Here is a 71,264-nt window from a genome sequence, read left to right on the forward strand (position 1 = left end):
AATGTCCTTTGTAGACTCATATTGAACATCCTTTTACTTTTACTGCAGTTACAGTTGTCAGAAGAACTTGATAAGGACCTTTCCAGCAAGGGCTCAATTTTTCCTGATTAAAATCTTTCAATAGTATGTTGATATCTTTAAACGTTGGAGCTTTTTCTTCTTCCTTCCCTGGTACCCAATAGGCTTCTTTGACCTGTTGATGATAAGACTGCAATGCTTTGGTTAGCTTAATCAGGTACCTGTGCATCTCTTCTGCCATGACATGCATATCAACAGGACGTTGGGCCATCCATGGTGCAGACCAGAGAGTCCTCACAGGCTTTCCATATACTAGTACAGCTGCCGAGAATCCAGTCTTTTTTCTGTTTCATGGTTCTCATATTAAAAGGACCAATTGAGAGTACTTGCAGCCAATTAAGACCTGTTTTCTCTACCAACTTGCTTCGCTGGCCTTTTAAAGTACCATTGGCTCTTTCTACAATCCCCGCTGCTTGGGGGTGGTTGGAACAATGGAATTTTTGATTCATATTCAAACTCTTACAGAAGTGGGGGCCATTATCGGAAAAGACCATTACTGGTATTCCAAACCTGGGTATGATTTCCCTTAGTAGAATTTTACAGTTAGTTTTTGCTGTGCAGTCAGTGTAGGGATGAGCTTCAATCCATCTACTAAATACATCAATTATCACTAAGCAATATTTATAACAATGGCATCGAGGTAATTCTATAAAATCTAACTAGTTAGTATCAAAAAGTGCATTTAGCAGGGAGTTTCACCTGGTGGGCACTTTACTCCTTTCCCAGGATTATACTTTTGACAAATTAGGCAATTTGCAGCTGCTTGTTTTGCTTTTTCTTGCAGGTGGGGATTCCATCAAGTTTGGAGAATTCTGTCCCCCATTCCCTCCTTACTTACATGTGTATGCGTATGAACATAATCAATTAGAATAGGCAAAAGCAAATTGGGCAGACATGTCTGTCCTACCAGCATAGCCCAACATTCAGTATAACTATTTACATAACAACTATGAATCGTCCATCTTTGTTTTTCCTCATCAGAGGCGTCCCCCTGATGGGTCCGTATTTGCGCTAGGTCAGGCATGGTCGGGGTATCAGAAGAGGAAAAAGGAGGAACTTCCTTTCGTTTCCTGATCATCATTTGAGTGACCATATATCTGTTCAAAAGCTGCCTTCTTAGCAGCTGCGTCAGCAGCTTGGTTACCTTTAGTGACATCAGAAGCAACGGAGGAATGAGTGGAACATTTGATGATTGCCAATTGAGAGGCAAGTTGAATAGTGCAGAGGAGGTTAGCAATGTCGACAGCATTGAGGATATGGGTTCCTGATGAGGTAAGAAAGCTAAGCTGTTGCTAGAGTTGACCAAAATCATGGGTACATCCAAAGGCATAGTGGGGGTCAGTGTAGATATTAGCTGACTTCCCTTCAGCAAGTATGCGAGCACGGGTGAGAGCAACGAGCTTGGCTTGTTGGGCAGAACTGGGTGGATCGATGGAATAAGATTCTATTGTTTGACAATTGCATATCCTGACATGCGTTTGCATAACAATTAGAGAAACCATCAAAACCTTGTAGGGCTTAAACATCATCTGAGATTTGAATGTCAAAGGCATTTACAAGATTTGCGGGAAGCGATGAAACAGTGGCTCCAGTGTCGACCATGAATTCAATATCATGACCATTAACGTTAAAGGCTAGCATAGGTTCATCCTCAGGGCTAGCAGTAACCATGGGAAGATTCAAGGGAAAATGATGACATCCATCAGGTAGTCAGGTTCGGAAAGGGTTCTGTGCAGTAAAAGGGGCAATCTTCTGGGGTCCCTGGGGAGGGGGATCAGAAGGTTGCTGGCTCCTTCCATTCTGATGATCAACAGGGGGCTATCTCAGGAAAGAGCAGTTCTTGGACCAATGTCCTGATTGATTACAGTTGAAGCAAATGTCTGGTCGTTTAGGGGCTCTAGAAGGTGGGAGAGACGGAGAGGAATAGTAAAAGGATATATAGGGGGTAAGGGGTATCATGGGCTGTTGGGAAGGGTACATAGGAGAACCCCAAGGTCCATTGGGATGTTGTTGATATACGGTGCCAGTCCTATTGTCTTGCCAGACAGTAAGCCAGTATGAGGGTTCCATTCAATAGCCTGACTGGCCTTGTGGACGGGAAGATCTATTTGGAGTTCTGGTTTTAGGTCTAGCCCCTGCAGTTCAGGCAAATTTGATCTTGACCTTAACTGTTGAGGCATTACTGTTGGGGTCCTTTAGTTCCCAGAACTAACATACTTCTCAGTTGAATTGGTCAACATTGGCATCCTGCCAGTGCGTATTATGGATTTTAATAGCTTTCTGTACCTGGTCAGGAAGGACAGTCAATCATAAGGTATTAAATTGGGGTGATTGTCCTTGTGGGTACTGAGTGTCACCAGAGTAAGCACCATAACAGTCCTTAAAACGGACAAGGAAATCGTCAGCTCCTTTGCTTTAGCGAGGTTTACAGGGGAGGACCTTACTCATGTGGATTGCAAGGCGCACTGCTTGACGGACGCAGATAATAATCCAGTCTGACCTATTAGGTTCACCTGGATGCATAATCATGAGTTGGGTATGATTATTATTTTGTAAAATTTCTAAGAACTTGTCCATTTTTCAGGGGAAAGAGTACATTCTATAAGGTTAAGTAAGTCTTGGGAGACTGCATTGTAAATGGTTCTAGTAGTATTAATATAATTAATGATTCCTTCAGGATTCTTTCCATAGTCTGGAACCTTATTGATGATGCTAGAGAGTTGATGAGGCTTCCAATGTTGATAAAGATTAACAAGTGGATTTTGTCCCAGATTCTGGGCAAGTGGGTCGGGGACTCTTCTAGTCTGGAATTTTCCCCTTGGCCTTTCATATCAGGGTGACTGTGAGGACTAACATTAAGGTCCCTAAACTTTGACAGTCATTCATCAATGTCTTCAGGACTCATTTCTGGTGAGGCAGTGGTACTCAAAGATGCCTTCTTAGGATTCCCTTCATGTCTTAATCTTTGTTGATTCCTAGTGCGGGTGGTAATGGGATTATGGTAACCTCAATCATCCGAATTCTCATTATGCTGGACAGGAGAGGCCAATGAGGAGAAAAGGGTATGGGCCTTGGCATGTTCATCCTCAGAATAGAGGTTCAGGCGCTTTCGTTTCATAGCACGTCTTTGCTTTGGTCCTACTATGGGTGGGTTTCAAGGAAGTCTCTGTTGGGGAACCGGAAGAGGTCGGTTAACAGGAGGGGGGTGTGCATAATAAAAGATCTCCTCCTCCAAACTGATACAAATTCCTCACTTTCAGGAGAATCAATGTCCTCTAATAATGGGTCTTTGGGATAGGTGGTGTATAAGGAGTTGTCCTTGTTGCCTGTCTGGTCCTGTGCGGCTGCAGCTGCAGTCTGATTTTTATTTACTGGTTTCTCTTTTCTTTGGGGCATCTGAAATTTCAGGTTGGGTTGGGATTCTCTGCCTTCTTTATTTTTTGCTATTTCTTTTCTCTAGCTAATTCTAATTCTGTTTTTTTTAAATCATGTGCTTTACATTTGCCTTTTAGTTCTGTCCAATCTAATTCAAATCCGGTCTCAGTTAATGGACTTTTTAACACAGTTAGTCTCCATGAGGACTGCATGGATTTTTCCCATTTTTCTTTAGCTACATTTTTCACACTGATATGGCTTCTTTCTTTTTACTCCCACAACCTTTTTCTGTATCTCTAGTTCAACTTCCATCAATAGATTTAGATCATGTATGCTTCCCAGAGGCCAGTCCTTATTCTGTTTGGCAGCTGCACCCAAAATTCCTCTTAATTGTTTCTCATTATTAGGATGCACACTCACTATCTCTGTTAAGGAACATTTGCCCTCTGTCTTATTGAGGGTCGCACCCATATTTATCCTATTTATTATATACCTTCACAATATTCTTACCATTGTCTCTTACCTTCGCAAGGTCTCTATTTTTAGTGCCTATTTAAACGGTCTCATTCAGGGTTCCACCAGGGTATGTCTGAAATGGGGGAAGCGGCACACAAAAATGCAGCCAGAGAGCAACCAAGGTATAACCTTACCTTGTGGGCTCGTTGGTCTTGAGTCCAACCTTCAAATGAAGCTCCTCTTTTCTAGTTTCACTCGCATGTATCCTTTGTTGGAACTCTGCTCACAGCTCCAAATTGACCTGTCAGCCTCTCTTGGTTAATCCCAGAGATTGTACTGTTTGGTAGTCTGGAGTATAAAACTCTTACAGACAGTTTAGTTTAAATTATTACCCTTATTTACCAATGGCATCAATGTTACACTTTGACATAGATACCTACAAGGAGAAAGTGAGAACTGCAGATGCTGGAGATCAGAGCTTAAAAATGTGTTGCTGGAAAAGCGCAGCAGGTCAGGCAGCATCCAAGGAGAAGGAGAATCGACGTTTCGGGCATAAGCAACACATTTTTAAGCATAGATACCTACAAGCCAGGCTTGAGCTAAGGTTCTAAAACCATTAGCAAAGTAGCGACACCAGCTCTTACCCCTAAGGCTCCACCTCTTATTGCTGCAAACAAGCTGTCTTTACACAGAAATTGCTATTACAATTACAAAAAAGCCGCATGTCCTTAATCAGGTAAGCAGCAATAAAATGGCAAAAGTGTGTAGAGGAAGAGAAACTAATTGCCAGGTCTGAGTATGCTTGACTAATTAACTACATGCACATCAAAATGGGAAAACTTGCTCAAGCCAGGCCAAATGGTCAAGTACTTTGGCTAGTACATCATAACGAGGGACTCGTCTAAACTATGTGGAAAAGGTCATGGGGCCACCTCCCTCAGCTAACATGCCCAGTATCAATATCCTACAAAATGGTTCTTTCTTTTAAAATCATTTTAGATTCCCAGAACGCAAATTATATTCATAACATTCCCGGATCTTGAGCTCCAGAGAACAACACACAAACATTCAATTCATGACAAGCCAGCGTTCACTCAAATCAAACTACAAAGAGTTAATCTTTCCACCATCTTCCATCCTCTTTCTCTCTCCCTGTGTCCCTTGAACCCTTTGGTCAGTGAATGTAACTTAGAGAAGAATGTTTTCTCTCTCTCACTCACACATGAACATCTTCCAACTTTCTTACTATGTCAGTTTCAGCCTTCATATTTTCCTAGCTTTTAAGATAAAATAATGAGACATTCACATTCCAGAACAGTCAAGATTAGGAAACTGAGCTTCCTAAATTCAAAATGTATCAGGGTTGATCTAGTATGTGCATATTCCACTCAGTTTAATAAACTACAAGTTCTTTTCCTATTGAGTATGAGTTTTGTTAAGAGTCCTCAATATAACCAGTTAGCTGACATCCCACTGTGAAATATGTCAGCCTCCAGCTCCCAGCGTGAGAAGGAAGTACTGCTACACATTCCACAAGTGAACAAATGTTATCACCTTATTTACATCGATTTATTGACACTAAGAACAGATGCCCCCAATTCTTCTGAACAAATGGGCCCCTCCGTAGTCATGTGCTTTACCGCATTTACTGAGCAGGTGTGTAACATCTAAGGCTACAAGCTTTCTCAACTTTTTTAAGAACCTAAATCTTTCAGGCCCAACCTCCAAACAAGCATCTCTCCTAATGTCCCATTAACAGTGCAAGAGATACAGGAGGCGGTGAAGCAACTTCAAAGTGGAAAGGCACCTGGCCCTGATGGTCTTTCTAGCAAATTTTACAAAGAATTTATAAATATACTGTCAGGGCCAATGTTGGGCATGTACAACTACTAGTACAGTTATGATTGCCTCCTGCCATCCTTGAGAGAGGCTAATATCTCACTTATCCTTAAGAATATTATTGTAATCCAATAATTCTTAATACTGTCAAAGCGTGGAAGGCAATGCGGCAGAGCGAGGGTAATATGCCCAAAACATCTTTTCTTACACCTATAGTTGGTATGTCGGGTTTCCAGCCAGGGACAATGGATCCTGGGTTTAAACTCTGAGCAGCTAGAGGAGTTTCCTGTTTGCGTTATTTGAGTGGGAAATAATGATGCCCTTTGACCAAATAATCCATAAGAATGGACTATCTAGCAGAGACCTTTCTTGTTTCTTCCAGATTAGAGATTTTATCCAAAAAGCAACAATGCTTTTGACTGACTTAGAATCATAGAGATGTACAGCATGGAAACAGACCCTTCTGTCCAACTCATCCATGCTGACCACATACCCCAACCTAATCTAATCCCACCTGCCAGCACCCGGCCCATATTCCTCCAAACCCTTCCTATTCATATACACAACTGATTTGGTGCTTCATGCCAAGAGCACTCTCTCAGTGAGTGCTCTTTCTCATCTGTTGAGGGCTGGCCCCTTAGATGATATTGAGTGACTACGTGAGGTTTGGGAGAGCGGGTTAGGAGTTGAGATCTCCTCTGAGGCATGGGAGGATATTTGCGAGAATGTGAAAAAGATTTTGATTTGTAATAGAAACCAAGCCATGCAATTGCAGATTCTTCATAGGGTACATCTGGCCCCAGATCATCTCTTGAAATTTAAGGTGGGAGTATCTTCAATGTGTCCCTAGTGTAATGTAAGTACTGGTATTCTCACTCATTGTCTGTGGTCCTGTCACAAGCTTCGTACATACTGAAGTGTTGTAGCAAGAATAATACACAGGGTCTTGGTGGCCGAACCTAAGGTGGACCCAGTCTCTCTTTTCCTGGGCCTGCCCAATTTATCTTCTTAAGATACACAAGGGAGAAAAAGTTTTAATATTCTTACTTTTTGTGTGAGGAAGAACATTTTGATGTGCTTGGTGTTTGAAAACCCCCCAAGTCCAACAGGTTGGCGCAAGCTAACCATGGAACATATTCCCCTGGACTTTCTCACAAATATGGTGCACCAAAAACCTGAAAACTTTTAAAAGACACGGCAGCCCTTTTTGGGTTACCTAGAAGCAGATTTGTCTGCCATTTTAATTAGGGCCTTTGTATAGCCATGATGGTTTGGTTTGGCCAACTTGGTCTCCCAAGGAAGAATTTCAAATAAATGTGGGTGTAATATTTAATGCTCTTGAAGGTCAGGAGCTATTGTTTCGTGGTGCTGAGCGGTATTATTTAATTTATTACTTTGACTGATTTATTGATCTTGTATATGTGTAGTTTCATTCTGTTTGTTTTTTTATATATATAGTGTGTTTGTTGATTTATTGTTGTTATAATTTTGTAATTTTATGAAAAAGAAATCTTCTTTTCAATAAAATATTTTTTAAAAAACATTGCACACACTACTGCCATGGTGCATCAATAGAGGAGAGGGTTGAGGGAGTGATTATGTCAAGTGTTGGATGCGTGTTGATTAAGGCGACAGATTTGTCCTAAGTTAGTGTCAAACTTCTTGAGTGTTGTTGGAGTCTCAATCACACAGGCAGGTGCAGCGTGTCCCATCACATACAAATGCAGAAAATACTGAAGAAATTCAGCAGGCCTGAACAGCATCTGTACAAAGAGAAACAAAGTTAATGTTTCGGGTCCAATATGATTCTTTTTCAAAAGTTCTGAAAACTTCACACCAGATTTAAAATATTAATTCTCTTTCTCCCTCCACAGATCCTGCTAGACTTGCTGAGTTTCTCCAGTGCTGTTTCAGATCTCAAACATCTGCAAGATTTTGCTTTTATGTGAGTAGTCCCTCACAATCCTGACTTGCATCTTGTGAATAGTGGACAGGCTTTAGGGATTCAGGAGGTGTGTTACTTGCCAGAGAATGCCTAGGAGCTAATCTGCTTTTGATGTCACGTTATTTATCATGCTCACAGACATGGAATGCTTCAGTATGAAGATTGTCAATGGTACTGGACATTGCTCATGAGTAAACATTCTCACTTCTGACCTTATAATGTAAGGAAGGTCATTAATGAAGCAGCTGCAGATGGTTGGGCCGAGGACACTCCTCTGAGGAACTCCTGCAGAGATGTCCTGGAGTTCAGAGGATTGACCTCCAACAAATTTATTTTAAGTATGACTCAAAATAATGGGGAAGCCTTGCCCCAAATTCCACTGACTCTAAATTTGCTAGGGCTCTCTGATCCAAAACTTAGTCAAATGTTAGCTTGACGTTTAAGGGTGGTCACTTTCACCTCTCTCTCAAGTTCAGCTCTTTTGCCTATATTTGTCTTGGAATAATCGGCAAAGGAAATGGGACGGTCTTGAATCCTGAATGTGGTGGAAGAGAGGTTCAGAACAGTTAGTCAAGATGAAGAAATAGCAGGGGGAAGGGAAGAGGCCCTCAAGAGGGCATCAGTCTAATCATCTCTAAGTGTTGGCTGGTAGAAAATTCACTGGCTTTGAGTTCACCTAACACAGCTCATTTATTCCCAGTGTGATTACTCTCGGATAACGTCCAAAACAATGCATAGGAACTCTGCTGAGACTACAAGTTCCACAGAATTGCGAATTGAACACTTGATGTTAATTTGATAATTCAATAAAATGTGAAGAAAATAAGGATATTGCTCCTTCCACAGTGGAGGAAATGCCCCTAACTCCCTGTCACGATCAATGCATGAAACATTCTGATATGTTTAGCTATCTGATTCAGCTAGTCTCAATAAATAATGCAATAGTTAAATTTAATTTCGAAAAACCTACAATATTTTTTCAGGTTTGATGTTATGGTTATATAGTCAGACAGGAAAGTTGTGTCTGTGATGCAGAGCCTCCCAGTTTGACCAGGAGGCTTTTCAATAGGCTGTCCAGGGATGTAGCATTATCTGCTAATGTCAGGTTTCACCAATGAAAAGCTTCCTCTGGCACTAAATTGAATATGTTTTGCACACCCCTGACACTTCAAATTTTAATTATAAATCATATGGGAACTGACAAAAAGAAAGCAGAATTAGAGCACAGATCTGTTACAATTTCAGCAATAACACAGTCGACAAAATTCCTCCTATTAATTGTTTTACTCCACAGATGCTGCCTAAACTACTGGGTATTTCCAGCATTTTTTTGCTTTCTCCTATTCATCTTTAACACTTGCTATATTCCAAATAATTTAAACATCAGCTCTGAGATGATTGAAACCAGTTTCTTAAAAGATTGGGACAAAATCATTACTTAAATGAGAAAATTAGACCTCAGTTGAATTAATATGCGCATTAAAATGACAAGGGAAGCCATCTCATTATCAGTCCCTTGAGGATATCCGGTATCAGTCTCTCTTCAAGGATGAGACAAAATTCATCAGTTTAATGATCAAGTATTTCAATGAGAATGAAATGCAATCTGTGCAGATCTGTTTTCTATCAGAGGCTCAAGTTGTTTATCAGGCTGCTATTGGATTGGTATTTACAAAAACTGTACACAATGTAGAAGAAGATTTCACACAGATTGAAATCTGATACAGGAGAAAATAGTTTTCATGGTTTTGCCCCATTAAAACTAAGTGTTGTTCACAAACTGGCTTTGAATCCAATGCATCATCATTTAAACTAACCAAGCAACATCATTCTTTGCTAATTATACAGCAGCATTTAGGATACTTTCATTTTGCTTTCAGTGAGTAATTCTCAAACAAGAGCTGATTGTAGATATCGCAGACAACAGAAAATTGCAGGTTTTGCTCATGAAATCAAATAATTTGTGCCTAAGTGATAACCTCACTTTAGTTCCAAGAGATAAACATATCATAGCTATCATCATGGCTTAGTAATATAAAAAAAGAACTGTTGGTGCTGGAGATTTGAAAGAAAAATAGAAATTGCAAGTAAAACTCAACAGGTCTGGCAGCATCTGTGGGGAGAAGGCAGAGTTAACGTTTCAGATCTGGTTATGCTTCATTAGAACTTCATCAGTGTCTTAGGGGGTCTATCTTTTTCCAATACTTCCCCAGAATTTCATTGCCCAGGAAGGTAAGTTTCCAACTTGCTTACGAGTCCACGATGACATTTAAAAGTTACTAATATGTTTTCAAAGCCTTGAGCTAAATTCTAAACAACCTTAAAACATCCTTAAGACGTCCCAAGACTTTCAACATCTCATCTATATCCAGCATTTCCTGCCCTTGGTTTGAGGTGGGGGATGTTTGGAGAATGGTTGTACAAGTGACACATGGCCCCACAGACAGAGATCAGGGGGCCTCAATTTTACTGTGTCTAATTCTTCATTCATCAAACATCAACACTTGCATTTCCTCTTTCCAGATTGAAGTTAATTAATTACGTGCCAAACCATTGTTAGTTTTTCTTCTCCCTTACCAATAATATTTCATTGTTTTTAATTGTTGCTGAACTTAAACTTTTCATCCACTGCAGGAGTAATATAGAGGACATTCCTTTTGAACATTCTGCATAACTTAGATGCAGAAAGATGTAGCTATGAGGGGCAATGTAAACACTAGTGTGTATGTGAACTTTCAAAGTATGTTGCTTAAAGCAGCAAATTCTCCCTCCTTTTCAGTATTGTGGACTGATATGCCTTGACTGCAATGGTTGAAGAAGGCAACTCACTATCATCTTCTCTAAGTGCTGACCTACCCAGTGATACCCACATTCCCTGGATAAATGCAAAAAGGGTTAATACGCACAGTATCACTCTGGGTGGTGTTTGATTTTTGTGATGCAGGGCGAGTTCACCAGTTGAAGATCCAAAAGCAACCCAGTCAAGGCCATTCTAACCACCAGTCCTGGACTTGATATAGCACCAATCAGCCAATTGTCTGTTTGCTGCAAGGATTGTTGGAGACTTCAGGGCAGGTCACAAGTAATGTCACTGGGCCAGTAATCAGACCTGTCGCTTAATGCTGTGAGGATATGGGCTCAAATTCCACCACAGCAGATGGTGAAATATGAATTTCTCATCGCCACACTATCAGAAGAATGTGGAGGCATTTGGAGAGGGTACGGAAAAGGTTTACCAGGATGTTGCCTGGTTTAGAGGATTAATGATATGAGAAATTGGACAAACTCTGTTTGCTTTCACTTGAAAGTATGAAGCTGAGGTGTGACCTGCTAGAGGTTTACAAAATTATGAGAGCTGTGGATAGAATGGATACTCAGAATCTGGACCCTGGGTAAAAATGCCAATTACCAGGGGATATAACAGGTAAGTTAAAGGAGATGTGAGAGGCAGATTGTTTTTTTACACAGAGGGTGGTGAGTGGCTGAAATGTGCACCCAGAGGTGGTGGAGGCAGATACAATAGCAATGTTTAAGATGCATCTTGACAGACAGATGAATAGGTAGGGAATTGAGGGATAGGGATACCATAGAGACAAAGGTTTTTAGTTTAGAAAGGTATCATGTGTTGGTGCTGGCTTGGGAGGCCAAATGGCCTGTTCCTGTTCTGTACTGTTCTTTATTCTCTTTGACTTCAAGAGCTGCCTGTACTGGCAGTGCCACCCACTGTAGTAGCTACTGCCTGCTGTTCTGTTCATAGGATGATGCTGTTAAACAGATGTGTGTACATATATCCAGAATACCACTGTACTTACTAGTGTAAGACAGTCTGTGTACCAAAGCAACAATGTGTATCTTTCTGCAGCACATAACAAGATCTGAAAACTACATTCAATGTCAGTTTTGCAAATCTTGTAAAATCTTGTAAAATAGTATGAACTTGTGGGAATCACAAGACATTATTCAAACGGAGCTAGGAGCAGAACCATAGCTGGAGACCTGGAGAAAAGTAACTGAAGTCACCCTGACTGTGTGAGCAAGGGGAACTGGTGCGAGTAAGGGGAACTGGTGCAATTATGTCATCACTAAGCCCCATCAGTTAATCTGATGCTGCATTTGCAAACTTAGATCATTTAGATTTAATCGATATTTTCACTTGACACTCTGTGAAGAAAATCCATGCATTGTAAGGACCCAGCACTCTTGTATTTAAAGGGTTAAATAACAACTTGCAGTGAGATGCTTTTGACTTTTTTCTGCTCTATGTGAATTTATGAAAATAGTCTGCAGCGTTTATGGAGATTCCTTTTTGTAGGCTGGAGTCTAAAATCATGGAGGATGCTGTAATCATTGGATCAGCATCTCACCCACAAACTTCAACAGGGTCCCTCCAGCACTTATGCACAGCAGCACCGGGTGTACAATCTATAACATGCACTGTAATTACCTTCCGTAGCACCTTCTAAACATGTGTGCTCTACAAACTAAAAATAGGAGGACAGATATACGAAAGCACCACAACCTGACAGGTCCCCTCCAAGTTTTATATCATCCTTCACTGTCATTGGATCCAAATCCTGGAACCCAATTCCATCCCCACCATGAAATGTAGTCATTCAAGAGAGTGGCTTACAACCATCTTCTTGTGGTCAACTAGGGATGAGCAGCAAACGCTGACCTACCGAGTGACATCAACATCCTGCAAATGAAAAAGAAAACTGACCAACATATGTGGGTCTGTCCTTATAATGTTTCTTGGTTAGAAATGTAGCCATGAAATGGAGTAAAGGCTGCAGGAGGGGAAATACTCCCAAAGACCTTATTGGAAGTTGTTCTCCTACCTCCACAGTCACTAAGGCAGCTCAGGTTCAACAAAGAGGTTACTAAACTAAACCATTTCCTTCAAACTGGGAAATCGTGGAAGCCATTTAATCCATACAAGGATGGTCTGTCATCTTCTCACTCAGGGAAGAGAAGCAAGATTAAAGGGCATATGACCTCGGCAGGACAATTGGATTCCTAGTACAACAGGGGGCCATTGGTTCTTTGCTGGTGGGTGTGCAAGCCCCCAACCCACTCCCCTTTCCCCCAAAGGTGAGGTACAGGAACCACAAAGGATTCCAGTTCAGTGTAGGGCAGCATTGTGGTTCAGTGGTTAGCAGTGCTGCCACAAAATGCCAGGAACCCTGTATCTGTGTGGGTTTCCACCCGGTCTATAGATGTGCAGATTAGGTAGATTAGCCACGGTAAATTACCCATAGTGTTCAGGGATATTTAGGTAAATTTGCCACGAGTAATGCAGGGTTATAAGGATAGGGTAGGGGTGTGGATCTGGGTTGGATGCTCTTCGAAGGGTCAATGTTACTTAATGGGCCAAATGGCCTGTTTCCACCCTGTAGGGATTCTATGATTCAGTTGTGTGACAGTGCCAATGTCACATCATTAATGCTCAGCAACCTGGCAGCAGTGATATCTGCACATTGCTGATTAACTGCTCTGCAAAAAGTGTGTGCATACAATGAAAGCCAGGTAGTTTCACAACAACAGTGCTGGCATTATATCAGGGTTACACATTTCCAATCAATCAGAATGGAAGCACTTAAAGTCATACAGCACAGAAACAGACCCTTTAGTCCATGCCGAACAAAATCCCAAACTAAACTGCTTTCTCTTGGCCCATATCTCTCCAAACCTCTCCTATTCATGCATCTATCCAAATGTCTTTTAAATGTCATAATTGTACATGCATCCACCATTTTCTTAGGAAGTTCATTCCACACGTGAACCACACTGTAAATAATTTATTCCTCATGTCTTATTTAAATCTCTCTCCTCTCACCTAAAAAAGGGTCCCCCGAGTCTTGATATCCCCTATCCTAGAGAAAAGACAACTACTCTATCTCTCAAATTTTATAAACTTCTATCAGGTCACCTCTCAACCACCTATGCCCCAGTGAAAAAAGTCCCAGTCTATCCAGTCTTTCTTTATAACCCAAACCTTCTAGACTCGGCAACATCCTAGTAAATCTCTTCTGAACCCTCTACAACTTGATAATGTCGTTCCTATAACTGGGCAACCAGAACTGGACACAGTACTCCAGAAGAGGCCTCACCAATGACCTGGACAACCTCAAAATGATTTCCCAACTCCCATACTCAAAACAGCTGAGCAAGGAAGGCAAGCATGCCAAACCATCCGGTCTATATATGATGCAAACTTCAAAGAATTATGTATCTGCATCCTTAGGTCCCTCTGTTCTATAACACTATCCAAGGCCCTACCATTAATTTTATAAGCCCTACCCTTGTTTGTTGTACCAAAAATCAAAACCATCTGCCTTTTTTCAGCCCATTGGCCCATTTGATCGAGATCCCTTTGCTTCTTCACGGTCTACAATGCCACCAATTTTGGTGTCGACTGCAAACTTACTAATGATGTTGTGATACAAAAACCTGAATTCAGCTCTAAAAACATTGAACTTGCTTGGAAAAAACACCAGCTACATAAAAGGTGCTTAATGCCAGAAATGCAGTGGGTTTATTTGGAAATTGAGACAAACTCTTCACAGGATTGGTATTGGGCTTTCAAATGTTTCTATCTTATATTCACAACTCACATTCATAAACAATGCAAGTTGACACAGTTCACTGAAATCAAAATTTAGGAATTATTGAATCAGCGCCAGTTGTCCATAACCTAACTAGTTAAACAAAATAAGTAGTGGGAAGAACAGTGGACAGTGTAATTTAATATGACAATAAAGTAATATTTCCCTTTTGGTTGATTAAAATTATGAAGCAATGGTTTATTTAGGATTGAAGGTTAAACTCCAATAAAAGTACAAGTTCTAGTTTCAAGGATGAAGGTTGCCAACCAACTTAATGCTGGCAACCAAAGCCCTCAAGTAAGTGCACATGGGCATCAGAAACAAGGTGGCGAGTGTATAATTCCTGATGAGTACTATAAAGAAAGCAAGCACAGGGATATAAAGTTAAAATGATCTCCTGGACTCCAAATCTGGTTGAAACTCTCACTCTGTTTTGACCAGGGCCTCATGGTGTCAGGAACAGGCCAGGAGGCAGCAGGGATGATGGGAGCAGTACTCCAATTCAGGCTTTCAGGCCCTCTCACTCTACATTGGTGACCCAGCAGCCACAGTCCAGTCAATTTTAGTTATTTTCTTTTACAAGTTACTCAGTGTCTCAGGTTAGAGGCTCCTTCATTCTCCCTTATCGCCACTGGCAGGCTAAACAGCCTCCTATTGGTGCTGCAGTCTCGACAGTCTCCCTGCCAACCATAACTAATGGCAAGGACATCAGCTGACCACCACTAATTGGCCTATTCAGGGATGATCACTACTGGATACATATTGGGGGCACCTTACTGACCAATATCTGGGTAAATTATAGTGAAATTCTGAAAGCATAATGATAAGACAAACTCAACATAACTGGGGGCTTTTGTTATTCAGGTAACAGAGCAATAAGTGGTTTTATTTATTTAAAATACTTGATTGAACAATAACTATAAGACCATGAAAAATACATCACTACACTTTCAAAAAGTATTGACTAGTAAGGATATTACTTTCTAAATATAGGCTTTCAATTCAGGCCACACAACGTCTGTTTTGTTTTGATCCTATGCTATGCACACACAAAACTTAAGACATATCTCTTCCATTTTTGACTGGAAGACAAAAAATGTATTGTTGAGCAATAGGTGTGACTTAACATAATCTATGTTTTATTGAGTTATCGATCAACAGTAATATGTGGCATTTATATAGTGCTTTTAGCAGTTAAAATATCCCAAGATGCTTTATAGGATTAAACAAACAACTTTTAACACCAAATTGCACAAGATAATATTAGAACGTGACAAAATATTTTGTCAACAACATATTTTAAGGAATATCTTGAAGACACAATAGACACAGAGTAGGGAGGGAACTTGAGAACACAAGACAGGCGAAGGCACAGCCACCAAGCTTGAGTCAATTAAAACTGGAGACACCTCAAGAGACCAAAACTGGACAAGTGCAGTGACCTCAGAGCGTAGTAGAACTGGAGAAAGTTAGATGACACAGTGAGGCCAGGTCATGGATGGACTAAATAAGGATAAGAAGATTTAAAATCAAAGTGTTGTTAAAATCGGAATCAATGGCGATCAGTGAGTGCAGGCTGATAGGTGAACATCTATAGATAGCAGAGTTTGAATAAGTTAAAGTTTATGGCCGGGATCTAAGATGTGACATCAGTCAGAGTCCCGATCTTCTTAAAGGTGTCAAACCCATCAGCTGAATAGAACCAATCTAGTACATAATTCTTTAATCTGAAAATAGGGAGTTTATGTTTATCGCTGAAAATGTGTTGCTGGAAAAGCGCAGCAGGTCAGGCAGCATCCAAGGAGCAGGAGAATCAACGTTTCGGGCATGAGCCCTTCTTCAGGAATCCCGAAACGTCGATTCTCTTGCTCCTTGGATGCTGCCTGACCTGCTGCGCTTTTCCAGCAACACATTTTCAGCTCTGATCTCCAGCATCTGCAGTCCTCACTTTCTCCTAGAAGAGTTTATGTTTATCCTTAACTACCGAAAGATTACGGCTTAAACTTTCTGAATAGATTTACATCAGGGCAAGGCTTCTCTCAACCACTGGGATGCATGTTGACACTGGGAGAATTTACATGCAGTTTTTAGAAACTTAACAGTGCAGCATTCAGTGTGACCAAACTCTTAACAAAAAACATAAAGCCTTCTCCAGAGGCACCAGAACTTGGATTTCAGAGCAAGACAAGCAATCTTGGATAGAGGCTGAATGGACAATAGGAAATAAATATAATCCAATTTGCATATGTATAATGTATTGGCATATCTTTATTCCATCACATCTGCTATCTGGAAAAAGGGATGGAGGAAACAAGATATGGTGGTGCATTTGTAAGCACATATCAGATCCTATTTGAAGACTAGCAGGGCACAGTCATAAAGCCTACTGAAATGAGAAAAAAAAAACCCACAGCTTTATGGAAGAGACCCACCTTAAACATCAACTGCTCCCTGTCAGATGCTATGTACTTCCAGTATATTGTGTATTGAAGGTGAATCCCAGCATTCACAATTTTTTTTGAGTGGAATAGGGAACTTCCCTTGAATTAACTAATCTGATCATCTATCACCACCTTTCAATGCCATTAACTACTGGTTTAATATTTATATTCCACATCTTAAAAGAACAAATACAAAACGAACATTCAATTTTTCATTCTAACCTTCAGGGGGGTTCGGAACCAAGTGCAAATTAAAACATCATTTAGAATAGTTTGATGACTTTAAGGGAACCCCCAAAGATAACAATTATTCAATAATGATAATGATATGTCATTTCTCTACGGGCCAACAGCTCCCACAGGCATCATTAAAGACTGTGGTTATTAATACCTTATAAGTTGGTGAGTTCACCTGTTGTGAACCCTTTGAGGCAGTTCCATTTTTGGCACATGGTTTTCTTTAAAACTGAAAGAAAATATTTCCTTTCCAGAAATCCAGTAGTTGAGAACTCAATGTTGTGGCTGAAAACCTAGTTATAAAGCCCAAATGTACAATGACAAAGAATACACTATGATAAGACTGAAATCCAAATGATATAGCTGAAAACCCAATTCTAAAATTATAGCACGATCTTTGTCTTATCTGAAGCCACTTGACGAACAATGACTGAGATCAGTGAAGTAAAAATCTTGGGATTCAACTTAGCAAAACTGTATTACTGAAAGTCAAAGCCACCTACAGATTACTTCCGATTGAAACAGCTACAGGAAAAGGTAAATCGGTGCAACCATATTTATAGTTAATCACGTTTACCTAAAGCGATTAATTTTAGACTTTTTAAAAATGTTAATAAAAACTGCTGGTCTCCAACCTATTTTGTACACTGTAATATGAAGGTGGAGTTTTCAGAAAGTACATTTTTTCAGTAGTGTTTCAACAAAGTGAAGAAATGAGAGATTCTGGCACTATGCCAATAGACATGGAGGACTGGAAAATAATGACCAGAGAACTTGACTGTTAACATGGTACCATTGTTTAAAAAAAAATGGATAGACCAAATAACAATAGACCAATTAAATTAGGGTTAGGATGGATAAATTACAGAAACATTTCTAAGGGACATTTTTAATTGTTATTTAGAAAGACACAAACTAATCAATGCCCTAATGAAGGGCTTTTGCCCGAAATGTTGATGTTCCTGTTACTCAGATGCTGGCTGACCTGCTGTGCTTTTCCAGCACCATTCTAATGTTGACAAACTAATCAATGACAATTGGTTAAACCATTTGTGCTTGCCAGGAGATTCATGAGTCCTAGCAATGCCACTAAAAAAGACATCAACCCAAGAGTATTCCTATAGGCATACGTTTGTTTGCAGGGTGAATTGAGACTTTGCTATGCACATACACAAAATCACAAAGCTAGGAGCTCAGGTTTAAAAAAAAACAGGTTTTAAAAAAAAGCTTAGTCTAATGTCAGCCTTTCATCTCAAATGTGATTAACATGCAAAAGCAAATAATCAATAATTTGCTTGTACATCTGGAGCCATCTTTACTTTTTAACCTAAATATATTTCTGTGCCTATTCCCTTAAAGGTTAAAATGAGAACAGTGTGCATAAATGTATTTTGTACTCCCTTGAGTTTAGAAGATAGACGATGACTAATCAAGGTCTTAGGTGAGGGTATCCATAATGGGAGGTTCATAATTTTAAAATTTAATATTAGGCCATTTAGAAGTCAAATTAGGAAGAGCTTTTACACCCAAGAGGGTAATGGAATATCTTTCCTCCTAAATGCAGTGTCAAAGCATATATTGAACACAAAGATTAACAGATTTTTCTTCAAGTATGTGTCCACAGATGCTGCCAGACATGCTGAGTATTTCCAGTATTTTCTGTTTTCATTTCAGGTTTTCTACATTTACAGTATACTTCCACTGCTAGAATTTAAACAGTGCTATCTTGAAAGTCTGTAAGCACAGGTCAGAGCAAATTTAAAGGCAGAAGATGTTGGATGGGGCATCATTTAAGGAAACAAATTGGATTCCTGGATTTGTTTATTTTATACAATGACAATATTTTCAAAGATTTACATAAACTTTAACAAATCACTGGTTAGGTGTCAGCCATGGCCTTGCTTACAAGTCTGAATGTCAAGGCCTGGCAAAAGATTACAAAGGGCAATATACCAGGGTGACACCAAGGACGAAGGGCTTGTTATGTGCAGAAATCACAGAAAATAATATTGCTCTCCTTAAAGCAGAGGAGATCTAATAAATGCATTCAACATTATAATAAGTTTTGACAGAGCAAGTACGGAGTAATTAATTCGTTTGAAGAATGGGTTGGGCTGGCAAGAAAATTGAAAGGAATTAGAATAATTACTATTTCAAAACTTAAAAGATTTTGAATACTCAAAACAATAGAAGGCACAACAATAAAAAAAGGCGACTGAGGATTTTCTTCAAGAGGACTAGTGTGCAGTTACTATAGGAAACTAGATCTGGGACATAATTAGGCAGCTCTTGGTCAAGCTTCACAGGCCAAATGATGCCCCTTCTTCTCTGTTTAGAAATTCCAGGACTGTTACTTTTATTGAATTGAGACCTTACCATTTCTGCTAGATTAAGTGCAGAACTAATGAAGTCAGTCTACATTCTCCAACAATATGCCTGAAACTGAGAAGGGCATTTCTTGCTGACGTACACCAGTTGCCTCTCTCCGAGACGCAGCTTAAGGTTTGGTCAGGCCTATGGCAACTTCATCTTTATAGGAAACTAAACAGGCAATATATAAAGGTCATTTTCACTCCAGTAGCCTCGACTGGATTTAAACCCACATTTCAAGGATGAAATATCGGTCACTAGATCACACTGTCAACTACTTCAAGATAATTTTCAAAAGGAACCTTACCAAGAACAGGCTCTTTCCAATAATTATTTCAAATTGATAGAGAGTAAAAAATTTGAATTTTCATACACTAATGTCCAGCTGAACATTCAAAAGTGCTTCACATGCCACAATTTAGAGAGCACATTGTGTCGGAAATATGTTTATACTGATAAAACACAACATGAAAACAAGTAACAATTATTTTTATTGCTGAACATTGTGTTGTTTTACAAAAAAAAAGGTAAAACAAGGATAAGAAAGAACTTTCAAAGATTTCAGAAATCTAACACATGGACTCTTCGTGAAAACTGGGAAAAAGGATCAAGCTGTTACATCCTGCTATTGAGAGAATCTTCACATCAATTTTCATCAACGAAAGGCGAGATTTAATGCGTCAAAATTCAGTTCCCATAAAAACAGGCATTTGGTCCAGAACAAACGAGTGCGTTAAGTCGAAGCTGAAGTCTTGTCTATGATCGGGTGTACTTGCCCCAGATGTGCAGCATAAATACTGAAGCGATGAACAGTAGGCTCATAACAAGCACTGGTACAGGCCCACTGAGGAGAGAGGAAAAGAAAATCAATAGAAGCACATTTAGCAGTACGTTCACCACTGCTTGCTTTTATAGTTTCAATGTCAATGCAAAGGCAGCAATACAAGGGACAAAAGGGACACCTAGTGGTACAGCAAGAGCACCTGCACAATACCAATTTTGCTAGCACTGTTGGAGAAAAAGCATAATAAATATCAAGCAGAGTTATTGCTATTTCCTTGTTTTAGGAAGGATTTTGTTGTCAGAGTTGTACAGCATATATCATTCTATTCACTCAGTATAGATTCAGAAAAGCTACATAATACAACTATATTTGAAAAGATTTTAAATCCAAGTGAAAAATATCAGAAAATAAATCAGGCTTTCACAATTACAACCTTAGAGTGGAAAACTAAATTTCCTCATGTTATTTTCACTTCTCCCTTCACTGATGAAGAAAAAAAAAACAAGGTACCAATCTGAATTGCACACAAGCCTCAGACATCAGGACCTATACCAGTTCTTCATCTTAATTGTGAAACTCCAACGCTGCTTTAAGCTATCCACACAAAACGGTAGCTTAGATTACAACTTAATAACACAAGACAGTTACCATAACATCACACATTCTACACTTTAGACACAAAACGAGAAGGCTTGTTCACATTCCTGTCATAAGCAGAACTGTTCACAGCTGATTCTCAGTTTATGGAGAATTTGCATTTACACAAATTAAGCTAATTGTGAAAATTTGGAACCATTCTCTCACTGGCTACTAATAGCCAGTAGCTCAGAACCAGTACATTTTTTTGAAAAACATCAAGTTATTCCTGTAGCAAAACTAATTTGTCTTTTAGAAAACTTAACCCAAACAGCAATAAACATAAGGGCACCCAGAGTAATATTTAAGTAACATTAGCTTTGGTTTTAGAACTTAGTAAAACTAAAATGCATTACTGTGCACTGCATGACCACCTTTTCCTTTTATTATAATGCACTCACACCAACCTTACCTCAAAGTGAGGGACTAAAATCAGACAGAAGCCTTTACCTCAACTCAGTTTAAAACAGTTAAACTTCAGAAAATCCATTTCCTGTCCCAAAATGTTAAATACTTGAATTCAGAATCTTACAGCACAGGGAGAGACCATTCAGCTCATTTTATCTGTGAAAGAGCTATTGAATTATTCCCACTCCTCTGTTCTTCCCCATAGCTTTGTCATTTTCTTCTTTCCTGGTAATTTATTCAATTCCCAATTAGATGGCTATTAATGTCAGACAGTATAAACTGGACATCGAGAACATTTAAAGAGATCACACTATCATCACAACAATATTACTTGCATTGATCTAGGCAAGAATAATTTGCAACAGACATTTGCAAGTCCTAGTCTGTGACTATTAACTCAGAATTACGAAGATATTAAACAAATTAGTAAATCTACATTTAAACAACTCAGCTATATGAAGCCAAATAGACTGTGCACTTAAAGTCCAGATTGTTTCCACACTGTAGGGGTTCTATTCTCTGTCCAATTAACCAAAGAAGGATAGATTAAAAAGTAATTGATTGGTTTTTGTTTTCTTTTCAAAAGTTGAATTTTTTGGTTGAATTAGGAGCCTAAAAATATTCTGGATCTTAAAACAAAAGCAGTCACATTGTTTTGATTACTGAAGAATCCTTCAAATCCTAAACTCATCTATTCCACTGTAGTTATTGGATGAAGAATGGACTCTGACATAAAGCTCCAGTTTCATTTCCCATGTGTAAAATGAACACAAAGTATTGAAAGCCTGAGATCAATGTGTGCATATACGTTGAAACACAGTCAAAGCTGATAAACGCATCTACCACTGACATACATATCCAAAGTACTTTTTGACCTTCAAAAGAAACATGGGTGGAAATACCTGAGAAACATAATTTTTTACTCCAATTGCCAACTCATGCCATCTAAGCAAATTATTTAAAAGACAAAGCATGGAAAGAAACAACTCTTGAGGATCAACACAATGTTGTTACTCTCTCAAACAGACAATATTAAGAAAGCAGATAATTACAGTACATCTTTAAAACCAGACACACTGAGGATAAAATTCACATTTTTAATCATTTCGGCTAGAATGAACAAATAAAAAATGTGACAAAACACTACATCTATTTTTCCCTGAACGTGTTTGCCCCTTTCGTCATGTACAAAGATTTGCTGTTGAAGATGTTGTATTTAAACAAAGGTTTGGAGAAGGTCTTCAATTTTCCTACACTCTCAAGAAAGGCACTTTCCCACATCCTGATGCAGCCTGATAATTCTGACAGATGTACACAATTGCAGGGTACAACTCTTTAATATTCACATTAGCCCTTTGATAAAGAATATAAACACATTCCTCAACGAGGCACAATGAAAATTGGGTTTAGCAGATTTGGGTAACATACTCCTAAAATATTTCTAATTAACCTGATTCCACCTGCATAATATTGCCTGTCTCTGCACCTGCCTCAGTTCACTTGCTACCGAAGTTACATCTCAGTTGGTGCTTTTGTTATCTTTACACTTCACTAAATCAATGCACTCCTGGCTGGCCTTCCACATTTCAACCTTCATAAATGTGTGGTCATCTAAAACTCTGCAGTCCCTGTCCTCACTTTCTGAGTTACACTGGCACTTGGTTAAGCAACATGTTGGTTTTAAACTTCTCGTGCTTGTTTTCAAATCCCACAAAGACGTTGCTGCTCTCTGATCACATCAAGCCTCACAAACCTTGCAATTATTTGCATTCATCCAATTCTCGCCATTCAGCATCCCTGATTTTATCTGTTCTACACTAGGTTCTTAATACTTCAGTTACCTGAGACCAAAGCCCTGGACCTCCCTACTTTGACCTTGCTCTCTCTCCAAACCTCACTTTTCTCATTTAAGATGCTCCTAAAAACACTGCTTTGACCAAGTCTTTGGCAGAACACTCCAGTATTGCCTTATGTGGTTAGGTAATGATATTTTTTGATACTGTTCCTGCGAAGCACCTTGGGAAATTGTGTCGTATAAAAGAAACTATACACAATCTTTTTATGGAAATTTAATGAATTAAGAAATTTAGTCAAATCTGTATGCCTTCTTCCGCCCTCTTGACACCTATGGATTCAAATATAGTAAATAAATTCTAATCACAAAAAAAGGAAGCCATTCACTCTCAAGTTACAACATAAACCACAATTAGAAATTTAGAATTTGGACAAGTTAATATCTAAACTTTAGTTACAAGAAACCCCTTTCCTTCTCCTCCAGTCAAGGCAGCATGACATGGTTAAAGGTCAGTAAAATGTCAAGTTTTACTTGAATTAAACTATTTTTTCTTGATAAACTATAAAAATGGAAAAGTCACATTTACCGAAGTATTTCTTCTTGGCAATTTAACTCCTTCGTACCAATAAATGAAACTGAGTCAAGAGTTAAATGGAAGCCCAATAAACAATATTCCCACTAGTCATTACTGTCAAAGAAATTTGTTATTAAGTACAGTCATGTCTTATGATACAAAGCAGTAGTGGTGGCCTAAATTTGATTATGTAGACGCTAAGGTGATTTTCGTCCAGTTAAAAGAATTGATGGGTCACATGCATTTAGTTTTCTTTATTGTTTTGAATTCTCACCTCTGTAGCCCAACTCCCTAAAGAAATGGCGTGGGATGTGATTTAATCAGATTATCACAGTGCATCTTATCTCACAGAACCTGAGGCAGGCATCACGTAGGAGATAATTTGCTTTAAAGCAAAGATAAAAAAGACCAAATTTAAAAGGTCACTAAATGTGGGAGTTAAGAGACAGTTGTCATTTTTTTTCCCTGATCATCAAAAAGACTGCATTCTAAATTTCAGCTTGCAAAGCATCCTACTTTTCATCGACTGAAACACAAGAGCCTGCATTTAGCAGGTTACTGCCCCAATCATAACCTGCTGCATAGTTACAAAGTTCAAAATGCAAAATAATAACTCAATTTATTTGTAATTATGCTGCAATTTAGTTGTCAAGTTAAAAGGTAGGATGCTTATGCAATTCTACTTTGCATACATTTAATACTGCAATGCTGATCATTTAATTATAAATTAATTCAACCTGTATAATATATCCATTTAGTATCCAGTATGGTAAACTTGCAACAATGTACTAGGTTAATCAATGGGCCAAGAGGCTGTTAAAAGTAGGAACGTGACTGATTGGACTTTTATCCAGCTAACTGTTAAATATGCCAGCATGTCAAACCATCCAACAGAATTAGACAGTCAACAGAAATCAACAGGATATTCATGATTAAATTAGTTGATGGGTACTACCTTACACAAAGTAAGGGAGGCATTTGTCACCTAATTTGAAATTGTCTGTGCACAAAGCACTCAAGGCAGTAACTAAAGTGGGCTGCCCACAGTAATGTCTCAGGCTAAAGTAGCAAAGGCTTGAAACTATACATTTGTTCTTTCATTTAGTGATGTTATTTGAAAGTCATGAAGAACATTGTATAGAAATACTTAACAAATTACTCCATAACAGCAGTGTAATCAGAAAAACTTAAATCACAAGCTACTTGGAGTGCAAGTATCAAAAGAAAATGAGAGAAAAGGGAAAACAAGGCTAGAAGTTTTAGTAAAGTGAAAGCTTTGTCAACATTTATAAAAAGAAGAGAAATGCTAACTGGCCTTTGCACTTTACAAAAGGTGACCTGCTGTGTACTTGCAGCATTTCCTGTTTTTATTTATGCTGGCAACCATTAAGCTAAGAGCAGTTAAAGGTCAAAAGGTAGGATAAGAATAATATTTTCTTTTCAGCAAAGCCTGTGTCTTGCAAGATAAAATGTTTAAAACAGTCTTACTCTAGGATAGCTTCCTTTACAAAGCAAAAAGCAACAATCAATTACAGACATGTTTTTCCCCTCCCTTTGTTGCTTAAACAGTCAATCCGGAGGACATCAAGACAGAGCTTGAAAGTGTACTTTTATAAGGAACTGAAGTCACTTATTAAAACAGGCCCAGAATTCCACCAGGGAAATAATGCTAATCCACTTCATTGCAAATTAAATCACAAGCAAAACTATACAATGGATTAAGGGTTAATTTTAAATATTAGAAGCGTAGTTCCATCAATGTCCCATATAATTGTAGCAAGACTTACTTAATATTAGTTTAAATACCCTGTTCCGTGTTCACCCTCCCTACTTCCTTGAATGGCAGCATTACATTGACTAACTTCACCGGTCATTGCCTGGCGCGTGTGGCAGGAATGCAGCATGTAAATGGAACAGGGTTCCTGTGAAGCTTTGTTCTTCTCACATAATAAAAGAAATAGGAACAGGATTAGACCACATGGCCCCTCAAGCCTACTCTGCCATTGGACTGATTCAGGCTTCAACTCCACTTTCCTTCCTTTTTCCATATCCTTTGATTCTCAGGGAGACCAAAGGACCTGTCTATTCCAGCCCCCACCCAAAACTCTGTCTCCGATATATTGATAATATCACTGGTGCTGCTTCTCTCTCTTAATTTGGAATTGCAAAGTTCATCGAATTCGATTCGAAGTTCCACCCTGCCCTCACTTTCACCTGGTTTGACATCTCCCTTCCTGTCGTTGATATCTCGGTTTCCATTTTTGGGAAAAATCTGGCCTCTAATGTCCACTATAAATCTACAGACTCCCACCTGGACTATACATCCTCACACCCTGCTTCCTGTAAAGACTTTATTCCATTCTCCCAATTCCTCCATCTCCGTCACATATGTTCCAACGAGGCTAACTTTGACAAGGGAGCCTCCGAAATGTCCACTTTTTTCCACAACTGACGATTCCCCAGCACCAGTATCAAAAGGGCCCTCAACTGGGTTTGGCCCATCGCCTGCACTTCCACCTTCACCCTCTCGCCTCCCTCTCACAACAGCAATAGGGTTCCCCTTGTCCTTATCTAGCATTTCACCAGTATCCACATCCAAAAGATCATCATCCACTATTTCCATTACCTCCAGCAAGATGTCACCAGCAGACATATATCTCCTTCCCTTCCTGTGTCCACCTTCTGCAAGGACCGGTCCCTCCGGGACACCCTGGTTCACTCTTCCTTCACTCCTAACACTCCCCCACAGCACCTTCCCCTGCAACCACCGAAGTTGCAACATCTGTCCATTTACCTCTTCCCTCCTCAGTATCCAAGGGCCAAAACATATCTTCCACGTGAAGCAGTGCTTTACCTTCTTACAATCCAGTCTACTGCAATTGCTGCTTACCATGTAGTCTCCTAAAAATTGGGGAAACGAAGCACAGGCTGGGTGAACGCTTCGTAGAACATGAATGTCCTGCCTGCAAAAAAGACCCTGACCTTCCGGTTGCCTGCCACTTTAACACATTATTATGTTCCCTGGCCAACATCTCTGTTTCAGGTTTGTGCAGTGTTCGAGCAAAGCTCAGCATGCTGGAAGAATAACACCATTTGCCACTTGGGGTCCCTGCAGCCCTCCAGACTCAATATTGAGTTCAATAATTTTAGGGCCTGTACTCTCCCATGTCTATTCCCCTATCCCACACCAAGTCTTGTTATCACATAATCTGCCAATATACACTATCTATTGTTATCTACTTACAGTCTCCATTAACAGCTATTCACTTTCCTAGCTAGATCGTTGTCCACTCCTTTGCCAGTCCAACTGTCTTCTCTATCTTTGGACTCTATCCCCACCTATCATTTACTCCTTACCCTCTGAACCCCCCACTCTATCTTCTGCATAAAATAAAACATTTTCCTAACTACCATCAGTTCTCAGGAAGGGTCACCAGACTCGAAACATTAAGCCTGATTTCTCTTCATAGTTTCTCCAGTAACTTCTAATTTTGTTTGATTTACAGCTTCTGCAGTTCTTTCGTCTTCTTTTCGAGATTCCCCAGCTAGGTGAAGGAACCTTTCAGTCTGTATCTTGTCGAGTTCCTTCAAACTTCATATATTTTAAATGAGAACATTCCCATTCTTCTTTAGTCCAGAATGCATCAGAGGAAAGGCCTCTCACCTCAGAAACCAATCTAGTGAACCTCAAGATACTGCCTCTGATACAAATATTCTTCCTTAAACACGAGACTAAAAGTTGCGTGGTGTACTCCAGGTGCGATTGCAAAGTCCTATTTAATTGTAGCAAGACTTCTGTAATAAGTTTAACTAATCTTTTGTCCCCTGCGTTCATGCTCCCTCCTTTCTTAAACGGTTGTGTTACATTTGCTAATTTCAATGGTCATTGGCTGGCACTTCTGCGGCAGGAAAGCAACATTTAAAACATTTCAATTGCTGGAGGTGCTGCAGATATAAATCCAGGAGTATGTTCCAAAGCAAGTCTGGTACGACTTTGGCTTTTCAACTCAAATTAAAAAACTGAGACAGAATCTCTAAGCACAGAATATAGTGAAGTGATGGAAGAGGTAAATTGAGTACTTCAATGTAACTAAACAGAAGGAAAAGGGATTTACACATGCAAAACAATGCCTGATAACATCATTTCATTTTGTTTTGAAAAAGTGATCAAACGCAAATAATGGACTTCCAGGTTGGATATTGGAGGTAGAAACAAGGTGAGTTTTGTGATTAAACAAGGATGATAGAAGATTGTCAGATATGACTAAGCTAGGAAAACTGACTGCTCTCCTTATCTATAACTATCTTGTGATAACTAGTCTTAGTAGTCAGAGGGAGCAGACTTTATAGCTCCTGATGCAACCTATGCAAGGTTTCTTGCACATCAGCTTATGCAATAACATGTACAGGGACAATGTATTCTGGACCACAAAGCTGACATACCAAAATAACAAATATAAAAATAGAAATTGCTGGAAAAGCTCAACAGGTCTGGCAGCATCTCAGAATCTTATAGAACCCCTACAGTGTGGATATAGGCAGTTTGGCCCAACAAGTCCACACTGACCCTCTGAAGAGTAACCCACCCAGACAAATGCACCAACCTTACACACCCCTGAACACTATGGGGAATTTAGCATGACCAATTCACCTAAACTGCACATCTTTGGATTGTGGGAGGAAACTGGAGTACCCAAAGGAAACCCACGCAGACATGGGAGAGTATGCAAACTTCATACAGACAGTCACCAGAGGCTGGAATCAAACCCGGGTCCCTGGTGCTGTGAGGCAGCAGTGCTAACCACTGAGCAACCATGCCTCCCTGTGGAGACAAATCAGAGTTAATGTTTCAGGTCGAGTGACTCTTCCTCAGAACCTCAAAAAATAAATATTTGGAGTTACTTTTCTGATTTTACAATACTTATTAGTTCCTCCAACTACAAACTCCTAGCATTGTTAATTTTTTTGGGTTTTAGGGTGAATGGATGACATTGTGGCAATACCATCAGATTAGTAATCTAGAGTCCTAGGCTAATGTTCTAGGGACACAGGCTCAAACTCCAACACAGCAGCTGATGAAATTTGAATTCAATAAAATCTAATCTAAAGACCATTGTTAACTGTTGTAAAAACGCATCTGGTTAGTTCATAACATGCATTAGGAAATCTGCCACCTTACCTGATCTGTCCTAAATGTGATGCTAGATCCAGAACAGCATAGTTGACTCTTAATTGCTTTCTGGCTTTCTAGGATACTTCAATCAAGAGGAACAAAAGATAGCTGACCCCCGCATTCCATACACAAATATACAAAATTTAGTACTAACTAATTTGTTCATATATACACATAATGTACTGGTGTTTAGTAACATAGAACATAGTAAAGTACAGCACCGAACAGGCCCTTTGGCCCACCATGTTGTGCCAAGGATTATTCGTAATCTAAAATAAAATAACCTGGGGAAAAACTCTGGCTATTGACTCTATCCGTGCCTCTCATTACCTTGTATACCTCGATCAGGTCACCTCTCTTCCTCCTTCTCTCCAGAGAGAAAAGTCTGAGCTTAATTGACCTCACTTCGCAAGACAAGCCCTCCAGTCCAGGCAACATCCTGGTAAACCTTCCTTGCACCCTCTCCAAAGCCTCCGTATCTTTTCTATAATAGGGTGACCAGAATTGGACACAATATTCCAAGTGCGGTCTCACCAGGGTCTTGTACAGTTGCAGCAAAACCTTGCAGCTCTTAAATTTGATCCCCCTGTTAATGAAAGCCAAAACACCTTATGCTTTCTTAACAACCCTTCACTTGGGTGGCAACTTTGAGGAATCTATGCACTTGAACACCAAGATCCCTCTGTTCCTCTACACTGCCAAGAATCCTGTCTTTAATCCTATATTCAGCATTCAAGTTCGACCTTCCAAAATGCATCACTTCGCATTTTTCCAGGTTGAACTCCATCTGTCATTTCTCAGCCCAGCTCTGTATCCTGTCTATGTCACGCTGCAGCTTGCAATAGCCCTCTATACTATCAATGGTACCTCCAACCTTTGTGTCATCAGCAAATTTACTAACACAACGTCAACCTTCTCATCCAAGTCATTTAAAACAACTACAAAGAGCAGAGGCCCAAGAACAGAGCCCTGCTGGACACCACTCACATCCAGGCAGAATACTTTCCAACCACAACCACTCTCTGCCTTCTGTCAGCCAATCAATTCTGAATGCAGACAGCCAAATCTCTCTGTATCCCATAGAGATTATGACTTTATGAATGAGCCTACCATGGGAAACCTTGCTAAAATCCATATACACCACGTCCATTGCTTGACCTTCATCAAACTGTCTCGTCACCTCCTCAAATTAGTCAATAAGATTTGTCAGGCAAGACCTGCCCCTCACAAAGCCATGCTGACCGCCTTTAATCATGCTATACTTTTCCAAATAGTCAAAAATCCTATCCCTCAGAATTCTTTCCAAAACCTTGCTGACCACAGATGTAAGACTGATTGGTCTGTAATTGCCAAGGATTTCCCTATTCCCCTTCTTGAAAAGGGGAACAACATTCGCCTCCCTCCAATCGTCCGGTACAACTCCTGTGGAGCCTTTCTCGTGCCCCCTTCTGGATCTCTTCAGTCCATTTCTGAGCTCCTTTCTAGTAAGCCTGTAATCCTCTAAAGCTGTGCTAGATACTTGCTTCCTCCACCTTACGTAAGCTGCCTTTTTCCTTTTGACGAGAAGCTCTGTTCTCGTCATCCAAGGCTCCTTAATCTTACCCCTTCTTGCTTGTCTTAGAAGAACAAGTTTATGCATCACTTGCAACAACTTTCCTTAAACAGTCTCCACTTGTCTGTTGTGCCCTTTCTGTGGAAAAATTGCTCCGAATAGATACTTCCCAACTGCTGTCTGACAGAGTCATAATTCCCTTTTTCCTTATTAAATATCTTCCCTTGGTAAGTGCTCCTTTCCCTCTCCATGGCTATGATAAATGTGAGGCAGTTGTGGTCACTGTCACCAAAGTGTTCTCCCACCACATGATCTGACACCTGTCCTGGCTCATTGCCGAGCACCAAATCCAAAATGGCCTCTCCCCTCGTTGGCCTGCCTACATACTGAGTAAGGAAACCCTCCTGAACACTTGAGAAAAATGGCTCCATCCAAACCACCTGCACTAAAGAGGTTCCAGTCAATACTGGGAAAGTTGAAATCACCCATAACAACAACCCTGCTACATCTGCACTTTTCCAAAGTCTGCCAACATTTAACACAAATATAGATCTTGCTTGGATGTGACCTTTTCTGCATTTTAATTGTCATTTTTGCTTTGCAGAGTCCTTTTGGGCCTTGGAGCTGTTTATTGTCAATCCTTTCATAACCATAAAGACCATTTTACATTGTCAACACATCCAAGAGGACATTAAAAAAAATTAACTCCTTCCTGTCAGCCCAAAGGTACAGTGGTTCAAGAAGGTGGCTCATCACCTTCTCAACGGCTATGACAGGTGGCAACAAATGCTGGCTTGGCCAATGACACCCACATACCATGATGAAAAAAAACCAAGGGGCAAATCTCCCTCGTTAGAAATGGTCACCAAGGCCACACAAATGACAGTGTAACTTGCTACTTACTAGTTCAAACCTGAAGTTGCCTAGGTTTTGCTGCAAATGGACATAGGAAATATTTGTACAGCCACCTCACTGGGTTAGTAGCTTAACTGGCAACTACATCACACCTGGAATTGGCAGGATTGTAGAGATTACATCTGATTTGTTGGTCATGATATTGCTCAACTCTGTCTTTCACATGCTACTTATGCTGTCTGACATGCAAGTAATCACGCTGATGCCTCTTTTTTAGATATGCCTTGACTCGTCCACTTCAAGGAACCAGGATTGATCCCTTGGCTTGATAGCAGTGGTAGAGTGGAGCTACAAGCTTACAGATTGCGATTAAATACAATTCTACTCTTCTGAAAGTCCAAAGGTCCTCATGGTATACCCAGTTGTGAATTGCCAGACTAATTCAAAGTCTATCCCATTTAGCATGATGGTAGCACCACACAAGATGGAGGATATCCTCAATATGAAGACAGAACTTTGTCTCCACAAAAGCTGTGCTGTAGCCACTTCAGCCAATACGGTCATAGACAGATGTGATTATGAGAGATAGGATTAGGGAGGACAAGGTCAAGGAAGCTTTGCCCTCTTGCTAGCTCCTTCACCTACCACAGATCTATTCTAGTACCTTTAGGTCTCAATCAGCTCAGTCTGGTTGTCACCCTCAGTACAACAGAAGACATAAAATTGAAACATTATGTAAACTGCATTATTAACATAAAACAACAATATGATTGATGTGAAGAGATTCACTCATTATCCTGGATACCTTTAGTATCAAAATGCATCAGTACAACTCCATCAGACAGGTTCAAAACTATTCCTAGGTAGTTTGCACAATAATGTCATCAGCAAATTACCATTTAATAAATAAACAAAACTAAATGAATACTAAAACATAAAGAGGATGTTACAAACATTAAGACATGAATAACACACAAGCTGATTGTACAGCTACTCAACTGCAGCTAAAAGATTGCAACACAGTTTCCACAGAAAATACTTACACTTTAAGCCCAGGAGAATCCTCTGTGTAGAACCGCCACATACCCCCAGTGCCTGTTGAGGTGGTTCGACCAGCACGGCTCACTGCACTACTGGTAGCTTTTCTGAAATAGAAGAGTAAAGATGAATAAATATTAATATTAAAGGACTGCAACTTGGAACAGCATGCTATTAGCAGGAATCTACTTAACCCAAGATTAATTTTGGTTCAATTAAAACCATGTCAGACACAAAACAATGGATTTCTTGACTGGGTTTTCAGAATTCTCATCCTCACAATTCTTTTTTGTTTGCTTTTCTCCCTAACTGACAAGGTGTAGAAGAAAATATTAGATATTGTGAACAGCACTTCACTAAAACATACCTCTTCATTCTAGATTTTTAAAAAGCTGCATGAGAAATAATATTTTAACCAAGTGATTTGGTAGCAAAGTTCAAACCACTTAATTGAAAGTTAAGAATGTGTAAGGAGAAAAACAGATGGCAGCAGTATTCTCACATTCAATGTGTGGGAAGGAAAGAAGTAACAGATCGGGGTAGCTTTCACCCCCTTCTGTCATATAGGGGACAAGAGGAGAAGTGTAGCTCTATCAGGTCACCACTTAACTGGCTATTTGGTGATGTTAGTCAAAATCGGGAATTAAATTATAGCAGAGGACTGTGTGCAATGTTATCAAATTCTGTTTTAATGAGGATAATTGATGTTAAAAGATATCAAATGCCTGACTATATTTAAGTTCGCCATTTTACCTATTTAAACAACATGAAAACGTTACAGACATTTCTTGAAATCTTTAGATAATATGAGGTATTATATCAAAATATTAATTAGTTTAAGACCTAGGAAAGAGATTATTGAATACTGAATGCAAATATAATATATTAACTACTGCTATTACAGTGGTTAGTAACATTAATTTTAATGCAGATTAGTGTTGAAAACATTTCCAAGTTGTCTTTTTTAAAAATTAATTTCTATATGTAAGAGAATCCACACTTTGACTTCCTTTTTGTTTTAAATTTGAATTTTGTTTTAAATTTGAATTGTCCAACAGATAGATACACAAATTTTTATACATTTTGATTGTATGAAGCTTGCAGAAAGATCACATTTATAGATTTAGTTTCTGGAACTGGCTATTGTAGAAGTAATGTAAATCACAGGCAGCCAGTTTTGGCCAGCTTCCACACGTTAATTCAAGGTGTGGATGGATCATAAGGGTAGGAAAGAAGAAACGGTCATTCAGCTAATGGAGTCTGTTCTGTTATTCGAGGAGATCAGGCTGATCTGATAAACGTCAACTCTACTTTCCTGCCTTTCTCCCCTTAACCCACCACTACTTTTCTGTATCTTTCTCAAAATCTGTATGTTGGTCTTGAAAATTCTGAACAATCCAATCTCTGTGCAGAATAAATTTCTTCTTAGCTCGAACTTAAAATGAAAAACGCCTTATTCTGAAGTTATGCCCTCTGGTCCAAGACTCTCCAGAAAAGGAAACAAGCTTCCTCCATTGACCCTGTCATGCCCCCAAAGATATTACACATTTCAATAACGTCACCGCTCATTCTTCTAAGCTCTTAATGAGTACAAGCCGAACCTTCTCAATTTCTCATCATAAAGAAATCCTACCATGGTCGGGATCAATCTGCTGAATTTTCTCTGGACTGTCTTCACTGTCAGTATATTTTCCTTGGATAAAGGGACCAAAATTGTTCACAGTATTCTAAGTATGGTCTGACTGGTGCTTTATATAGTTTTAGGAAGACTTCCCTATTTTTATATTTTCTTTTCTTTTAAATAACAGCCAGTATCCCATTTGCCTTCCCGATTACCTGAACTTGCATTCAAGCTTTTTGTGATTCATGCAAGAGGACCTCCAAAGCCCCATACTGGAGCCTTCTCTATTTAAACAATTCAGTTCCTATTTTCTTCCTGTCAAAGTGAAAAGCCTCAATTTCCCCACATTACATTCCATTCTGTCAAGTTTTTGCTCACTCACCTATCCTGACGTTACTCCTCTGTAGATTCTTTTTGTCACCCTCACCCTCCCACTAAATTTGGTAGCCATTCTAGCTGTAATTATTCCTTTGATATGGGGAAAGCTCAAATCTAAGTAACTGTGGCCTTGACCCTAGCCATCAAGTAAAGCGTAGGATTGGGAAAGTAATCCCTATAAACTACATTAGACAGGATACCACTCATGTTAAACCAAAATAAAATGGATCACCAGATTATGCAAGTTTTCTAGGGAGAGCTATACTTTTCTTTCTACTATCCAGATGACCAAGACCAGCTTTCCCAGTATGGACAATATCACTAATGACAAATGAAGGGGCATCTCTCGAACTCTAATTCTTTTTTCTAACAGTCATCCTCCTGGGACACATCGTCCATTCTCCTAACAGTCACTTCAATCAGGATTTGTTCCTGTTCAGTAATTTACACCAGAAACAACTGGAAGTGCACTGACTTAAAAATAAATAGAATACAACATACTTGAATTCTGTCTAATGCACCATGCATTTGTCCAGCATATCAAATTTATATAAATAGCACGCCAAAGTAGTCCTGCATCAGTTGTTGTGGCCGCTTGTGTTTTAGCCAATAATGGAGGAAACAGTGCAACAAAGAACTCAACAGATACAATGCAACATTCCCTGTAACATGACAGACATTACAAGAGCCCTGTGTATTTAAACTATTCTGATAGCAATTTACTTCACGTTATCCTGTGGGGTTGCATGATGTAATTCTTGATCAAGATTTACTGACATTACAGAATTCATGCTCTCAGCTGGACTGCATTATTGTTATCTAGAAATTGCACTTGTTTAATTCTCCATCATAAAAGGTTTAGATCTACAAGTAATAAAAGACGAAGCACAAACTATGACCAATTTTCAACAATACTCTATGTAGGTAGAAGGTACAACTTTATCATGAACAATAATTATACTGAAGACAGTGACAGTAGCTCAATTTGGGGTGGTATTGGGCAGAAAGAGAAAAATAATCAAAAAAGGAAACTAGGAAACCAGGTCATTGTCAAGCTACTCAAACACCTCCTAGTGGTTAGGATTGGCATCGATGGTGGTTGTACTGCAATGTCAAGGGCAAATCACTTAGAATCTCACTCAGCAGTCAAAGCCAACTGTGTCAAAGGAGACTGTGGAGGAGGGGGTAAGACAAAATAAGGTTTCAGACTAAGTTCCCAAGAGGGACTTATTCACCTTGGGGAGAGAGAGAGAGAGAGAGAGAGCAAAAAAAAAGGAGCGAGCACTATACTGCCCAGGTTTAGTATAAATTGCAGCCCAAATATCACATTCACCAAAATGCAGAATAGATACACTGAAATTAAGGATTTCAATAGCACTTTCCATAAGATTATAACAAATACATGAGAAAATTACTCCACTCCTCAAGCCTGCATTGCCATTCAAAAATATCAGGTGATCTGACTGTAGCCTCTATATCACTTTCCTGCCTATTCCCCATAATCCTCAACTTCCTTGTTGATCAAATCAAACTCAGTTTTCAATAAATTCAATAACCAAACCTCAACTGCTCCCAGTGGACAAGATTTGCTCAGAAACACTAACAAGCAGATCAGCCATGATCTTACTGAATGGCGGAGTAGACTCAAGGGCTGAATGGCTGAATCCTGTTTCCATTTCGTATGTGCACAACCTATCATGAGAAGAAATTCCTCTTCACCTTCATACCAAATGGTAGAACCCTTATTTTAAACTGTGTCCCCTAGTACTAGGTTCCACTCCCCACCACCCAAGATGAAATAGCATCAAATCATCCACTTTGTCAAGCTTCTCAAAATCTTATCTTCCAATAAAATCACCTCTCACTTTTCTAAACTCCTACTTCCCAGGAATCAGTCTGGGGAAGCTTCTCTAGACAGCTTTTATAAAATTATGTACCTCCTTAACAATGTGACAAAACGTTTATAGAGTACTCCAGTATTTACATCATCCTCCGTCATTTCTGCCACCTACAAATGGACCCCACCACCAGAGATATATTTCCTTCCCCACTCCAATCTGTAAAGACCATTCCCTTCGCGACTCCCTTATCAGGTCCACGCCACCCCCACCCCAACCAACCCACCCTCCCCTCCCCTCCCTGCCCAGCACCTTGCCCTGCCACTGCAGGAATTGCAAAACCTGTTCCCATACCTTACCCCTTCACCTCCATCTAAGGCCCCAAAGGAGCTTTCCACATCCATCGGAGTTTTACCTGCACTTCCGCACATCATTTACTGCATCCGTGGCTCCCAATGTGGTCACCTCTACATTGGGGAGACTGGACGTCTACTCTCAGAGCGCTTTAGAGAACATCTCCAGGACACCTGCACCAACAACCCCACCGCCACGTGGCCGAACACTTCAACTCCCCCTTCCACTCCGCCAAGGATTTGCAGGTCCTGGGTCTCTTCTATCACCACTCCCTAACCACCTGATGTCTGGAGGAAGAATGCCTCATCTTCTGCCTCAGAACCCTCCAACCCCACGGCATCAATGTGGATTTCACCCCTCCCCCCACCTTATCCCAGATTCAACCGTCCAACTCAGCACCACCTTCATGACCTGTTCTACCTGTACCGCTTCCTTCCTACCTATCCACTCCACTCCACCCTCCTCTTTGACCTATCACCATTACCCCTATCTCCATCTACCTATCGCATTCTCAGCTACTTTCCCCCAGCCCCACCCGCCTCCCATTTATCTCACCACCCCCTTGGCTCACAGCCTCATTCCTGATGAATGGGCTTTTGCCCAAAATGTCGATTCTCCTGGTCCTCGGATGCTGCCTGACCTTTTGCAGCACCACACTCTCGACTGTAGTCTCCAGCATCTCCAGTCCTCATTTTCTCCTAAAGTACTTTAGGTGTTGTATCATCAATGCCCAATATAGTTGCAACAAGACTTTTCTACTTCCAGCCCCCTTGCAATAATGACTTTCATTCTATTTGCCTTGAAACAACAACCAAAGCTGGTGAAACTCAGCAGGTCTGGCAGCATCTGTAAAGAAGTAGTGGAATTAGTGTCTCGAGTCCTGTATATATGCCAACTCAACCTAAGACCCTTTGCAGACTCTTTGTACCCCTGTAATGACTTGCTTTCCTACCTATCTTTGCATTGTCAGCAAATTTGGCAGCAGTCTGTCTCTTCATCTACGTTAATATAAATGGTCAGTATTTGAAACCCCAGCACTAATCCCCTGTAATATTCCACTAGGTAGTTTTCAAACCTGAATTTGACCCATTTATCCCAACTGCCTGTTTCCTGCTAGTTAGTCAATCTATGCTAATATATCACCACCATCATGAGCTCTTATTGTGTGTAATAACTTTTTATGTGGCACCTTATTGAATACCTTTTTGAAATCCAAAACATATTTACAGATCTCCCTTTACTCACTTCTCTTATTGCAATCTCAAAAGAACTCCAATAGATTTGACATGCCCAATACCTTTATCAGAAAACCATTTTGAATTTGCCTGATTTATAAAATCTTAATACAAAATCTTATTACGACCATGTTAGCCATGGACTGAGACATTTTCCTATGGTAGATGTCAGAAAAACTGACTTTTACTTTCTCATTCACTGTCTCCGTCAATTCTTGAATAATGATGCTAAATTGGTATTATCCCAATCTGCTGGGAACTTACTAAAATCTAGGGAATTTTGAAAGGTTACAACAAGTGTATTCACTATTTTTGCAGCCATTGTTTTTAGATATCTAGGACATCTGGTCAGGAAACCTCAAACAGGTGTAGAAATTCTCTCCATACACAAATTGAAACTGGGATTTTTTCTTTCCCATTACCAGACATGCTAATTGAATTTACACTGATAGTTCTATACAATCACAAAAATGAACTGTGCCAGAAATGGCCTTTTATTACATACCATTGGCCATTTATGCAAGTCAACCCCAGTAATACTGAAAATCAGTATTTGTTTCATTCAATCTTTGAACAACCATTTTGTTGAAATGAGTGAAATGTGGACTGACCAGATAATTTTTAAAAAATTCTAATTACCTTATTTTGACACTGAAGCATCTACAAGCCATGTTCAACATTCTTTACAGAAAAGTCTGTTTTGCTTCTAAAGTTAATAACAGCTGCCTTGAAATGCACAACTTCTGACAATGCAATGTTAACAGCAATGAAAAAAGTAACAGCTAATCACATGGTGCAGTATTAATTATCCTTTAACACTTTATAAGCAGCTAACGAGTCAATTAACCAATGTCAAATGTTGAAACTTGTTAATCCAGTCATAGCTAAAATGGCTAAATGTCAACACAGCAAAGCATGACTCAATAAGAGTCTGTGATCAATGGAAACTTTCATACACTTAACTGATAACATTCTCTTTAGTCATGGACAGCCTTTAAAAATGTAAAGACAACTCCAAAGTATGGCAATACAGAAAGAAAGATATAAATGCTGTAAAAATTTATTTAACTTAAAGGAATGGGAAATCAGCTGTGAAACATCTATGTGTCATGAAATACTGATAAAATTATACCATGAAATATTTTAAATTAAAAACTACAAAAGCAATGCATGTTCTATTATCGATGGGATAGAAAAAATGTAATGCAGGAAGGAAAGTGTCTGGGAAAATCACTGTTGCCCTCTCTCAGTCCTACTGATCAAATGTGTGCTACTGGAAAAGCACAGCAGGTCAGGCAGTATCCGAGGGGCAGGAGAGTTGATGTTTCGGGCAAAAGCCCTTCATCAGCAATGAGGCTGTGCGCCAAGGGGATGGTGAGACAAATGGGAGGGAGTTGGGGCTGGGGGGGGGTGAAGGTAGCTGAGCGTGCAATGGGCGGATGGAAGTGGGGGCAAAGTGATAGGTCGGAGGGGAGGGTTGAGCAGATAGGTGGGAAGGAAGATGGACAGGTAGGACAGGTCATGAGGGTGGTGCCGAGTTGGAAGGTTGGAGGCAGCACGATGGCTCAGTGGTTAGTATTGCTGCCTCACAGCGCCAGGTACTCAGGTTCGATTCCAGCCTCGAGCGACTGTCTGTGTGGAGTTTGCACATTCTCCATGGGTTTCCTCCGGATGTTCCGGTTTCCTCCCAAAGTCCAAAGATGTGCAGGTCAGGTGATCTGATCATGTTAAATTGCCCAGTGTTAGGTGCATTACTCAGGGGTAAATATAGGGTAGGGGAATGGGTCTGTTTGGGTTACTCTTCGAAGGGTCGGTGTGGACTTGTTGGGCCAAAATAGCCTGTTTCCATACTGTAGGGAATCTAATCTAATCTGGGATAAGGTGAGAGGAGGGGAAATGAGGAAACTGGTAAAATCCACATTAATGCCATGGGGTTTGAGGGTCCTGACGCAGAAGGTGAAGCGTTTTTCCTCCAGGAGTTGGGTGGTAAGGGTTTGGCGATTAGGGAGGCCCAGGACCTGCATGCCCATTGCAGAGTGGGAGGGGGAGATGAAGTGTTCAGCCACGGGGCAGTGGGGTTGGTTGGTGCGGGTGTACCGGAGATGTTCTCTGAAGCTCTCTGCGAATAGGCGTCCTGTCTCCCCAGTGTATCGGATGCCTACTCTACGTTGGGGGACACAGGACGCCTCCTCGCAGAGCGCTTCAGAGAATATCTCCGGGACATCCACACCAACCAATCCCATCACCCTGTGGCCGAACAGTTCAACTCCCCCAACTTGGCCAAGGGCACGCAGGTCCTGGGCCTCCTCCATCGCCACTCCCTAACCACCCAACGGTGGAGGAAGAACGCCTCATCTTCCTGCCAGGGACCATCCAACTCCATGGCATCAATGTGGATTTCACCAGTTTCCTCATTTCCTTCCCCCCACTTTATCCCAGATCCAACCTTCCAACTTGGGACCGGCCTCATGACCTGTCCCACCTGTACCTTTTCCTTCCCACCTATCCGCTCCACCTTCCTCTGTGACCTATCACCATTACCCCCATCTCCACCTACCTAACGCACTCTCAGCTACCTGCCCCCCAGCTCCACCTCCCTCCCATTTATCTCACCAACACCTCGACTCACTGCCTCATTTCTGATTATGGGCTTTTGCCCGAAACGTCGACTCTCCTGCTCCTCGGATGCTGCCTGACCTGCTGTGCTTTTCCAGCACCACACTATCGAATCTAATCTCCAGCATCTGCAGTCCTCACTTTTGCCTACTGATCAAATACCATTGGTGGACCCAATGACCTTAACTCAACTCATTCCATGAGGAAGTCATCATGGGATTTGTTGGGGAAGGTTATGTTTGAGACATTTGATATGTGGAGAACTGAGGGGAATGCAGAACTGATGGAGGTGGTGGAAGTGGATCAGTGGGGTGGGAAATGATTGAGCAAATTCAAGAGCTTTCGGGGAAGAATTCTGAATTGTATGGTAATGATGGTTGAAGACACCAAGGGCAGAAACAATAGGATTCGAGTAGGGGTATAGGTTGAAAATTAGATGCGAGCTGAAACAATGTCAAAAGAGGACTGAAAATATTGATGAAAACTTTTGAGAATTAACATGTTCAATGGGGCACAAGGAACATTGAGCAAGAAAGCACTGTTAAGTACAGCAGATCAGAATGCTATATAAATTCAATAATAATTGTTCTTTTCTCATAAAAGATGTGATCTTTTCTCACTATTCTCTTTAGCTCCTACCAGTACTGAGAGACATGAATCACTACATTAGCATTTTTCACTTCCCACACACTACATGACTTTTCACAGAACAGTTTCAGCAAAATGAACAGAGGAAGGAAAGGAAAGTAATTGATTTTCTCTTATTTTTACACGGAATAGGAAACACAACAGATTTTTATGAATACTTAATAGTTCTAAAATGTGATTTTCAAATTTGTATTTCATATAACTAATTACTAAACATCACAACTTAGACAATTTCAGACATAACTGTTCAAATAAACTGCACTCTTCTTCATTAAAACAAGCAGTATTTGTTGATATGCCAACATTTTGCCATTTCACAATGCCATCCTCTACAAGTCAATAGCTTATTGAGGCTGATTTTCCTCAAAGCCAAATATTTTAACATAACGTATTAAACGTTCTCACTCATCTAATAAAGAACTGAGTTAGCACTTTAGAACACTAGTTATCAAATAGTAGAGAGGTTCCATAGTGGCAATGTTACTAGACTAGTAATTCGCAGGCTCAGACGAACGCACTGGGGACATGGATTCAAATCCTACCATCACAGCAACTGGAGTTTGAATTTGATTAATTAAATCTGGGAATATAAAGCTTGTCTTAGTAATGGTGTTTATGAAATTATCATTGACTTTTATAAAAAATGATTGTCCTTTAGGGAAGTGAATCTGCCATTGTAACTGGTCTGGTCTACATCTGACAGAATCATAGTAATGTGGTTGTTTTAAAGAGTCCTCTGAAAGGACCCAAAAGTAAATCAGTTCAAGGGCAGTTAGGTTAGGGTTACAAATATTAGCCTTGCTAGTGATACCCACACTCAAAAGGATAAAAAATAAAGCGACTGAATTACAACTTCAGTCAATAAAGCTCTTCATATTTTTCATAATTTACCATCTCTTCTATAATATGGAAACTAGTCTTCTGAACAATCCACCTTACATAATTGTAATATGATCAGTACATATTGCTGCATCCAATAGGTCTCCCTAAAGATGTTAAAACATTACGCAAATTAACTATCTCTATGAAGCAATCATTTTCTAAGAATGCGAAAATCTAACTTTTTTTGTTTCTCCTAAAGGTAATGATTCTCTATGCGGTATTGTTCCTATCTACCCAGAAACCTTAATTGCTTACCACAAATATACATCACCCATGAATGACAAGATAATTATGTGTTAGATTGTGGAAGTATCAAAATCAATAGAAATCTTTTCCTCATTATGATTTGGAGGTGCTGCTGTTTACCTCAATACCATCTTATAGTCTAACAGGTTTATTTGGAAACACTAGCTTTCGGAGTGCTGCTGCTTCATCAGGTGGTTGAAGGAGCAGCGTCCCGAAAGCTAATGCTTCCTAATAAACCTGTGGGCTATAATCTGGTGTTGTGTGATTTTTAACTTTTCCTCATCAGGCATCCAAATGCATGATCCCACTATAGTCTCATTTACAATTGTAAACAAAAGCCCTATTTCAACAATGTAACAAGCCATACAGAGTCAAAGGACATTGGTTTAAGTAATGGTTCTGTAGTTGGAACAGTACAGACCAAGACTCAATTAATGACTTTCTGTTTGGAATGGCTTGTTTCTGTGTCAAGCAATGTGTTTATTCCTTATGCAATCAAAGAACTCAATGCTTTTACATATAAAAGCATTTGGCCTGAACAGTTCCCTCATAACATACAACATATTGCTCACTGCCATTAAATATATTTTTAATATTAGTATCATATACATTTCACTGCCATAAAAGGAAATGACAAATGCTCATTAGAATAACTACATTTATTTAAAATAAACACAAACTGATGCAGTTATATTCAAACTTAATATTTTGTCATTAATTGTGTCTTGCAAAAGCTCAATTTGATTTTTAATTTTATTTCTAAATTGGAAACAGTTATAGTATAGATGACTGAAATTAAATCCCTTTATAATACTCACCTTACAAATTCCTTAATGTTCACACACGCCTTAAAATTAATCAGCAAAATAAGTTCAATTCACCTCAAGTGCAAACGTTTGGGATTATTTATGTATATGTATCTCAAGTATAAATCTTAAAAGATCAAAGTGTTTTTAAGGGGATCTTTTAATAGACATTGGTAGCCTTAGTACCTAAAAATGCTGACTTTTCCAAGAACATTTTAAATAACACTACCAACAATCAAATCAAGATAAAAAGATTAACCACAGCCAATTTCCAATCCATTGCCAAGTTGCATATTATTGAAAACAAATGCTAGCTCGCATGTAGTACATCATTTTTATGTTACTTACCTCTGCCTCACTGTGGAACCACCACCAGCATTCCGAGGTGTGACAGCTTTGCTGGGTGATCGGCTAGAGGCACCGACATTTGTTGCACTTGCAGCAGGTCCAGGCTAAAAGATGCAAAACAAAATGTTAGCATCAAGAGAATAAAATACTCTTATTATACAATATGTACTGTGATTCAACCTATCAAAACAATTGGCACTGATCATTTTGACTCAAACAGTTTTTTTAGATTAGATTAGATTACAGTGTGGAAACAGGGCCTTCGGCCCAACAAGTCCACACTGACCCGCTGAAGCGCAACCCACCCATACCCCTACATTTAACCCCTTACCTAACACTACGGGCAATTTAGCATGGCCAATTCACCTGACCTGCACATCTTTGGGCTGTGGGAGGAAACCGGAGCACCCGGAGGAAACCCACGCAGACACGGGGAAGATGTGCAAACTCCACATAGTCAGTCGCCTGAGGCGGGAATTGAACCCGGGTCTCAGGCGCTGGGAGGTAGCAGTGCTAACCACTGTGCCACCGTGCCGCCCAGATCTTTTGATCTTATGTTTTAAGGCTTAAAAAGTGAAGTAAAATGTAGTAGCACCATATAGTATATTGATTTATACTTTAATGTCACCCTGAACCTAAATGGTTTCGACGGTCAAGTTTCTCAACACACTGAATTTGTTTTAAGGGATTAATGTGGAGTTTGTGCCATATCTGTAATGTAATCTTAGTTAGTGTCAAGATAAATGCATAGAAATAGACCCTAATAATAGAAATAGCTGGAAAGATTTCCAAGGACAGAAAAAGGATTAATGTTTGAGATTGATGACCTATTAGCAGAACCACCATTATTCATTTTCACAGACAAATGAATATACAGGTTTCACTTCCAGAAAATTAAATGAAAAGCACACTATGTGTCAATTTAACATTAGACATCAGAGAGTATGCCCAATATATAACATACTGCATTGAAGTGTTAACCTAAATTTAGTGACAAGAGTGGTTTTGGAATCCTCACTGTTAGGGAAAAAATAAAAGTCAATATGACAATGTTCTTACATACTCTCATGAAATCTTCTAAAGCATTAAGAAACTGGGATAGCTATTTGCGATTTTGGAGATGATGTTTAGCTCAGATTGTGGATCAGATTGTACGATTGCTCACTGTGCTGATATATTTGTTCTCAGACATTTTATCACCATGCTCGGTAACATCATGAGTGAGCCTCCGATGAAGCGCTGGTGTTTTGTCCCACTTGCTATGTGTGTGTCTTAGTCTGTTATGGTGGGTGATATCACTTCTGGTTCTTTTTCGGAGAGATTGGTAAATAGGGTCCAAATCAATATGTTTATTAATGAAGTTCTGGTTTAAATGCCAGGCCTCTAGGAATTCCCATGCATGGCTTTGTTTAGCCTGTCGCAAGATGGATGTATTGTCCCAGTTGAACTGATTTCCCTCTTCGTCTGTGTGTATGGATACTAGTGATAGTTGATCATGTCTTTGGGTGGCATGTATTCTGGTAGCTATTTTCATGCCTGTTTGTCCAATGCAATGTTTGTTGCAGTCCTTGTAGGGTATTTTGTATATGACATTCGTTCTGCTGATTGTTGGTATGGGGTCCTTTAAATTCATCAGGAGCTGTTTCAGCGTGGTGGTAGGTTTGTGGACTACCATGATGCCTAGGGACCAGAGTAATCTGGTCGTCATCTCAGAGATATCTTTATGTATGGCTGAGTGGCTACAATTTCTGGGCATGCTGTGTCTTCTTGTTTAGGTTTGTTTTGTAGGAATCGGTGGACTGCGCTTATCGGGTAGCCGTTGCTCCTGAAAACATTGTACAGGCATTTTTCTTCGGCTTCTCTTAGTTCCGGCAATGTGTTGGGGCTCGTTTAAATAATGTTTTGATGCAGCTCCATTTGTGGGTGTTGGGATGATTGCTCCTGTAGTTGAGTATCTAGTCAGCGTGTATGACTTTCCTGTAGATGCTATATAGCTCTCCATTGGCTTTGGGTTCTACCATGATGTCTAGAAAGGGGAGTCTGTTGTTGTTCTCTTCCTCTTTGGTGAACTTTATACTGGTAAGGATGTTGTTTAAGAGTTTGTGAGTTTCTTCTAATTTGTTGCATTTCATGATGACTAAGTGTCATCCACATAGTGGACCCAAAGCTGGATCGTGGGAAGGTCTGTCCGTTCTAACCTCTGCTAAGAGTCCTGGTATTGGTGATCCTATAGGCATCCCATTGATTTGCGTGTAGGCCTTGTCGCTGAAGGTGAAGTGCGTTGTGGGCTGTCACATGGAAGGAAACCATGACCTCGTCGTCCTCTACCTTGGTTCTTTGATGATTCTAAGGAATTCCTGGGTGGAGTGGCTTGAATCTTCTACTAGTTCCTTTGCTAGTCTGTATGTTGGTGTACCGGGAAGTGAGACTATGGGTCTGAGAGGGGTACCTTGTTTACGTACCTTTGGTAATCCATCGAAACGGGGTGATTTGGATCCTTCAGGTTTAATTGTTTGGAGGTCTGTCTTGTTAATTTAACTTATCTTGTGAAGTTTCCTCAAGGATGCTGTAATACAGTTTTCTAGCTGTGGAGTCAGGTCCATCATCACCTGGTGGTCAATATTGGTATCTGCGAGTATTGTGTTTGCTTTTTCAATATACCGAGGAACCTTGATTATCCAAAGGACACAGGTGGAGAGTATTTCATTCGGTTAATTGAATTCCGGATAATCAGATGCCGGACAACATTGTTGAGCCAAGCACTGGCACCTTGCGATCTTGCTGGATAATCTGATGTTCAGATAATCAAATGCCAGATAATTGAGGTTCCTCTATATTGTGTTCTATTCAGAATGACGGCCATGTGCTCTTTGTCTGCCGGTAGGATTATGATATTTCGGTCTTTTCTGAGTCCTTCCAAGCCTTTTCCAGGGTAGCTAACCTTACCTAAGTTATGAAGTATAGAACAGGATTCAAACTTTCCTACCTCTCACCAATCTTTTTGCAATGAGTCATTTTATTTCCATAGTTCTAATGTGAAGATAATAAAAGCCATTGCAATAAACAAGTTAGCACAAAAAAAAATTGCATTGGGTGAAATCAAAATTCGGAAAATGAAAACTACCTAAACCAGTTCATATTTACACCAATCCACTAAGTTATAACAATTATGTTGTAAACCTGTTCCATTTTATTCAATTAAAAAACATTTCAGACGGTCAAAGATTTTACAGCACAGAAAAGGGCACTTCAGCCCAAAATCTTTTCCCTCACAGCTCTGTTTACCTCAAATCAGGTCCCCTGTCCAGTCTTCCCTGTTCCAAGGAAAGAAACGTCAGCATATCTAGTCTCTTTTTGTACCAGGATTGCTACAGCCCAGGCAATCTTCTGGTGAATCTTTTCAATACTCTCTCTAATCACATCCTTCCTATCATGTGACAATAACTGCACACAATAGAAGATATAAAATATAGGGAAATAGGTGGTGACATCTTGAAAAATGTCTATATTACAGAGGAGGAAGTGCTCGATGTCTTGAAACGCATAAAAGTAGATAAACTCCCAGGATCTGATCAAGTGTACCCTAGAACTCTGTGGGAAGCGAGGGAAGTGATTGCTGGGCCTCTTGCTGAGATAGTTGTATCATCGATAGTCACAGAAGACTGGAGGTTGGCGAACGTGGTGCCACTGTTTAAGAAGGGTGGTAAAGACAAGCCAGGGAACTATAGACCAATGAGCCTGACGTCAGTGGGGGGGCAAGTTGTTGGAGGGAATCCTGAGGGACAGGATGTACATGTATTTGGAAAGGCAAGGATTGATTAAGGATAGTCGACATGGCTTTGTGCATGGGAAATCATGTCTCACAAACATGATTGTGTTTTCTGAAGTAACAAAGAGGATTGATGAGGGCAGAGCAGTAGATGTGACCTCTATGGACTTCAGTAAGACGTTCGACAAGGTTCCCCTTGGGAGACTGGTTAGCAAGGTTAGATCTCATGGAATACAGGGAGAACTAGTCATTTGGATACAAGACCAGCTCAAAGGTGGAAGACAGAGGGTGGTAGTGGAGGGTTGTTTTTCAGACTGGAGACCTGTTACCAGTGGAGTGCCACAAGGATCGGTGCTGGTCCACTACTTTTCATCATTTATATAAACGATTTGGATGTGTGCATAAATTTGCAGATGACACCAAAATTGAACATGTAGTGGACAGTGAGAGCTACCTCGGATTACAATGGGATCCTGATCAGATGGGCCAATGGGTTGAGGAGTGGTGGATGGAGTTTAATTTAGATAAATGCGAGGTGTTGCATTTTGGGAAAGCATATCTTAGCAGGACTTATACACTTAATGGTAAAGTCTTAGGAAGTGTTGCTGAACAGAGAGACGTTGGAGTGCAGGTTTACAGTTTCTTGAAAGTAAAGTCGCAGTTAGGTAGGTTAGTGGAGAAGGCTTTTGGTATGCTTTCCTTTATTGATCAGAGTATTGAGTACAGGAGCTGGGAGTCATGTTGCAGCTGTACCAGACATTGGTTAGGCCACTTTTGGAATATTGCATGCAATTCGGTGGGGGAGTCCAGAACTAGAGGTTTAGGGTGAGAGGAGAAAGATCTAAAAGAGACCTAAGGGACAACTTTTTCACGCAGAGGGTGGTACATGAATGGAATGAGCTGCCAGAGGAAGTGGTGGAGACAAGTACAATTGCAACATTTAAAAGGCATCTGGATGGGTATATGAATAGAAAGGCTTTGGATTCGTACACCTCGTGTCTCTCACTGTGTCTCACACCTGCAGACACACAACATGGGTGCTGGGGAAAAAATAAGCACTACCGCAGTTAGGCAGTAGTGTGGGGTAGCAGTAAAAAAAAAGGAAAAAAAAGAAAATAAATAAATAATTAGGAGATTTTGGAAACAACAATTTAAAAAAGGCTTTGGAGGGATATGGGCCAGGTGCAGGCAGGCGGAACTAGATTGGGTTGGGATATTTTGTTGGACCAAAGGGTCTGTTTCCATGCTGTACATCTCTCTATGTGGCCCAACTAAAATTACATATACCTCCTTACATTTGTGTTCAACCTCTTGAAAAATAAACTCAAGTATCCGAAATGCCCTTTTATCCATCTATATAATGTGCTGTCTTCCAGGATCTACAGATACACACATTAAGGTCCCTTTAATTCCCTGTACTTTGAGCTTCCTACCATTCAACATGTACTCCCTTGCTTTGTTAGTCCTCCCAAAATGCATCACTCCACACATTTCAGGATTACATTTCATTTTTCACTCTCCAGTCCATCGATATTGCAGTCTAAGGCCTTTCTCACTATTTAACATACCACTATTCTTCATGGCATGTGAACATACTGATTATTTGTCCTACAGTCATGTCTATATCATTAATGTACACCACAAACCCTATGGTACAACATTGGACATGGTTCCAGTCACAAAAACACTCTTCAACCACACTCTACTTTCTGCCACTAATCCACTTTTGGATCCAATTTGCCAAATTGCCCTGGATTCCATGAGTTCTTAACTTCTTAACAAACCTATCATGGAAGACCTTGGGGCATCCAGACTACGCCAACTGCACTACCCTCACTCACACAGCCAGTCACCGCCTCGAAAAATAGAAATTTGTTAGATTTGATCCCTGCTGAAAATGTGTTGCTGGAAAAGCGCAGCAGGTCTGGCAGCATCCAAGGAGCAGGAGAATCGACGTTTCGGGCATGAGCCCTTCTTCAGGAAATGAAGATTTGATCCCTCCCAAACAAAACCATGCTGTCTAGCTTTGATTCATCCTTGTGGACGCTAGAAATCTGATACACGTACATAAAATGATAGAAAAACTCAGCAGGGCTGGCAGCATCTGTGGAGAAACAGAACTGACGTTGCAAGTCAGTACGACTCCAGAGCTGAGCAGACTCGAAGCTGAGTTCCTCCAGCGTTGATTAGCCCAAGTGGATATTAAATCCGCCCCAAAGAATATCTGTTCCAGTACTTTCCCGACCATGTTTGATTCACTGGTGTGTAATTTCATTACTGCAAACGCATTTAGCCTAGTTCGAGGCATCCGGGTTTTGAACACTGCTGACGTGGCGTTGTTGTCAGTCAGAAACCTTGCGACGAGTTCAAACAAACAAAACTCAAACGCTGGAACACGGACGTGTGTCATCCGCGAGAAAAGAGATCAGGGACAGGATGGATGTATTTTCTCCTGCTCTGGGACATTGCTGGTGAAATATTACAACGTGCGGCAGTCAGAGAAGTTGAAGGCCTTGGTGGGCCCTACCAACTCTCCGTTGCTTTGTAACCTTCTCTGAGCTGCCCGCTGCCGCACGCTCCCCGAGCACTGCCCTGCTCTGGAACTCTAGCCGGGCGGCATGACACCTGCCGGGAGACGCTCGCGCTGCGGACAATGGGTTATTACCATATTGTTCTGCGACACCGGCCCCTCTGTTTCACTTCACTCCGCTCGAGCCGTCGCGCTCTCCTAATGTGGCCACGACACTCAACTCAGGACCCCGCCCCCAACTGCTGTTTTGGTGTCCTTACACCGCCTGACAAAAGAAACACAGCGCAACGAAGGTAAAACACTTTTCGAAATTCTAAAGAAGAAGAAAAAAAAATAAACGAAAACCCCGCAGTGATTACAACATTAACTCGCTGTATGGTATCAATAACTGACACGATTGGGCGGATAGCGAGGTGAGGGAGGGGACCTTTTAGACATTCAGGCTTGAGTGAGGACAGCCTGCCTGTTCCGGGGAGGAGGAGAGGAGTGTCTGCTCACTGACACTGTGGACACAGTTAACCCGGAGAGCGGTGAAGGCCTAAACGCGTGAGTGTGTGTTTGTGACTGCGAGAGAGAGAGAGACGATGGTGGAGGTGGTATTCCTCCACCCGGACCTGGGGATCGGCGGCGCCGAGCGGCTGGTGGTGGACGCGGCGCTGGCCCTGCGCAGGCGCGGTTGCGGTGTACAAATCTGGACGGCTCACTTTGATCATGCGCACTGCTTCTCGGAGTGCCGGCGGCCGGCGCTACCTGTTCACTGTGTTGGGGACTGGTTGCCCCGGACACTGCTAGGCCGCTGCTCGGCCCTGTGCGCCTACCTGCGGATGCTGTACGTGGCCTGGTACCTGGTCTTCCTCAGCGGCGTTGAGTTCGACGTGGTTTTCTGCGACCAGGTGTCGGCCTGTATCCCCGTGCTCAGGTTGTGCCGGCGAGCCAAGCGGGTCCTCTTCTACTGCCACTTCCCGGACCGGCTGCTGCAGAGCGGCAAGCCTGGCCCCCTGCAGCGGCTCTACCGCCTCCCCATTGACTGGCTGGAGGAGTACACGACAGGCCTGGCCGACCTGGTGCTGGTCAACAGCAAGTTCACAGCCGGAGTCTTCAGGCGCACCTTCCGCTCCCTGTCCCACCTGGAGCCCGATGTCCTGTACCCGTCGCTCAGCTTCGCCGAGCCGGCGGGCGGCCAGGACCAGGACCAGGAGCTGCTGCCGCTGTCCCCGCCGCCGATCGGGCCCGGCCGGGATTTCGTCTTCCTTTCCATCAACCGCTTCGAGAGGAAGAAGAACCTGGGCCTGGCCCTGCGGGCCGTGCACTGCCTCCGGGACCTGTTGGGCCAGGAGGACTGGCAGCGGGTTCACCTGGTGCTGGCCGGGGGCTACGACCCGAGGGTGCTGGAGAACGTCGAGCATTACCGGGAGTTACAGGAGATGGCGAGCCAGCTGCAGCTGGCCGATAAGGTGACTTTCCTCCGCTCGTTCTCCGACCAGCAGAAGGTCTCTCTCCTCCGCCGCTGTCGCTGTGTCTTGTACACTCCCAGCAACGAACATTTCGGCATCGTGCCCCTGGAGGCCATGTACAGTCGGCGGCCGGTCATCGCCGTGAACTCGGGCGGACCCCTGGAGTCGGTGGTCGACCAAGTCACCGGCTTTCTACGGCAGCCGTCGCCCAGCTCCTTCGCTGAAGCCATGGAAAAGCTCGTCAGGAGTCCCGATTTAGGAACAAAAATGGGAGAGGCTGGAAGAAGTCGAGTCCTTCAAACATTTTCTGTGGATGCCTTTACAGAGCAATTGTATCAGTGTATCTGCAAGCTCACACGATGAATGTAGAATAACAGCTGCGATGTTAAAAATGAAGATTAATTTTGCACTTCACAAAATGAAATTTGACGCTCCCTACTTAAGGGAATGCATAGTTATTTTGTTTTGCGAATATGGATTGGGGTATATGTCTCTTAGGGTATACGCACTGTGTGGAGAGAAGTTTGGGACCCAGAATAACGTTGAGCGTTGAAATGTATTAATCAGTTGTTTAGGAAGACGTGAGAAAAAGGATAGCTCCACCTCGAGTTGGGAATAATGAATCGGGCTGTCACACAGAGCAGTGGTCGTCTGCTGGTTAGATTGTGTAATAGTGACATACACGAAAAATTATCCAGCAGCAATTCTTAAAAATTCTTAATTAAAAATTCTTATTATTTCAATGCAAATTGCAAACAAAAAATTTTGTCCTGAAAATTCCAGTTTGAGAATCTAATGGTTCCAGCGAGATGCCAGATTGGCTTTAAATAGAAACTCCAATGTCTTTTAGAAATAATTTTGAAGAAACCGAGATTTGCAAGAGTGAGGGCTAAATAAATTGGAACTACAACAGTTAGATGTCATGAGGTGGAAGGAGAATCAGTTGGTCCGCAAACAGTGAATTTGGTCAGTCAACTACATAGCCTGTTTCTATTGTTTTAACCATTGACAAGGAAATTCCCTGGTGGAGTGCTGAACCAAAAACAAGTCAAACAGTTTTTGGAAACCTATCAAAATTAAGTTAAAACCTGATTTCTGGAGGGGTAATGACACGCTCCACCTTTTCCAGAGGTTTCCAGATAGGTTGTTCCTATGTTGTGCAACATAGGAAGTTGACCAGCTTTGAATATTGTATAATATTCATGTGAGGTTTCTTGGTTTCTAATCCATTTGGAAACAGATCCTTCAACCAAAAGTTTGGGTATCACTGCTTAATACATAGTGCTACACTTTCTCTGGTACGATATGCTTCAAATGTGTGATCTACTTATGTTTGATCTGTGACTAATGTCAGAACACTGCAAACATATAGATTGTGATCACATGCATTAAACAACAAAGTGGCTCAGTGGTTAGCACTGCTTCTTCACAGCACCAGTGACCCAGGTTTGATTTCAGCCTTGAGTGTCTGTCTGTGTGGAGTTTGAAGATTCTCCCCATATCTGTGTGGGTTTCTGCCAGGTGGTCTGGTTTCCTTCTACATTCCAAAGATGTGGATTGACTGTGCTACATTGACCTTAGCATCCGTGGATGTGCAGGCTAGGTGGATTAGCCATGATAAATGCAGAGTTTTGGGGATAGGTTAGAGGCTAGGTTGAGGTGTGATGCTCTTCAGTGGGTTGGTACAGTTGCCCTCTTTCTGCACTGTAGGGATTCTATGATAATGTTAACAAGTCATGCTTTTTGTATATGTAGAGCCATTTCAACTTTGCATTTTGTATGTGAAATTATTTAAAGCAATTAGGCAAGAAATGAGTCTTTCTGCTGGAGATAATTTCTTATTACTTTAGTTGTAATATGGCCACAATGCAATTGCAACTGCTGTAAAATTTCACAAGGTCCAAGGTAGCAATTTTTAAAACATTTTGAATTCATTTCATGTAAGCAGGGTCAAAAGATCAATTTAACTGTTCTAGTAAAACTTAACAGACTTTCCCAGAACAAATGAGGAATGTGCTACTGAAAATGTAACTGTCCATCTATTTTGTTCTAAACATACCAATATCTAAAATGATGTTAAATGGGCCTACAAAAATACATCAGTGCAAGAAATATTACTGAATATTTTTCTATTGATATTTTATAGAGAATAAGTCAATCTTGGAGTGTTGGAAAATTTGTACAAATAAAGAGGCAATGTTATAGAACAAATCAACTTTTATTTAACTTCCATTTTCATTTTCTGATGAAGTGTCTGTCCTGTATTTCTAAATTCTTCCATGGCTTAATGTTTAGTTGCATGTTTGTATCAATTTAGTCCTTACAAAGTAATCTGAATCGCAAGGTTCTGGGTCTAAGTTGCTCATTGGGGCTTGAGCAGAAAAGTCTAGGTTGACAATCCAGTAGTACGGAGCGAGTTCTGTACCCTGAGGTCCTGTCTTTCGGATGAGACATCAAACCAAATCTGCCTGCTCAGATTCTGCAGTATTATATGGGTAAAGAGCAGACAATGGAGTATTTTCTGAAGTATAGTCACTGTTGTAATGTAGAAATTACAGCAGCTAATTTGAGCTCAGGAAACTCAAACGGTAATGTAATAATGACTAGATAATCTGTTTGTTCTGATATTCGTTGTGGAATAGATATTGGTCAGAATACTGGGATTAACTCCCGAGATCACTGAAATCAAACCATGAGATCTTTGGCATCAACACTTGTCGGCAGATGGGGCTTTAGGGTTTAATATCTCGTTTGAAAATGACAGCATTTCTGATGGGGCAGTGCTCCTTCGGTATACTTGACACCAAGGTTTTTGTGTTCAAGAGCTGAAATGGGACTTAAACCTGAACCCTTCTGCTTCTGAGGCAGTGAACTACTAACTGAGTACCAGCTGATACATCAAGAAAGCTCGGTACTTGTTGCAATTATACTACAGCTGGTGAAATGCTGATTTGGCATGATCCTCCTTCCCTCAAGTATCATTTTGTTTTGCAGTCATCCGAGCTAAAGCCACTTTGAATTAATAGAGACTGAAGGGTCTGTTTCCATGCTATACATCTGACTCTAAATGTTGTTGTACAATTAGCCTATTGCCAAATAACTGTCAAACAGTGGAGGCAGAAGAAAGAGAACAGAAAATTCCCGAAGTATAGAGCATTGAGGGAATACTTTACTGAAGGTGAATGGAAATGTCAGCTAAATATTTTCAAATTAGAATTAACTTCTCTTTTCACAATCCAGTAAACATTATGCAATTTCGTGTAAATTTCAGTAGGAGAGAGGAAGTCAGGAAACTGAGCAGACTTAGGATCTGTTGGGATTTATAAACAATTTCAATTGCAACTTGCATTTATTAGTGTAATAAACAGCAATATGTCCCAAGGTGCTCCATAGGTGCATTTTGTGAAATTTGATATTAAACCACACAGTGGCATGAAATGATCAAAAGCTTTACTCACTGGCCGGTTTTAAGGACTGTCTCAAAGAGACACAGATGCAAAATAATTTAGAGCATTCTAAAGATGCAAAAGTTCAAGACACTGAAGGCACAACTGACTATACTGTACGATTAAAAGTGATGACAGAATTCTGACAGTGGAGACGGTCATCAATTGGCCCATCGTGTCTGCACCAGCTCAGCATAAAATTGAGATGCTTGAGTTTCGGTTGGAGAAGGATTGTCGGAATGGTGGAAGTCAGGGGGCAAGGCAATCCCGAGATTTAAAGATAAATATTAAATTTTAGATGTTGCTATACTGAAGGTTATGTAGGTCAGCAAGCATAATGATGATGAGCGAATTGGACTTGGTGTGATTTCAGTACAAGCATCAGAGTTTTTAAAATGAGCTCCCTTTTATGGAGGATTGAAGGTGAGAAGCCAGTATGAATAGTATTGGAATAATTGGGTCTATAGGTTAAAAAAGGTATAAATGAGAGCTTCAGCAGCAGATAAGCTGGGCCAAAAGTAGACAATGTTATGAAGGTGGAGATAGACCAACATGGTGATAAGATTGCTGAAAGTTTGGAGCTCCTCCCTGAGCCAATTATAAGAATCAAGGGTGGGGATGATCTAAGAGAAATAAAAATTCTGCGAGAAATAAAAATTCTGCAAGAAATCTGAAAATAAAACGGTAGTGCTGGAAATACTCAGCACGTCTTGCAACAAAATGTTAATTCTGTTTTCCTCTCAATCTGTGAAGTTCAGTCAACAAACAGGGGGAGTGATTATATCAGTGACTAGACAACGGGCCATCGACAATAACTACCTAATACTTAGTGCAGCAGCAGTAGATTGAAGTATACTATCTGGTCACATATCCGAGTGCCTTGAAGGTTTAGGAAACTTGTCTAGTTGAACTAGTGTGTTGTGAACAGACATAGATTCCATTCTGATTTAAAGTGAATATCACAATATTGCAATCATTTGCCAGTTTAATGAGTGTTTAATTGTATGTACTGTAACTGGAAAAGAAACAGACCAGTTTCATTAAGTTTTAAAATGGAGAATTATATGTATTTATACTTCACTTTAAAAATAAAAAAGTGCTCCAACTTACATGAGCATACGCGCTCTGGTTCATATACAAAATTAGGTTACAAAGTGGGATAAAATATTATTAATAATTTTAAAAGTCCAGTGAAGATTAAAGTAATATGAGTTCTTCGAGTTTGATGTTTTGGGGCGAATCCAAGTTGGGAGTGGTGGATCTTCTACTTTTGCCTTTTGAGGCAGTGTAGAGGTGTCTGTTCTTCTGGGACAATGCAGTTGCTGTGTTAAAGTAAAAACAGAAATGCTGGGGAAACTCAGCAGATGAGGCAGCTTCTGTGGAGAGATAAAATGAATAAAGAGAGTCTGGTATGACTCTTTAGAGTTGTCTTCCTTTGGATTTTTTCTGCCTAGTAAGTATACAGAATCATTCTTCGAAAGCATAGCTTCAAAACAGTAGTCACCAAAACAAATGCAAGCATTTAAAGTCATTGGAAAAATGAACTGATATTGATGGGAGTTCAATGAGTCAAATTACCTCCAATGCATTTTCAACAGATTGAGTAGCCTCCAACTGGCCCTCTGAGCGCTGGAGTACAATTTGAGCCAATCTAGTCTCTAAGGAGACCAAAACTCTACACTGTACTCTAGGTGCAGTCTCAACAATGTCCTATACAATTGGAGCAAGATGCCCTTACTTTTACATTCTTTTACTCCCATCTCCATTCATGCCCTCTTTAAGCTTATCTTGCCCATGAAATGTATCTCTTTGTCTCTTGGCCCTATTAACAATCCAACTTCCTTTCCTGGCTCTGTGTCAGTGGATAGGGCTTTCTACTCCTGCTCTGATCCCCTCTCCTTGGAGAGTCAACCCTTGACCCCTCCATCCTTGTAAACTGACCTCCATCTCCAATTTCCCATTCCTATCAAAGTACCTTGAGCATGTTGTTGGCCTTTACCTTGATGCTCATCTTCCTCCATGTTTGAATCTCTACAATCAGGTTCCCAGTTCTCATCCTAAAACAATTTTTTAAAAAGAGGTCACAATGGGATCCTGTATCACTGTGACAATGGTGAATTACTCGTCTTTATACTTCTCGACCTATGTGTGACCTTTGACACAGTTGATCACTGTCTCTGACAATGACTGAATATCTATGGCCATCCTTCTCCAATACAAATTCACTGTAATTCTGCTGAGTGGGACTAGTTCCTGTCTTATTTAATTCTCACTGGACACTCTTAATGGCTTCTGTTGCAGCATTACTTGTGGTGTCCTCCAAGGATCCATTGTTGGTTCACATTTATTTCTCAACTCTTGCTGCCCTCTGTAACATCATTTGAAACACATTATATTTCAAAGTATATTGACAGCACTCAGTTTTGCCTCACAATCACCTCTCTTGATTCGGCCCATTAGTGCTTTCTGTGGCTACGTAGTATGCAATGTTTATCTATCTTGCCCCGCCCTTACACATCCACATACGCCTCTGAAACCATTCTCTGATATTGTCATCCAGCTATGTCAGGTCAACTTCTCTTTTCACTGCCCTCCAGTTTGATCTCCAGAATAGATCTCTGTAGTTTTTCAGCTCTTATGATCAACTTAGAAGTAACTTCTCATTTTTCTGTACTTCCAAAGTTTTTTTTAAACTATTTGTCCAGGTTTTTGAGTCATCAGGGAGATTGATAGAATGTAGCATTGTATAAATTGCTTGCTGTTAACATATCCTGCATCTTCGCAAAATTTCTCTGGCTATCTCTATCATCATAGCCTATACCAACTGGCAAATATTAGGCTAGAAAAGGGATAACCAGATGTCTTTCAAGTGAAAGGAGGAGTATGTCAACTACTGTCACCAAAGTTATTTAATTTGTACAATGGAACATATTCAGAATTAGATGTGCTTCTATAGGTAAAATTGGAGGCAAGAAAAGACTGTTCATTTGACATCTAGTTCTGGGTGAGCAAACATTTCCCCAAATTTGTATTGGGAAGATTGGAGTCATGTCTTTGGTTCACAATACAAACACAGTACAGACCCAGCTACCATTTCCATCCTTTTCTCTTGCATTTATCTAAAGGTGGCCAGAATGTTTGACCCCAGTACAAGCTTCCAAACAGATATCCATGTGATCACTAAGACCTCATATTTCCATCAATGTAACAATACCCCCATTTCAGCCCCTGCCTCATTTTGTCTGCTGCTGAAATCCTCGCTCATGCTTTTGTTACCTCCAGACTTGACATCCCTCATTCTTTCTTCTTTAAATTTCCGAATCTTGTCCATGTCCTAACTTGCACTAGATCCTATTTACCCATCACCACTCACTGACCTATGTTAGCTCCACTTAAGCAGTGCACTGGTCTTTGTATTCCTTTCTATTTTCTTCTAATTTCCCAGGCTATGATCTCTCCCTCTGTAATCTCCGATCCCACGTCCCTTCCATTCCTTCATTCGTATAAGACTGGCATCTTGAATATCACTGATTTTAACATATTATTGATAGTTGTGCTATCAGCTGCCTGAGACCCAAACTCTGGAATTCACTTCCTAAACCCTGAACCTCGCTTTCTTTCTTTAATATATTCCAAAATACCTAAGCTTTTGATTATCTGTCTTACTATCATTTTTTGTTACTTAGTATCATTTTGTTTTATAATGCCTCTGAGAAGAATCTTAGGTCAGTTTATTATGTTATATTTGCTGTAAAAAATATAGGTCTGTGGGATTGATTTTAAAATAACTTGAGTTTAAACTGAAATGTTAAATTTATCATGATGCAAACATGCAGGGACTATCTCTTTTAAATCAGTATACATGGTGCATTTCATCTAGTGAATTACATTAGGATTAGAAATTGTATGACAGGGACCAGGGCAAGAATTATTTTGCTTTGTTTAATTTATGTAAATGAGCCCTGTCTTATTCCATGGGTGACATGCTTTCTGAATACAACCAGGTGCCTTTGTTTTTAATTCATGTAGATAAGTCAGAATGTATTCAGCAGGCAGTGTGTTTTTTTTTCTTGGCAAATGAAATATGAGATGAGATTCTTCATTCGTTCGCAGCTTGTCTGCTAACTGGAAAAGTTGTGTTTCACAGCCTCTGGAGATGACTTTCATTTAATGTTCTATTAAAAATATTAATAGAAAAAGTAGATTTGAGAGTTTTAGGATTTTTTTGTTGTGTACTATATAACAGGAAATGTTGCAACATGCAAATAAGGTAATTCTTGGCATATGTACACTTTTATTAAATGTATTGGCTGCCAGGATGTATGAATACTAGATAAATAACTGCCACATTCGTACCAATTTCCATTTGTCTGTTATTTGAGGGAAGGTCTTAATCTGGTTAAAATTTTCACCAGAGATGTTTCTAAATGTAGCTAAACACATGTATGATCATGTCACACAGCATGTTTTCCAGACATTAGAGTCAATTTTCCAAGATTTTTTTGCTGGGTTAGTTTCCCTTGACAGGATTGTCAGTCAGGAGGGGCAGGTGATGTATGATGAGAATCTCACTGGACCAGTAGTTCAGAGGTCTAGGTTGTTGCTATGTGGACGTCCAAATAATTCAATTAATAAACCATGGCAAACCTAGCCCTGAAATACACCTCATTAAATTCTGGGGCTAATGCCAACATTAGGAAAGCCATTATACAGATTAGTCAAGCAAAAACCTGAGGTGCCCATGGGATCATACCATACACAATGTCCCAGACAGTGCCACTATCATCCTGGGTGTGTCCTGTCCTGCCTGCAGGACAGACTTCAAAGACGAGGCAGAATGTTGGCATATAGTTGAGATAGAGTTGTTCTGAGAGTCCTTAATGTTGACTCCAGATCCCATGAAATCTCATGACATGAGATCAACCATGGGCAAGGAAATATCCTACTGATTAACTCATTACATCAATCTCATTCCCACTCCACCTCAGCTGAAGAATCAATACTCCATGTTGAATACCAATTGGAGGATACACCGAGTGATCCATCACCAAGAGTGGCTCAATAGCACCACTACTGATTCCCAAAGGACAAAGTCACATGACATCAGGTTATAGTCCAACAGCATTATTTGAAATCACAAGCTTTCGAAGCGCTGCCCCTTTGTTAGGTGAAGTAAAGAAAAGCATACCGGCATAGAATTTATAGGCTGAGAGAACAAAAGATCTCTCAAATTGAATTGCAGATCTTCCCCTTTATTTGCTATTCAGCTGTTGACCGTTTGCTCGCACTGTCTGGCACTTTTGGTCACCTGCAGAGACTTCATTATTCAGCCTATGGACACTTCTCTCTCACCATTTGTATGACCTTTTGATCTCTATGCCCATTGATCCCTCTGCCTATAAATTCTGTGCTTGTATGCTTTTCTTCACTTCATCTGATGAAGGGGCAGTGCTTTAAAAGCTTGTGATTTCAAATAAACCTGTTGGATAATAACCTGGTACAGTGTGACTCCTGACTGTTCACCTGCATATCATGGATCCCAAAGGACCTAGCTGCTAGAATGAATCTGCAGGAAACTCAAGAGGAAAAAATATGCTTGATCTCGTGCTCACCAATTTATCTGCAGACACATTGGTCTGTGGCAGTTTTGGGAGGAATGGCCATTACACAGTTCTTATTGGAGACAAAACCATGTCTTCACATTGAAAATAGTTTCCACCACACTGTGTGGCACAACCACCATATTAAGTAGAATCAATTAGAAAGAGATTATAGTGGCTTAAAACTGGGCATCAATGAAATACTGCAGGGCATCAGCAGCAGAACTGTATTCAATTGTAATCCTCACAGCCGATATCCTCATTGGCTAACAGATTCAACTTCCCATGTTCAGGATTGCATTGCCCTCGCGTCAAAATGGCTAACAGAAAGGGTAGTTGTTTAATCCAGCAGCTACATAGAGAGGTGAAGCTCAGAAAAACTTCTTAAAGACACAAGTGTGTTATGAAAGCAGAACACAGTACACAGATGGTGTACAAAATACATCAAAGTTGAGAAAAATAGGAATGGGACAAATGATGCCACTGGGAAGTCTTAAAGAAGGAATAAATATAAACCTTTTAGAGGAATATTTATTACATTATTCATTACTGAAAACTTGCTGGGAAATAAAAGAAAATTATTCAGTTGCTGGTGTCTCCATTTTACTGCTGTTATATCTGTACTGCTGTAGATCATTACTAGCCAAACTTCCTATAGTGAATGAATGTAAACTTTTATAGCAGCTATAAAGTATTTTAATTCTTTAGTCTGTTGTTAAACTTTAATATTCCCACAAATAGAGGAAACTAGTCACTAATAAGTTGATTATAATTGAAATAATTCATTTGATTTTACTTTAATGCCGCAGAGATAAGATGCAATTTTTCTTAAATGAATCAATTAATGATAAAAAATGACATTGCATTTTTTAAGAGTATTTATTACCATTTTGTGATGTTGATTTTAAATGAATTTGTATGTATAAATGTTCTTCCATTTACAATGGGAAAGATGTGAAATTATCATCTTAGAGAACGTTGTCTCAGTAGCAGTGTGATATTAAAGTGTACCACATGAACTGAGTAGCATAAGAACATGTAAGATCATGGCTGGTCTACAATCTGACTCCATCTATCTACCTTTTGCTTTGCTTTTTCATAGGGGCTGTTGGCTTCGCTGACATTTAATGTCACTCCTAATTGTCTTTGAGAAAGTGGTGTTGACTTGCAATCTCCAATCATTGCAGTCATGTGGTGCTGGAACAACTATAACACTGTTTGGAAGAGAGTTTCAGGTTTTGGATGCAGTGACCGTGAAGGGGTGCTGATGAAGTTCCAAGTCAGGATCATGTGTGGCTTGAAACAGAACTTGTAGGCGGTGCTGTTCCCATGCTGGTCTTGGCCTCCTAGGTGGTAGAGGTTGCACATTTAAAAGGAGTTATAATAGTAGTCTTGGAGGAGAAAGTGAGGACTGCAGATGCTGGAGATCAGAGCTGAAAAATGTGTTGCTGGAAAAGCGCAGCAGGTCAGGCAGTATCCCAGGAGCAGGAGAATCGACGTTTCAGGCATAAGCCCTTCTTCAGGAGGAGAATGGATGTTTCGGGCATAAGCCCTTCTTCAACTGGTCTTGGTGAGTTACTCTGTTACCACTGCCTATTTAATGTGATTTAATGTCACTGCTTTTCCTGGATGGTGATGAACTTCTTGTGATTTGTTGAGGCTATACCCACCCAGATAGTGGAGAATTTTCCATGCACCTAGTATGTGGTGGATAGGCTTTGGGGAGTCAAGAACTCCTAGCCTTTGACCTACTCTTGTAGCCAGATAGTATTTATATAGCTAGTCCAATTCAGGTTATAGTCAACTGTAATCACTAGAATGTTGAAAGTGAGATTTAGCAATGGAAATGCCATTAAATGTCAAGGGAGATAGTTAGATTTTCTGTTTTTGGAGATGGTAATAATGTGGCATGAATCTTACTTCCTACTTATCAGAACAAGTGTCAATGTTGTACAGACCTTGCTGCACATGGACATGGAGACTGCTTCAGTGTCTGAAGATTCATGAATAGTTCTGAACAGTATGTTGTCATCAGACATCATTCCCACTTCTGACCTTATGATGGAGGGAAGGTCGTTAATGAAGCATAGTCAATTGAATCTCAGATGGTGACAAAACAGACTACAGACGGGAGGTGGAAGACCTGGAAAAATGGTGCACTGAGAACAACTTAGCTCTCAATGCCGGCAAAACTAAGGAACACATTTGGTGGGATATTACTCATGCGCCCCCCCCTCCACACCCACACACACACACACACACTAACAGCATAGTGTGTTACAAGTGGAGAGTGTAAAGCTCCTGGGAATGGTCATCCATACCAAGCTTTCTTGGACTCTTTAAGTGGACACACTGGTTACAAAGGCCCAACAATGTCTCCTCTTCCTCAGGCAGCTGAGGAAATTTGGCATGACGGCGAATACCCTTGCCAATGTTTATAGGTGTGCCATCGAGAGCATTCTGTCTGGATGTATCACTACCTGGTATGGTAACTGTACCATTCAAGATCGGAGACAGTTAGAGAGAGTGGTAAACTTGGCCCAGACAATCACAAAGGCCAACCTCCCATCTATAGAATCCATCTACCAGGCCCGCTGTCAAGAAAAGGCCACCAGCATTCTCAAAGATCCAGCCCACTCTGGCAATATTTTTCTACACCCTCCACCATTGGGGAGAAGGTACAGACGCCTGAACACATGCACCAGCTGGCTTCAAAACAGTTTTTACCCTACTGTTGTTGGAATACTGAAAGGCTTCGCAAACTCTTAACCTTCGCCTGAGCCTGTGTTTTTGTTTTTGCTGCTGTTTATCTATTATTTACTTATCTATGCTACTTAACTCTGATCTGTCTTATTGCTCACCAGACAAAGCTTTTCACTGTGCCTTGGTACACGTGACAATAAATTCAGTTCAGTTCAATTCAATTCAATTCAATTCAAGCAGCAAGATGATGGTTGGGTCGAGGACACTGATCTGAGGAAGTTCTGCAAAAATGAACTCTCACTGAGATGACTGACCGCCAACAATAACAACCATCTTCCTATGTACTAGGCATGACTCCAACCAGTGGAGAAATATTCTTCGATTCCCATTTGGCTTGAGTTTTGCTCCACCATATTCCTTAATACCTTCAGATAATACAAGTATATCAATCACAAACTTAAAAATAGTAATGGACCCAGCATCATATGCCATCTATAGAAGAGAGTTCCAAACTTTTGCCACCAATTAGGTATAGGAGTCTTTCCTGACTTCACTCCTGACTCAGCTGTCTCTAATCTTCAGGCTCTGTCCTTAATTCTAAATCCCCCAACAGAAATTAATGCTCTCAGTTTACTCTCTGTTCCCCTTAATACCTCAAACTTTCATCAAATTACTCTTTAATTTTATAAATTCCAGGGATTACAATCTTTGTTTGTTTCATTCCCCTCTTCCTCCCCCTTGTAATTTAAACCTTGAGGTCCAGAATCTAGTACTCCACTTTCTTTCTAACCTGTCGTGCCCAGAACAGCTTACAGTGCTCCAGGTTCAGATTAATCAGGTCTTCATAAGCTGTAACACATGGGTTTTTACTCTGCTGTATTCTGGACCTTTTGTACAGGCCAGCATTGCACGAGCACTGTTGGTTTACAAAGGGTGTTTTCACTTATCATCATTAAACTCTCAAAATGACTCAAACATGTTATAAACATAAAGATAAAATTTAAAAATCCATTCATAAAACCAATCTTCTTTTACTCCAATCACACCAATCTGTGTAATTGCCAAATTCAGTTCCTTCCCTGTGATATTCATGATGCTTGATAAAAGCAAGATATTGTAAATGCTGCAACTCTGAAATAAAAACAGAAAGTACTGAAGAAACCTAGCAGGCCTGGCAGCATTTGTGGACTGAAAAACAGAGATTGTGTTTTGAGATCATTATGACACTTCTTCGGGATTCATTTGAAACTTCATTCTTTTAGATTTATGTACACAAACAGATGGTGTTATATGACTAGGCTTTATTGATGCTTAAACTTCGAGTCAAAAGAAAGCTGTGGTATCTTTATGATTTTATGAAATTCCTACTAATGCATAATTCCAGGCCTGAGTATTAATAAGATATAAGAAAAATAGGACTTAGTTCTTTAGTTCATTAGCACAGATTGGAAACACTTCAGTAAGCAATTTTAATTCAGAAACATTCACATTTCATCTCAGCTGGTAAATAGAGACTTTTTTTGTCATTTTGACTTATTTCTCAACCTCTCTAATGAGCAACATTGGGAAAGTTGTTAACCCAACATACCTGCTGAATGTGAATAACTGATTTAATTTTGCATTGTCAAGAGACTTGAAATGAACCATTGACATTACTGATACAAAGTGCTTAAATAAAAGGAAGATACTGTGGACGCTGGAAATCTGAAATAAAAACAAAATGTTGGAGAAACTCAGCATGTTTGTCAGCATCTATGGAGAGAGAAACAGAATTAATGTTTCAAGACTGATGAAATTCCACTTCAGTTTGAGTATTAGCCTTCAAATCTTAACTCTGTTTCACTCCCCGCAGATGCTATTATAAAGTGCTGTGTGGATTTAACCACAGCAGCCAGGACTGTCCCTGAGCTGATGTCGTCAGCATGACATTCTTCAAGAAATGGGGACTCTCTTCTTCCAAAAAGTTGTTGAGACTAGGTCACTTGAAAATTTCAAAATAGATTTTTTGTTATAAGAGGAGGAAGGGGTAAGGAATAAAAGCAGATAGATGGAATTAAGGTACAGATCAACCAGGATCAAATTAAGAGGTATAAGAGGCTTGGGACTCTGAATGGCCTGCTCCAATTTCTGTATTTCAATGTACCATACAACTCAGTATTAGCTTTTCTGCTAAGTTAAGGACAGTGAAGATGGATCTATTGCAACATGCTCAACAATTTGTATCTGGGTCATGTAATTTAACATCTGGGTGGCTATCGATTAAGAGCGTTTTTCCATACTTGACTCCTCTTCCAGCTTATAAATCACTACTTCCTCCTCCAAATCCAAATTTCTGTTTTTAGGATCAATGGAAAGAACACACTCCTGGGTTAACTGGTAAGCATCAAAAGTGAGACGAACACAAGCAAAAATAATGAAGTGAAAAAATGTAATTTTTCTGCTGGTCAGAGCTTTAAGTCCAAACCAGTACAAAATATGCAAGTGTCAGTAAGAGCATAGCTTATCTGAACTGGTAGATTTCTCCAATGAATGGACTGCAGCCCTATGAAATTCATTACTGGGACTAAATCGCATTCTAATATAATATTGCAGTGCATGGTGAGGCTGCAATTGTATATTGTGCAGAATTATGAAAGACCAATTTCCATTCTATGGAAATCAGAGCTCAGTCTCTCATGTGCAGCAGTCCATCCTCCCGAATCCCTAATCAGAGATCATAGATACTCTATAAACCCAGTGTCTGGCAGATGCACAAATGTCGGAAAGATTTATTTCTTAATTAATAAATATTCTGGTGACTGTATGATCTTCTGCCATGAAAGCTTCATGGATACATCAGGGGAAAAAATTGCTTAAAACCAACGCCTGAACTTTTGTTAGTTTGTCCCCTTTCAATAATGTTAAACAAATAAGGGAGAACAGAATGAATTCATTCATCGATTGATCAATGACAAATGGAAGATAGGGACAAAATGTTTTTTTATTAAAGGATTGAGAATGCAAGGACACAGATATAAGATAATTTGCAAAAGAAGCTCACGTGATGTGATAATCAAGTAGTTAGGGTCTAGAATGTTCTGCCTGGAAGCGTAGTGGAGGCAGGTTTAATTCAGGCGTTCATGTGGGCATTAGAGATTATTTAAATAAAAACATTATCCAGGATTATAGAGAAAAGGCGGAAGAATGGCACTGAGTTGTGATGCTCATTCAGACAGCCAATACAGGCCAAATGGCTTCTTCATTATAATAATTCTGTGAAGAAAAATTGAAGAATATTTGTCTGTTTTGTGATCTGACATTAACAGAATATTTTTGTCCTTAGTATGTCTGTAGTTTTAGTCATTGCCTGTCACAAAGCCTTTATATATTTCTACAACCTTGTATTGTGCATTGTTTTGCTTTTCAGATTGAAGTCAAATGTTTGTATCTTTCTTTCTCCAGGATCATTACACTAATATAATGACGTGAGTTCCTTGTTAGATATGGTGACAGGTAATTTATGTTCACATTGTGCTGTGCCTTAGGCTGTCAGTCAAGTGCTTAGTTGATGCTTGGTTGTATGGAAGAAAATGAAAAATAGAGTCATCAGGTAAACTTTAATCCCTAGTTCCTAGGGTTACTTGAAAGGTGTTGACAGAACACCCAGACACCATTAATGTGGCAAGCTTTTCAAAGGAATAACATGAATGTCTCATCAATGATCCACAGAGTTATCATTTCCACTTCAGTTTCAGACAGAGCCTTTGTTTTAATTGTGATACCTCAAATTGTTATCTTTGAGTAAAAAAAGAAAACTATTACATTGATGTAGTGCCTTCCATGTCCAAAAATGCTTTACAGCCACCAAAGTAGTCTTGAAGTGTATATATTTGTTTAATGAGATCCTGCGGCAGACAGTTTGTGCACAGTAACCTCCCAAACAGTGATGTGATAATGACCAGCATTCCAGCTTTTGTGATGTTGACTGAGGGGTAAGTGTTAGCTCAATTACTTGAGGGATTGGCTCAAACATCAGAATGAAATTAATTAAGCATATAACTGCAGCATAAGAACAGGCCTTTCGGCCCACTACATCTGCGCTGACCACAATGCCAATCCAACCTAATCCCATCTGCATGCCTCTATTCCTTGCCCATTCACATGTCAGATGAAATGCCTCTTAAGTTTTGTTATTGTACCTGTTCGACCATCTCCCCTGGCAGTATGTTCCAGGTACCTATAACCCTCTGCATAAAAGACTTGCCTTGCACATCTCCTTTAAACTTTTCCCCTCTCACCTTAAATTTATGCCTTGTAGTATTTGTAGTAGTTTTGTCTCACAATCAAATTTGTGAGACAAAACCTCCTCCCACAAAGCCAAACTGACTATCCTAATAATTCAATTTTTTTCCAAATGCAAGTAAATCCTGTCTGTAAGAATCTTCTCCAATAATTTCCCTATCTCTGATGTAAGGCTCACCAACCTATAATTTCCTGATTATCCCTTTTGCTTTTCTTAAACAAAGGGATGACATTAGCTATTCTCCAGTCTTCTGGATCCTTACTTGCGGTTAAAAAGGATACAAAAATCTCTGTCAAAGCTGCAACAGTCTCTTCCTTTGTCTCCTTCAGTATCCATCAGATTCATTCAGGTGTTGGGGATTTATTTACCTTAATGTTTTTCAGGACATCAAACACCACCTCTTTCTTAATACAGACATTCCTTAGGCTATAAACCTACCCCTCCCTGATCTTGCCATTACCCATGTGCTTTTCCTTGTTGAATACTGATATGAAGTACTCATTAAGGACCTCACCAACTTTCTTTGGAGAAATGTTCACACAAGAGAACATCATCATTTCTCAGATGTCATGCATCGAGCTATTACATAATACATAATTAATCTATTTACCATTCATCAAAATTGATCCTATCTTCTGTCTAAGGCATTGTGTGGTTATCCTTCTCCACAAAGTAGCAGAAGCTTAGACTAATTACCAATAAGAAAGATTGGTGATGGCGAATCTACTCTAATATCCAGATGGTGATCCTGCCTATATGGGTTCACTATTTTACGTTTCCTCCCCACAAATAACATATCCAGCAGGGGCATGTCATATTCAGTCCTCAGAGTTGTAAAGGACTTTGGTTAGATTTCTGTTCAACTCATTCTGTCTGGAGGCAGATCAGTTCCTATTCCTTGTGAATGAAGTACTTTCTCTGTTAGGGATGCTTGTGGTGTATCAAGTTTTCCAGTATGTATCAATATTGCTATGTAACTAAAATGCCAGAATTTGTTTTTTTATTTTCCAACAATTTCAACTCAGTTGTTCATCAAATAATCTTGGGCCAAATTTCAAAAACTTTATTCAGGTAAATTTTTCAATACAAAGGTTTTCTAAATGGAATGTTTTTGATTATTGAAATGGAGAGAGAAAAGTAAACAAAATGTACCTGTTGTTTGATGATCTCGAAACATCATGAAGAGTATAAAAGGAGAGAGCAAAGCAGGAGTACTTAAATTTTGCCAATTATCATAGAGTCATAGAGATGTACAGCAGGGAAACAGACCCTTCCAGTCCAACTCGCCCATGCCGACCAGATATCCCAATCCAATCTAGTCCCACCTGCCAGTACCTGGCCCATATCCCTCCAAATCCTTCCTATTCATATAGCCATCCAGTATGCCTTTTAAATGTTGTAATTGTACCAGCCTCCACCACCTCATCTGGTAGCTCATGCCATACACGTACCACCCTCTGCATGAAAAAGTTGCTCCTTAGGTCTCTTTTATATCTTTCCCCTCTCACCCTAAACCTATGCCCTCTAGTTCTGGACTCCCCCACCCCAGGGAAGAGACTTGGTCTTTTTATCCTATCCATGCCCCTCATGATTTTATAATTCAATAGCACCATTGAAAATATGGCACAACAGGACTTCTGCACACCAATCTGATGTCATCATAAGCTTCCCACTCATGGCCTTTGACATCAAGGCTATATGAGTGAGACATGAGTCAATGGGAAACAGGGAAAATGCATTGCTTGTTGGAGTCATACCTGACACACTGGAAGATGGTTATGGTTGTTGGAGTATAATGTGGGGAAGTATGAAGTTGACCATTTTAGAAGGTAGAATATGAGTGTCATAGATAAGGTGAATAACAAAGGACGTTTCCCTAGGGTTGGGAAGTTCAAAACTAGAGGGCACAATTTTAAGGTTGGAGTAGAAAGATTTAAAAAAGAACTGACAGACAACTTTTTCAGACAGAGAGTGGTTCATATATGCAATCAACTGCCAGAAGAAATGGTAGATGCAGGCACAGTTACAACATTTAAAGGTTATTCGGACAGGTACACAAATAGGAAAGCTTTAGAAGGTTTTGGGCCAAATACAGGCGAATGGGCATAGTTTAGTTTGGGACACTTGGTCGGCGTGGATGGGTTCGACTGAAGGGTCCGTTTCTTTGCTTTTGACTCTATAACAGTATTATGTAAATGGAGAAAAGCAGCAACACAGGATTTTTGTGTACATGTGCAAAAAACAATAAGCTAACAGACAGGTGCAGCAGGTAATCAGGAAGGCTAAAGGAATGCTGTCCTTATTCAAGGGCATTGAAGTATAAGAGAAGGGAATTCTCACTGCAATTGTACAAGGTGCTGGTGAGACCACATCTAGATTACTGTAGAGGTTTTGGTCTCCTTATTTAAGAAAGATATTATTTCGTTGGATGCAGTTTGGAGAAGGTTCATAAGGATGATCTCTGAAATGGAGGGATTGTCTTATGAGCAAAGGTTAAACAGGTTGGGACTGTGCTGTTGAAATTTAGAACAATGAGAGGGGATTTCATTGAAACATATAGGATTCTTAAGGGGTTTGACAGGGCAAATGCTGAGAGTCTAGGAGGATGATCTCAGGCATAATCTCAGAATAAAGAGGCACCAATTTAATACTGATATAAGGAGGAATTTCATCTCTCAGAAGGTTGTGATCTTTCAAACTCCTTGCCACAGAGAGCTGTAAGATTTAATCATTGTGTATTTTTAAGGCTGAAATAGATAGATTCTTCGACAGTTGTGGAATCAAGAGTTGTGGGGAAAAGCAAGAAAGTGGTGGTAAAGAATGTTCAATCACTCAAGGGGCCGAGCAGACTACTCCTGTTACTAATTCTTATGGGTCAGCTCCAAGATATTTCAGCAGGAGTTCCTCAGGGTAGTGTCCTAGGCCCAACTATCTTCAGCTGCTACATCAACAACCTTCCCTCCATCATAAGATCAGAAGTGTGGATGTTTGCCGATGATTGTACAATATCCAGCATCATTTGCAACTCCTCAGATACTGAAGCAGTCCATGTTCAAATGCAACAAGATCTGGACAATATCCAGCCTTCTGCTGACAAATGGGAAGTGATATTCGTGCCACACAAATGCCAGACAATAACCATCTCCAACAAGAAAGAATATAACCATTAGCACTGACATTCAATGGTGGTACCATCATCAAATTCCTTTGGTGGGGGTTACCATTGACAAGGAGCTGAACTGGATTCACCATCTAAACACAATGGCCACAAGAGCAGGTCAGACTCTAGGAATACTGCAAGAAGTAACTCAATTCCTGATGTCCCAAAGCCTGCCCACCATCTACAGGGCACAAAGCAAAAGTGTGATGGAATGCTTCCCACGTGCCTGGATGGGTGCAGGTCCAACAACACTTAAGAAGCTTTACACCATCCAGGATGAAGCAGTCCATTTGATTGATACCATATCCATTAATATCCATTCCCCCACCACCAATGTTCAGTAACAGCATAAGATGTGCTGGAGAAATTCATCAGTGCTCTTTGGACAGCACCTTTAAAGCTCATGACCACTTCCATCTCGAAGGACAAAGACAGCAGTTACATAGGAATACCACCACCTGCAAGTTCTCTTTTAAGCTGGTCACATACTTGGAAATATATCACCTTCCTTCAATGTTGCTGAGTCAAAATCCTGGAATTCCCTCCCTCATGGCATTGTGGATTTACCCACAGCACATGACTGCATCACTTCAAGAAGACATCTCACCACCAGTTTATCAAGGGCAACTAGAGATGGGGAATAACTGCTTACCAGCCAACGATACCCACTGACACCCTCCTTCGACTGACTGAACTGGTCCTCACCCTGAACAACTTCTCTTTCCAATCCTCCCACTTCCTCCAAACCAAAGGAGTAGCCATGGGCACCCACATGGGCCCTAGCTATGCCTGCCTCTTCGTAGGGGATGTGGAACAGTCCATCTTCCGCAGCTACACTGGCACCACCCCCCACCTTTTCCTCGCTACATCAATGACTGTATCGGCGCTGCCTCGTGCTCCCACGAGGAGGTTGAACTGTTCATCCACTTTACTAACACCTTCCACCCCGACCTCAAATTTACCTGGACCGTCTCAGACTCCTCCCTCCCCTTCCTAGACCTCTCCATTTCTTTCTCGGGCGACCGAATCAACACGGACATTTACTATAAACCGACCGACTCCCACAGCGACCTAGACTACACTTCCTCCCACCCTGCCCCCTGTAAAAACGCCATCCCATATTCCCAATTCCTTTGTCTCCGCTGCATCTGCTCCCAGGAGGACCAGTTCCAATACCGAACAACCCA

General features: G+C 40.3%; 2 protein-coding genes across 2 annotated transcripts; one reads left to right on the plus strand and one right to left on the minus strand.

Moving 5' to 3' along the window:
• Positions 1–19,818: 19,818 nt before the first annotated feature.
• On the minus strand, positions 19,819–49,698 carry sec61b (SEC61 translocon subunit beta). Its single transcript, XM_043690047.1, has 4 exons — positions 49,568–49,698; positions 43,134–43,237; positions 32,167–32,268; positions 19,819–20,190 (listed from the first exon to the last, which is right to left on the minus strand). Exons 1-4 carry the CDS (start codon positions 49,568–49,570, stop codon positions 20,103–20,105), a joined length of 297 nt encoding a protein of 98 aa, XP_043545982.1. The 5' UTR covers positions 49,571–49,698; the 3' UTR covers positions 19,819–20,102.
• Positions 49,699–49,825: 127 nt separating this feature from the next.
• On the plus strand, positions 49,826–58,704 carry alg2 (ALG2 alpha-1,3/1,6-mannosyltransferase). Its single transcript, XM_043690046.1, has one exon. The coding sequence runs from the start codon at positions 50,017–50,019 to the stop codon at positions 51,247–51,249; it is 1,233 nt and encodes a 410-aa protein (XP_043545981.1). The 5' UTR covers positions 49,826–50,016; the 3' UTR covers positions 51,250–58,704.
• The last annotated feature ends 12,560 nt before the right edge of the window (positions 58,705–71,264 follow it).

The sequence above is a fragment of the Chiloscyllium plagiosum genome, chromosome 5 (assembly GCF_004010195.1).
Source record: "Chiloscyllium plagiosum isolate BGI_BamShark_2017 chromosome 5, ASM401019v2, whole genome shotgun sequence".
Classification (NCBI taxonomy): Eukaryota; Metazoa; Chordata; class Chondrichthyes; order Orectolobiformes; family Hemiscylliidae; genus Chiloscyllium; species Chiloscyllium plagiosum.

Bases quoted from the DNA above. Each gene is read 5' to 3' on its own strand.
- sec61b (XM_043690047.1), bottom strand. The intron at 32,269-43,133 runs GTAAGTAACATA...CTTCTATTTCAG, and splicing joins GGTTCCACAGTGAGGCAGAG to AAAAGCTACCAGTAGTGCAG. The intron at 20,191-32,166 runs GTAAGTATTTTC...CTCTCTCCTCAG, and splicing joins GATTCTCCTGGGCTTAAAGT to TGGGCCTGTACCAGTGCTTG.
- alg2 (XM_043690046.1), top strand. From the start codon at position 50,017: ATGGTGGAGGTGGTATTCCTCCACCCGGACCTGGGGATCGGCGGCGCC.